Source organism: Vipera berus (assembly GCF_964194415.1).
Source record: "Vipera berus genome assembly, chromosome: W".
NCBI classification, from domain to species: Eukaryota; Metazoa; Chordata; class Lepidosauria; order Squamata; family Viperidae; genus Vipera; species Vipera berus.
The window spans coordinates 56,776,888-56,848,252 of NC_138210.1; the positions used below are offsets into that span (position 1 = coordinate 56,776,888).

Genomic DNA, 71,365 nt, shown 5'->3' on the forward strand with positions numbered 1-71,365 from the left:
CACCTTAGCATTTCATATAAGTGCACATTTTGATCCTTTGGGCACTTTACAACACCCATCCCTGGTCCCTGGCCACGTTGGCCAAGGATGATGAGAATTGAAGCCCAGCACATCTGGAGAACAACAGGCTGGAAAACATTGAGCAGGAAAGCTTTTCCTCAGTCAAATTCCATATCCTCTTCCATGGGCACTTTTTCAGCTCTTTTCTACAACGGCCCTTTACAGAAGACCTTCCATTCGTTCGAATCTTTGCTCTAAATGGCTTTGCAAATTCCTTTCCAGAAACAGACGCAGCTAACTGGCAAACGGTCCCAAAGTATTGAATTGAGATTGTCTGGATACATTACGGAACATCCTCTTTTCTTTTTTTCCCCCAAAAAGGCTGTGTCTAAAGAAGTGCAGAGTCATGGCTTTTAAAGGGAAGTTCCCAAACTCTGAGCACTGTCTTTCATAGTCCTCCAGATTACTCTGAAATCCTGTTGAGCATACATCCTCACCAGGCCTCCACGCCAGCCAACCGTCTAGGGCCGGGGTAGGCCACCTTGGCTCTTTTATGACTCGTGGACTTCAACTCCCAGAATTTCTGAGCCAGCCATTCTGAGGGGAAAGGGAGAGGTTTCCAAGCTGAGCCTTGCTGGCTCAGGAATTCTGGGAGTTGAAGTCCACGAGTCATAAAAGAGCCAAGGTTGCCTACCCTTGGTCTAGGGTTCCCCCAAAAGATAATAATATTAGACGCACTCGTTTTATGAGCAGCCTTTAAAAGGTCTGCTCTGTTTCTGGTTCAAGGAAACCTTTGTTGGTAGGGAAAGGGAGGCAACACGATACCTTTCCTGTGTCCTTCCTACGAAGGCCTATCCCTTTTCCCTTTTCTCCCATTAGTAGTAGTTCTTATTATTGTTTTTAAATGCAGCTAGGTTCTTAAGACCTGGAGAATGCCTTCCAAAACATCAGCAGCATATGGGAGGGTGTTTGGGAGGAGGAAACGCACGACCTTAACATTTTTGATCCTTGCTTGACACAAGGATGTTCTCTTTTGTGTTCTGCAAAAAGAGCCAACGGGTCACTTCCTGACACCTTCCGGAGGAAGAGGTCCTCCAGCCTTGGCCATTCTGTCATCCAGAGACTGCCTTACCGTTCTTTAACCGAACTACTGTCAAGTGTAAGCCCCCAACATTTCTGACTGGAACACCCTAGAACCTACACTCCAGGCTTCTTTCAGAATGCAGCGCTAGGTAACAAGCTGGCCTCTTGAGGATAGGGGGAGGCGTGGGAAAAAAGAGCAGGCAGGCGAGTCAGCCTGCCTACCTAATTCTTCTCTTCGATCAGAGAACTGGTGGGGCTGCTGAGGTCACTGGGACTACTGGGGAGGGTGGGGGTGCTAGCATTGGAGGAAGTGCTTGCCTCGCTAGACCCCTTCTTGGAGTGCTTTCGCCATTCAGGGACCGGACCCATCATGGCTGGGGGCTTGATGTTCTGCCTGTCCTTTTCGGCCTCTTCGTCCTCGTCGTACCGCTCATCGTCCTCTTCCGTCTCGCTGTGATGGGGGCTGGAGTGGCGGGAGATGGAAGGAGAGGGTGGGACCGAGGCTGGGCGCGGGTAGCGGAAACCCTGAGCCTGCAAAGTTGAGGACAGGGGAGCAGAGTGGATGGGAGAAAGAAAGAAGGGTGAAAAAAATCAATCAATGTTGCCCGGGGTCTCTTGTCCACCCCCTCCTGCTTTCCACCACTTCCTAGAAGCCCTGAACTCTCTTTTTGAAACCAGACTGCAAGACCAGCATCCCAGCTTCTATTCCAATTTTTCCAAGGTGAGAACACTACCTGCCCTTTGAGAACTGCATTCCAGACAACGGAGAGGAATGCAATCAATAAAGTAGCCTTCTCTTTCATTAGCCACTTGGATTTACTGTTTTCTCATTCTAGCAGTTTTACAACTCGGGAACCATTTTGGATGGAGGGTTACTGGGACCTGCATCATGGACTTTCAGCCTCAAGCTGTGCAATGGACATTTCATCCTGTAGAACAGTGGTGGGGAACCTATGGCACATGTGCCAGAGGCGGCACTCAGAGCCCTCTCTGTTGGCACGCGTGCCGCCACCACCACTAGCAGCAGGTCCATCAGGCCACCACCGCCACCCGGAGCAGGAGCCCTGCACAGCACAAAGGAGACGGAGTGGATGACTAGCAAGCTTGAGTAGAGGTGGTAGAGCAGAGATCACCAACCATTGTCAATTGGTGGACTGGAAGAAAAGGGAGGGGGAAGCATTTTACATGTGTGCATGCGCGCACGGGGCTGCAAATGGGGCGGGGCTAGTGCCTGCGTGATACTCACTAGCCCTGCCCCATTCTTGCGTGGTGCAGTGCCTTGTACCTGCACCCTGCAGGGTGTCGGTGGCCGTTTTTGTGTCTTGCAGCACGGTGGCCCATTTTTGCGTCCCAGTTTTTGCATGCCAGAGGCGGCACTCAGAGGTGTCTCCCTGCTCCCCCTGAGGGCACCACAACGCTGATGCGGCCCTGGCACTTTGCGATAAATAAGTGTGTTTTGGGTTGCGGTTTGGGCACTCGGTCTCTAAAAGTTTTGCCATCACTGCTGTAGAATCTACTTTTATTAGAACCTTCAAGTTCACCTACTGGAACTGGCTCAAATAAATGGACATACCCTACAAATTTGGCACATATGCCCAGTTGGGAGTTCGTGATCAACAGCAGAATCAAATCACATGCAAATCTTATCTCCTCAACCCTTTCAGGCTTTTTTAGCAAGGCAAAAAAATCTTTCTAGATACAGGTTGTTTTTAACTTACGACCACAATTGAGCCCACATTTATGTTGCTAAGGCAGTTGTTAAGTGAGTGTTGCCCCGTTTTACAACCTTTCTTGCCACAGTTGTTAAATGAATCACTGCAATTGTTAAGTTAGTAACATGGTGGTTAAGTGAATCTGGTTTCCCCATTGACTTTGCTTGTCGGAAGATCACAAAAGCTGATCACGTGACCCCAGGACACTGCAACCATAATGAATACATGCCAGTTGCTAAGCATATGAATTTTGATCACATGACCACAGGGATGCTGCAACTGACATGTGAAAAATGACCGTAAATCACTTTTCCCAGTGCTATTGTAACTTTGGTCACTAAATAAATGGTTTGTAAGTGGAGGATGACCTGTTTTGAGGTGATTAGAAAACCATGTCATTCTACTGTGCATCACCAAGCAGTATATTTAGATTTACTTTTTTGGCCTTCTTGCCTTTCATAAATTTGAGCTTGGTTATAATGGAACAACTGCATTATTTTTCGCTTTCATTCCTGCCTCTGTCTCTTCCCCATTCCTCTGATCTCCTAAGGCATGGGTGTCATTTGGGACTTTCCCAGCTGGCTTCCAAGCAAGCAAAGTCAACGGGGGAAGCCCAATTTGCTTAATAACCACAGGATTCACTTAACAACTGCCAGGTTTTTTTTGCTTAAAATCTGAGCAGAAAAAGGCTGTAAAATTTACTACGATTCACTTAACAAACACCTTGCTTAACAACAGAATCTCTGGTCTCAGTTGTGGTTGCAAGTCTTTAAAATCCAGTATCAGCTCAGACAATTGCCCACATGACCTTGGGATGCTGCAACTATTGTAAACACATGCCAGTTGCCAAGCACCCACATTTTGATCATGTGACTGTGGAGACTGCTGCATCTAAGGATCAGCCTTAAGTCTCTTGCTTTCAATGCCACTCTAACTTTGAATGGTCACTAAATGAACAGCTGTAAATCAAGTTGTAAGGGGACCCTATATTAGGCTTAGGTCTCTTTCGTTTCCCACAAGGGACCTTACTTACCGCAGTTGTTTCGTGTGGCTCATAGGTGAAGTTATCAGGGAAGGCCTTTGCAAGGGCCATATGCCGGGCATACATGTAATACTGCAAAGAAGAGTATGGTAAGAGAAAAGAGAAAATGAATGCTGGGATTCTGCCCCCATTGCTGATTTTCTTCCCATTCCCACTGCAAGCAATAGAATTTGTTATCAGTCAGGCAGTCAACACACATCTTGTGCTGCCACCACGTGGCTGTTTTGAAGTAATTACAATGTGGGCAGTCAGACCCTTCTACCCTATGATGTATTTCCTATTCCCTCCCCTTTCTGGGATGGACTTCCTCCTCCTTTGTCTCTGGAGAGAATCCCATCCTCCATTATTATTCAGCTAACATGTGACAACAGCAGATGTGCAGTCGCTGGGAATATTACCATTTTCTGACTATTCTGAATCCAAGCCATTGTGTATTAATTAATCTCTTGATAAGACCTCTATGGTCTAGATAAGCAGATTTCCTTAACATTAACAGCTCTCTTCAGATAGTTGAACTCGCGGAAAACACCTTTTATCATATAGAAATATCTTTATTGCATGTAGATTAAGATGATGTTTGTACAGCATTTCCAAGATATTTCCAAGGTATCTCCAAGGTCAGAAAATGGTAATATTCCCCGTGACTGCACATCTGCTGTTGTCACATGTTAGCTGAATAATAATGGAGGATGGGATTCTCTCCAGAGACAAAGGAGGAGGAAGTCCATCCCAGAAAGGGGAGGGAAGAGGAAATACATCATAGGGTAGGAGGGTCTGACTGCCCACATTGTAATTACTCCAAAACAGCCACGTGGTGGCAGCACACATCTGCTTTCCAAAACTCATTGAAAAGATTCCCCTTGGGCCCAGAACTGCAGAATCATCCACTTGGTTCTAAAACAATTGACTTCTGTCTTCAAGAGTTAAAACTCATTGAAAAGATTCCCCTTGGGCCCAGAACTGCAGAATCATCCACTTGGTTCTAAAACAATTGACTTCTGTCTTCAAGAGTTGATGGGATCAGGTTTCTCTACAGTCAGATTCTTTGATGGATGGAAGGAACGGGGCTGATGAGCATAAGCTGGGGAGCTTTCTCTGTATCTACACTTAAGCTGTGGCATGCTTTGCCCCGGGCAGCTCAATTTTTACGTTGCATTTGTGTCTGTGTAACTTTCTTGGAAACCCATGATTGCCATGAGTTGATTTGGCTCAAAACAAGGGCTGGGTGAGATCAAAACATGGTCTCCTGTCTTCCCCACACAGAGTTCTTCTCCCCACCACCCAACTGCCTTTTCTGTAGATGGAGAAACAGAGGCAACTTTGTCAGCCTACAAAAAGGGCATCCAGCAAATTGGCAAACGCCAGATCGCTTCCGGAATTGCAAGTTGATTGTGGAAAAGAGACAGGTGAGGGATAAGGGCAAGTGAAGCAGGTGGGAAGCACGGCAGTTCACCCTTGATTAAAAAGATAGGTATTTCCCACCACTGTTTTACTAGATCAGCCTTTGCCAAGATGGCCAAGTTGGCTAAGGGGAATTCTGGAAGCTGAAGATCACACATCTGGAGGATACCATAATTAGGAACCCATATCAATAGCTACATCTTTAATCCTATAATGTATTTATCCTATAATCTATTTTATCTCTCCAGTTTTACTTTATTACCAAATCTCAGCATATACTTAAATAGACCTAGAATTTTACAATATTTCCAACAGTTTGTTGATTTTTGACTTTAGGGATGAATGAACTTTGGGCCCCATAATGAAGGCTTCATAAACATCAAAACAATAAGATGTTGCACATTTCTGAATAAATGAAATTAATTCCTATTTGTAGCAACATCGCTTTGTATTGCAGCTTATGGAGTGGAATGCTTTCCTATACAAATATAACTTTCAAAATGAACATTTTGAAGAAATCTACAATACCTTTTTGCCTATAAGGAAAATGCGGGTGATCCTTGATTTGTGGCCACAACTGGAACCAGAATTAAGCTAAGCAAGCTGATGTTAAATGCACTGAGTCCAATTTTATGACCTTTTTTGTCATGGTCCTTCAGTGAATGACCACGTTTTTTAAAGTAAATCTTGTGATTGCTAAATAAGTCCGGTTTCCGCCTCAGTGGGGGAGGGGCAATCTTTGCTAATCAGAAGCCGGCTGGGAAGGTTGCAAATGGCCACCATATGACCCCAGGAGTCTGCAACCGACATAAAGACATACCAGTTGCCAAGTGCTCGACTTCTGATCATGTGACCCCAGGGATACTTGGATGGTCATAACTGTAAGAAGTTGTTGTTAAGTCACTTCTTTTCAGCACCATTATAATTTTGAACGGTTGCTAAATGAATGGTCATAAGTTTAGGACTATTTATATTATTGTATAAGATATCTTCCAGTTATTAAGCTCTCATTTAGGGGAGTACATGTGTGCGTGAATTGCAGTTGCCACAGGAATGCGCAATTTATCATTTGCTTTAAGGACTTCATTGATAAAGTTGAGTTGAACAAGAATTTTTCTCCCTCATTTGTAGTAGATTTTCTCTAAGTTAGGAACTTAGGACCTGTATATGAAATTCTGTACAGGCAATTTACTCTTTAGGTAAGAAAAGATTTAATAATGATCGTTTATGAAGTAGACATTTTTTCCTTCTCTATTTTTTTTCCTTTAAGAAAGGAAAATAATCCAATCACTTCAAATGCAGAGTTGCGTTCTGACATGAACCAGAATGTATTGGGAAGAAAACCTTTTCAGAGAGCTTTTATCATACCCAGCTTTTCAACAGTGAGTTAAGAATAATTTGACACTAGCCTTGTTATAGGTGGGTAAAAAATTCTTGGAGACCTTATACATTGTAAATAAATAATTATGCACATAATTGTTTGTAAAAAAGTAGTCGTTTCCGACTCTAGGGGCCGGTGCTCATCTCCGTTTCAAAGCCGAAGAGCCAGCACCTGTCCGAGGACGTCTCCATGGTCATGTGGCCGGCATGACTAGACGCCAGAGGCGCACGGAACGCTGTTACCTTCCCACCGTAGTGGTCCCTATTTTTCTACCTGCATTTTTACGTGCTTTCGAACTGCTAGGTTGGCAGAAGCTGGGACGAGTAACAGGCGCTCACTCTGCTATGCGGCACTCGGGATTCGACCCGCCAAACTGCCGACTTTCTGATCGACAAGCTCAGCGTCCTAACCCACTGAGCCACCGCGTCCCTTTGTATTGTTTGTACTACTCCCCATAATCTACTGACAGGTGCTTTTACTTAACCCTCCTACCCCCCCCCCAAAAGCTGGTAATATTCCTGATCTGTCCTCAAATTTATTTCTGCTTCCAGGAAATTGCACAGGGCAGAGAAGAGAAGTTATGATCATAATAAAGAACTGGTTGAACAGGAAAGGTCCTTCAGTGAAAAAAAACACAGATAAAGTAGTATTTGCACTATCCGCCCTCTAGAGGCAAACATGGGGATTACAACACAGGAAGGAAAGCAGGTGAGCTGCCATATAGAGTAGAGGAGGGGGAGGACTGCCACCATTGCATGTCACTGTGAAGAAAAAGCTCACCCTTCCTAGATATTTCCAATCCAAGAGGTCGGAAAGCCTCTCTGTGCGGTTGCGCTGGATAATGCGCTGCCGCCGTGACTGCTGGCAGAAGCTGTAGAGGAAAGAGGTCAACTGCGTGCACGACTCATCCAAGCCTCGGAAACGCCTGTCTAAGATGTAGATCCCTGGTGGGAACCAAAAAGATATCAAAAGCACGTCATCACCTTGGATTCAATACAGAGAGCTGACAACTGACCAAAGGAAGACAAGGCTGACTCTCTTATGCCTAACTGAATGGCTGTTGCCTGAGATGCTAGAGAGTAATATACAGACGGTCCTCGACTTATGACCACAATTAGGACAGGAACTTCTATTGGTAAGTTAGGGGACTGTTGTGGCTGCTCCCAATTTCGTGACCTATTTTGCTATGGCTCTTAAGTGAATCACCATGCTCGTTAATTGAATCACATGTTTTTAAAGTGAATCTGGCTTTCCCCATTGACTTTGCTTGTCGGAAACCAGCTGGGAAAGTTGCAAATGGTGATCGTGTGACCCTGGGACACTACAACTGTCATAAAGCCATGTCAGTTGCCAAGTATCCAAATTCTGATCATGTGACTGTGGGAACACTCCGAAGGTTGTAAGTGTAAGAAGGACTGCTGGTAAATCACGTTTCTCGGTGCTGTTGTAGCTTTGAAAAGTCACTGAATGAACGGTCACAAGTCAAGGATTGCCTGTAATGAAAAATGTTTTATCCAGTACACGCCTGCCTTTATGATGCTCTACTGTCCGGGAATTGTGCAGCTGGTATCCAAATGGAATCACAGATGCTGGCTCGTACTTGTAGTTTTTATATAAATAAATAAATTTTACATATATTTTACACATGGAAGAAAAAGATGGGGGGAAAAGGGAAACTCCCCTTCCAGACCCATAGCAACCAATCACAGCGTAGCAACCAATCAGCTATAACTGTGTGTTCTGGCTCACTACACAATCCCACTGCTCCAGCTACTAAATTTAAATATCTTAACATCTATCATATACAGTAGATTGAAATGGCTCAACCTTCTCCAAGTGGAATACCACTGATCTTTGAATTTTTGCTCCCTTATGCCCCAGAAATCTTGCTTTAATCAGCTAAGACTGGGCTAGAACAAGCAGAATGGAATCACCCTAGGTCAGGGGTAGGTAACCTTGGCTCTATTATGACTCATGGACTTCAACTCCCAGAATTCCTGAGCCAGCTGGCTCAGGAATTCTGGGAGTTGAAGTCCATGAGTCATAATAGAGCCAAGGTTGCCTACCCCTGCCCTAGGTCATTTCTCCCAATATTTTTTCCCCCTCCAGAAATATATAGATTGATCTACCCACCCAAATTATTCTCCCCAGATCCACCTGAAGGAATTATGCTGTGGTTGAGCAAAGGTTGCATTTGTTCCCACTGTGCCAATCCCTGTTTCCAGAGGTCCCGATGTGATACCAACCGTAGGCAGATGGATCTGCTATGTGTTCTTCCATGAAGCAGCCAAAGCCAGAGAGATTGGTAGAAATGCTGGGGATCCCCATCACGGTGCATTCAGCTGGAGGATAAGAGAGGTCACTGGAGGACACGGAGGGATTAAATGCTGGGGATATGCACTACCTCAAGAATTTACCTTGGAGCCTGTTCAGTTTTGGTCACTTGAGTTGACTAAGCTTTCCACTCCCTACAGATTTTATGTACATGTTTATTTATTTATTTATTATATTTTTATACCGCCCTTCTCCTGAAGGACTCAGGGCGGTATACAGGGCAATAAATATAAAAACAGAATACAAAAGTTAAAAAACGATTAAATGTAATGCCCAAGTTTAAAACAGTAATTAAAAACATATTAAAACCCCAACCCTAACCCATCAAATGTTAAAAATAGTAAACAGCTATTTTATCACCACCAGAACTTTGTTGTAGGCATTACAGGAGGCTGTGCTTTCCTCAAATTTACATTTACGTATCTGCCCCTCTTTTCATTTCAGCCATGATTCATAATATAATTTTGTTTTTATATCTGTTCCCTTAATAAGGTTCAGAAATGAGTTTTCATCCTTTTCTAGCCAAACCAGAATTACTCACATAATTTATTTATTTTTTTAATCAATAGATGATTTACATGATGTGATATAATCATAACATTAGTTACATGGAAAGCTGATTGACTACTGGAGGAGAAGGAAAGTTAATAGGCCTCAAGAGTAACAAGATGCATGCAGAATTATGTGCAAAACATACCTGCTGCAATTTTGTGACACTGTGGTATCCACTGACAACCTGTGCCTATTTGGTTGTCCTTTCAGACATATTCCCTTCCTCAATATCTTCCAACAGTGAAAGTGTTTCTAAGGCATTGCCTTCACTGGAAAAGTTGGCATATATTCACAGAGGTATCCCTCTTGAAAATAGCCCCATGTTGAACTGTGTAGCACAGTCAAACAGTATGGGAAATGTTGCAAGGCATTTTGTATTATGTCATAAACTGTTTTATGATAATTTTTGTCATAATAATAATAACAATAATAATAATTTTATTTATATACCGCCCTTCTCCCGAAGGACTCAGGGCGGTGAACAGGGCAAGCATAAAAAAATACAGAGTTACAAAAGTTAAAAAAGGATTAAATATATGCCCACTAAAAACAGTAAATACAAATATTAAAATAACAATAAAAAAACCCCACCCATCCCCCATCAGGCCAGGCCGGCTTGTTCAAATAAGAATGTCTTTAGATCGCGACGGAAGGAGCGAAGATCGGGCGCCATCCGGAGCTCAACCGGCAACCGATTCCATAGCTCCGGGGCGCCCACAGAGAAGGATCTCCCCCTGGGGGCCACCAATCGACATTCTCTGATCGGTGGCGCCCCGAGGAGGCCCTCTCTGTGGGAACGCACAGGGCGAAGGGAAGTTGATGCCGGCAGCAGGTGTTCCCTAAGGTACTCCGGACCCATGCCATGTAGGGCCTTAAACACCATTACCAGAACCTTGAATCTCACCCGGAAGACAACTGGCAACCAATGCAGCTCACGGAGCAGAGTATCGGGAAACTCCCAACACAACTCTCGCGGCTGCATTCTGTACCAGTTGGAGCCTCCGGGTGGTCCTCAAGGGCAGCCCCATGTAGAGAGCGTTGCAGTAGTCTAGACGAGAGGTCACGAGCGCGTGAGTGACCGTGCATAAGTCATCCCGGCCTAGATAGGGCTGCAACTGGCGCACCAGGCGAACCTGGGCGAAGGCCCCCCTAGTCACAGCCGCTATGTGGTCTTCCAAAGTGAGCCGTGAATCTAGGAGGACTCCCAAGTTGCGAACCCTATCTATTTTATAAAACATTTTATAAAATTTGCTCATTCCGAACCCCTACCTTGGTTCAAAAATGTTGCCCCCAAATAAAATGCACTATTTTACCCAGTGCACAATTACAGGAACAAGCACTTTAGTAGTAGGTAGATAATTTTTTTTGGCCTGTTTATAAACAGAAACTGAACAAACTGAAGTACAGCCAAAATATTTACGTATTTGCTTTATTCCAAAGATAATATAGTTTGGGAGACTGCCTGGAAATTTCAGTTTCGCCGTTAAAAAAAACAACAACAGGTGACAAAATGTAATTTTGTCCTTTTCTCTAAATACTTTCCTAGTTATTCTCATTTCCAACTGCTCTTTCAATTTTTCATATTTCTTGTTTTCCGGCAGTTAAAACTGATCATTATAATACACCACTTAATTATGCAAAAAATAAATTCCTATATTCGTATGCAGATAGGCCTTGACTACATTTTGACCCACATATGAGCCCAGACTTTCTGTTGCTGAGCAAGGCAGTTGTTAACTGAGTTGAATCTCATTTTATGACCTTTTTTGAAACATTGTTAAAAATGAATCACTGCAGTTGTTAAGTGAATCTGGTGTCTATTGACTTTGCTTATTGGAAGGCAGTTGCAGAGGTTACAAATGGGGATCGCAGGATCCCAGGAAAGTGCAACAGTCATAAACACACGGCAGTTGGCAAGCACTTGAATTCTGATCACGTGACCATGGGGATATTGCCACAGTCATAAGTGTGAAAATAATTATGTCACTTTTTTCGATGCTGTTGTAATTTTGAACATCTGTAGATGTCTTCAAAGTGAGCACAACTAAGTAATCTATTGAGTACAACTGTGTAATCTATTTCATTCTGTGTTTCTGATGACAGAAATACTAGGGTTTATTTTCAGTACCCAAGTACATTGGAATGGGGTGTGTGTGTGCATGCGCATGTTGAGTCAATACCCACAAGCCTGCCCTTACAACCCACCTACCTGGTGTGTAGCCCCATGGTTCATAATAGGAAGGAAACACTCCCAAATGGCAGCCTCTAACAAATTCTTCATAGTCAACAGGAAGCAACGGACTAGTGGAAGACAGAAATTCTGGATGGAAGATGACCTAGAGAGAAGAAAAGAAAAAAGAGGAAGAGATTGTATTTATTTGTTTATATACTATCAAACTCAAGAACCAACCTCTAGTGATTTAATATAATGCAATACAGATAGTCTTTGACTTACAACAGTTCTGTTTAGTGACTGTTCAAAGTTACAACTGCACTGAAAAAAGTGACATGACTATTTTTCACACAACCACCAAAGCATCCCCATGGTCACATGATCAAAATTCAGATGCTGGGCAACCGATTCATATTTATGACAGCTGTGCACTGTCCCTGGGTCATGTGATCAACTCTTTGTGACTTCTGACAATCAAAGTCAGTGGGGAATCCAGATTTTACTTAACACCCGTGTTTCCAACTTAACTGCAGTGATTCACTTAACAACTGCGGTAAGAAAGGCTGTAAAATGGGGCAAAACTCCACTGTCTTGCTTAGCAACAGAAGTGGTAGTCTCAATTGTGACCGTAATGAATAATTATGAATGATTATAAAAAGCCATAAAACACAACGGTGATCTAGTGAGGATACATTTGGAAACACATCACTTCTGTTCTTGTAGGCACAGCCACCCTTAAAATTCTACATTGCATTTCATCCATGTGTATCTTTATGTATGTGCATATAGCTGATTCAGGTTTAGGCTGCTAGTATTCAATTCATGTGTTTGTAAGGGATTATGATAATACAGGATCCTTTAAAAAAATAATATATTCCATGGAAATAAGCAGTTAAAAAAGCAAACGAAAAGTACAAAGATTCTGATAAACAGATAACTAGGAATAAAGCCAAAAGATGAAAAGAAAAAATAATATGACAACTACTGTATAAAACATTGTAAAATACGGCCATATACCAATTACAATAAAACATTTAAAATACATTGGACATATATCTAAATTGCATCCACTAAAAATTCTTATTATTATTCACATCAACTATAGGCACCAAGACTAAAAAAAAGAGCCTGAGTTCAAAAAATCTCAGCAGAGGAAATTCAAAATAGACTGCAAACCACCATTCTTTCCTTCAATCATTATGGCTTATCATTATTACCGTAAGATTTCCAAGAATAAATAAAAGGTCGACAGGACAATTAAAAGACAAAAATGACCAGATAAAATCAGTCATTAAATATTATAATTTCCAGCATCATCTTAAAAATGCTGGAAGTTATAATATTTTAAAATGCTTTTAAAAATACTGTACTGCAAATATCTCCCCCAAATATCTCCCCTCACCTGGCATGGACAGGCACCTGTTACTCACCTTGACACGGTCGGCACTGCTATTGAAGAGACCGATGCGCCTGATGGTGTTAAGAATTGGGTCGGTAGAATCATCCAGCATGTTGTGAGTACAGATTGGGGGGAAAGAATGGCGCTGATTGAAGAGGGGAAAAAAAAATCCAGACAGATGTTAACAGCTCAGATTTAAAATCTTAAGTCTAGAAGGGAAGCAAAGGCTGTAATTCACACATTAAACTCAGGCCCATACCTGAGTGGCAAAGATGGCTCTCTTCATCATTGTGAAATCTTCTTTGTCCAACATTTTGTTTATGTCAGGAAGGTTCCCCCTGAAATGGAAAAGCAGGCAATGAATAATGTGGAAATTAATAATATTTACTGTACTCTGGGTCTAATAGAAAAAGACCTGGGGGGAAAAATGGAACTCTTGATTTTATATATGGTGACGGCAGCAAGACTGCTCTACACCCAAAAATGGAAGGATTTTTCGATCCCCACCATGGACGGATGGCTACAAAAGCTGATGGAATGAGCCGAGATGGCTAAATTAACTGTTTTGATTTTAAAAAAAAAGAATATAAGTACTTTTGTTTCTACTTGGAAACCGCTTCTGGACATTGTGCTTGAGGTAGAAAAAAAAATGATACTATGATTTTGGGTTTTACTGATTAGATTGATTTGTTGATATAGAAATGGCTAGTTCATACTACTATAGAAATGTAAAAAGTTGAGATTCCATGTTAATGCCTTATCCTACTGCCACAGAGGGAGTTGGAAGTCAACGCCTTTTTTTTTCTTTTCCCCCTTTTCCACACTTCTCTTTCCCCCCCCCCCTCCCCTACCATTGTTCCTTACTATTTGTTTTTGTGTTTTCGTATTTTATGTTGTAAGTGAATAAAAATCTTTTTTTTTTAAAAAAAAATATTTTTTCAGTACTGCTTATCACTTGGATGCACATTCTAGTTTTTATATCGGAACCAGGATTTCTGAAATAGGCTTCTATCAAATTAATACTTCTCAGAAGAGACAAGGCAAAGAGAAGGAGAAGGTCTCTTAAGTTCCCATTCTCTGTAGCCATGGCAACCCAGTAGTCCATTCTCCGTTGCTCAGCACTTTATCATATTTCTTCTTGCCTTCTCCTAGGAGACTTACACGAGGAGGGATTCGTACAGTTTTTTGCCAAACTTCTCCTTCACTGCATTAGCTGTATCCCTAGAATTTAAAAAAGGGAAAAAGGGGGGTGGGAAACAGGAGGGGGGGAGGAAGAAATTATGATTTGTGACAGGACCTAGGATTCCTTGAATGCTTCTGAATCAAGGATTAAGAAAAAATGGCTTCCAGTGGCTGTGGGATTTTCTTCCCAGAGAGAGTTACGTTAGATCCAACAGACTTGAGAAAAGAGGAAGTCTGTCTCAATATCGGTATTTCTTCTCTGTTCTGAGGCTTCAGAGTAGATTGGACTATTCTCATAGACTGAAGGCCAAACTGGATGAGAAGTATGGGAATCTTTCCATTACTACCTATGTGGTGCATTTTTATCCGGCCTTTTTTGAAAAATCTCACAGCAATTTACTGGGAAGGGTCTCGTCCACTAGCTTTATCCCCATAACATTTTCGCTTTGAGGTAGGTTGGACTGAGTACAGGTAGTTGTCGACTTAAAAAATTCATTTAGTGGCTGTTGGAAGTTACAACGGCACTGAAAAAAGGGACTCAAGACCGTATTTCACACTTACAACTGTTGTGGCATGCCCAAGGTCACATGATCAATATTCAGATGCTTTGCAACTGACTCATATTTATGACAGCTGCAGTGTCCTGGAGTTATGTGATCACCTTTTGTGACCTTCTGACAAGCGAAGTCAACGGGAAAGCCGGATTCACTTAACAGCCATGCTATCAACAACTGAAGTGATTCACTTAACAACTGTGGCAAGAAAAGTCGTAAAATGGAGCAAAACTCACTTAAGAAATATTTCAGTGAGCAACATAGATTTTGGGCTCAATTGCGGTTGTACGTCAAAGACTACCTGTAGTAGCCATTGGGCTAAAAGCTTACGATTTATGTTAAATAAAGCCTAAGAACAATTCTATTCTCCCCCATTTTACTTTGGCAGTCCTCTAATTTGTATACAAGCAGTCCTTGATTTATGACCACAATTGGGATCAGAATTTCCACAGCTGAGCAAGGTGGCATTGAATTGTGACCAATTTAGGACCATTTTTGCAATGGTTATTAATGGTTATTAAGTGAATAGCAGTAGTCGTTAAGTAAATCATGCAATCGTTAAGTGAATTCGGCTTCCCCTATTGACTAGGAAGGTGGTAAATGGCCATCACGTGAGCCCAGGATGCCGCAACCACTGTAAATATGTGCCAGGTGCCTAAATTCTGTTCACGTGTTTGTGGGGAATGCTGTGATGGTTGCAAGTGCAAGGACCGGTTGTAACTTGCATTTTTCTGTGCCATTGTAACTTTGCACGCTCACTAAATGAATGTTATATCTGGTTAGAGAACAAACTAAGACATTTGAATGATTTCCCTTATATCAGCACATCCTTTCCAAATGTACTTTGAACTTGTATGGGCAAGTTGGTTTTCCTGATCAGGAAGGTTGGTGTAATGTATTTTTATTTCATTCACTACAAAGCCTGATGTTTAAGGAAGCCTGTTACAAGGATAGATTTATGAGATTTATGACACAAACTTACCAGAGCTGTTTGCGGACAGCTTGGCCTTTTAGTGTCTCCACGTTGAAATTATTTGTCCTAGCTGGCATGATAAAAAATGCTACTACTGTAATCTGGCTTCCATTCACCTATAGAGGGAGAAGCCACAAAAACCAGGTATGAAAGATCACTACAGTACTTTTAAGTACGGTCAAAATTGCTCCCAGAAGCAGTGGATAAGCTGACCCATGTTAAGAGTTTAATTAAATGAATTCATAGTTTGTTTTTAGACTTCATCTCCCCCCACCCCTTCTAATATGTGGCTGGTTCCTCACGAGTCATTTGCATTAGTCTTACAGCATGAGGACTCCTGAGGTGCTTATTAAAAAGCAGAAACTCACACGTTCCAGGCAGATAAGTGAACAATGGCCTAGAAATCTGACTATGCTTGGCAAGGATGAGGAAAACTGGATGAAGAGATGGATAAATCAGGAATGTTCCTGGGATGTTCTTGTAGGAGCTACATGGATCTCCAAGAATCATGAAACTATCATATAATCCCAGGAAAGGATTCGTGACAGTAAGGCTGGTGTGAACATCTACATGTAATATGGATCTGAAATGCAATACGTTCTCTCTTCCCTTCTATTTTCCTTAGGACCGGGTTGAAGAGAGATTAGGTGGAGATGATGGCCAGATTGGGGGTCATCTATTTAAGTATCTTTTCATGGCGTATTCTTGGGATACGGTTCAATTACCACTCCTGCCAGCTTAAAATAGTTCCAATATATTCTTCCTGCTTTTGTCCAAATGTATCCCGTGTAGTCATTCTACCCATTGTCTTTCCTCTCTACAACAATGTAAGTGTGAAGAGAAATCCAAAATCAATCTCCAGATTCCTTGGGCTACAGCTCCTTAACTTGAGACACATGGTGGTTCCGTTGCTGTAGCCCATGGGTCTCCAACCCCCAGTCCGTGTACCAGCAGCAGGCCACCGCATGCCAAGAAACCAGGCCGCACAAACAAGCAAAGCTCCATCCATGGGATGCAGGCTCTGGTCCGTGGAAAAACCTCTCTCCACGTAACCGGCATCTGGTGCTCAAAACGTTGGGGGCCACTGCTGTGGACCGTACCCTCTCAACACAGCCACATCTAATTGCCTGCCCAACATCTCTCACATCTCGTTCCATTACAGCCCCCATTTTACTAATCACCCTCAGCAGGTAGTTGAGCCTGGCTAGGGCTTCCAAGAAAACGTCAGCTCCTTTGTTGGAGTATTCGTAGCGTCCAGCGATGAAGAAGAAAATAGTTTTGTCAAGATTGAAGTCCAGGTGCCTAGGAAAATAACACGAGGTGATGGTGAACATGACTCTAAGTCCAAGCTTGAAAAACCAGAAATCCTATATAATTTAAAAGCCAAGACAAGTAAATTGGCTAAATAAATAAAAAGATGCACTAATAGATTAGAAATATCAATGGTGCTTATATCAACAACCACAACATTGCAAAAATAGTTGAGGGAATCTATGTGGGGAGTGGGGCGGGGGGTGGAATATCATCCAACTCAATATGAAGAAGCAAGTTCAACAGAAATTATTTTTATGCCCTAGAGAGAAGAAATCAAAATATGTGTGGTGTAGTATTTAAGTGAAAGAATGAAATCTGCACTTTCCAAATCTGTATAAACCAGAATACAATCATCCTTCAGTGTTTATACTTTTCTGGTAATATCACACACTCTTCCCAATAAACTGCTGGGAAAAGCTTTTTTTATGGATGGGATCAATGTGCATACTTAAATAGTTGTGAGTCTTCCCTAGCAACATGCAGCAAAATGTTTTAAAATGAAGTGTGTGTGTGTTTAGGTGTGTGTGTGTGTGTGTGTGTGTGTGTGTGTGTATTTAAAATAGCTCAAACACATATGCAGAATGTACAGCTGGCAGAAATCCTTTTTTAAAAAAAATCTTAATAGTTCCCTGGATTCCAGTCACAATGGTATTATTTATTAAGCAAAGTATGAATGCAAAGTGGAAAAACAAAACAAAAAAGAGATAGAGCTCCACGTGTAGGAGTTTTTCAGTGCAATAAAAAGAGAAAGGAGAGTGGACGAGAAAATAAGAAGCAAGAACAGGAAAAATGTCAGAGCTGTGACGGATGAGGGAAACCAAATAGAAGCATATACAGGTAGTCCTCGGCTTACAACAGCTCGTTCAGTGACAGTTCAAAATTACAATGGCACTGAATAGTGACTTATGACCATTTTTAAAAGTGACTCATCTGTTGCAGAATCCCCGTGATCACGTCATCAAAATTCGGGCACTTGGCAATTGGTTCACATTTATGACGGTTGCAGAGTCCCAGTGTCACCTTTTGCGACCTTCTGGCAAGCAAAGTCAATGGGGAAGCCAGATTCACTTAACCACCGGGTTACTAACTTAACAACTGCAGCGATTCACTTAACAGATGTGGCAAGAAAAGTTGTAAAATGGGGCAAACCTCACTTAGCAACTGTCTCACTTAGAATTGTGGTCATAAATCGAGGACTACCAATATTTCTAGTCTGATTTTCATTAATGTACAGATGCCTGTAACCCTGAATAAGAAAGCAGTAGTTCTTCTTTTAGTTATTTATAAACCTATTCTTTATGAATAAGAAATGATTTTTCTCTCATATGAGTGTTCAGGAAATTTTTTCTATACCTCATTCTTTGATTTTGCTAGCCTTGAGCAAAACAAACTGCTCATTTTCCCTACTCGTCTTTGAAAGTTATTAACATTATTTATGGTCTATTATTTCATGAATTTATATCCTGCCTTTCCTGTGAGAGCTCTCATCCCTCATCCAATTTTCCCTTTTTCTATGCTGTCAAAGTGGCATCTCTTGCTCTCCATACAGAAAGGAAACTTATTTCACCTAAAAAGTGGAGACCAAAACTTGAGTCACTTTCAGGTGCGAAGAATCAGGACCACGTGTTAAATTCCAGTTAAAATTTATTGCTCAAGCCTATATACAGGAATCTAGTCAACTAACAGTCAGTACTAAATTGGCACTAGGTAAGAGTCAACAGAATTCAAGGGGGGCTGGACGTGAATCATTTGTGGCAACATAATGACTCCAAACGAATTCCTCTCTTGACCCCACCCCCAGTCTCTGCCTCTTCCTTCTACAGTCCCATGCATTCTTTTAAAAGGAAGAACACTAAGCCTTCACTTTACACTTGAAGGTGTGTTATGGCAACAACCTACGGCAACACCTGCGGCCGGCGTCAACTTCCCTCCGTCCAGTGCGCTCCCACAGAGAGGGCCTCCTCAGGGTGCCTCCGATCAGAGAATGTCGACTGGTGGCCCCCAGGGGGAGGGCCTTCTCTGTGGGCGCGCCAGACCTGTGGAACCGCTTGCCGGTTGAGCTCCGGACGGCCCCCGACCTTCGCTCCTTCCGGCGCGATCTAAAAACTTATTTATTTGAGCAATCTGACCTGGTTTGATGGGTTAGGGTTGGGGTTTTAATATGTTTTTAATTACTGTTTTAAACTTGGGCATATTTAATCGTTTTTTAACTTTTGTATTCCGTTTTTGTATTTATTGCCCTGTACACCGCCCCGAGTCCTTCGGGAGAAGGGCGGTATAAAAATATAATAAATAATAATAATAATAATAATAATAATAATAATAATAATAATAATAATAATAATAATAATAATAAAACAAGATTGTGGAAGATGAATGGAGCACAAGTAGTCATTTGTTTTTAATTCATGAATATTTACATTACTTGTCACTACTAGCTTCAGTTTGTTCCCTAGAAACTCAGCTTCTTAGGGCAAGCTGTTATAATTGATATGATACTAGTGAAGCTAATGATAACTCACCCATAAAAATGGCCTCGGACAAATTCCTGGATACGAGCTTTGCTCTGGGCATGGAGATTTTGGAATTCATGCATAGCAGAGAACTTCTTGACATTCAAACCATTGGGAGTCACAATATCTGGATATGAAATGCATATGGAGATGGGTTTTGTAAAAAGTGGGGTTTCTCAATTTACTCAAGCTGCAATGATATATGTGTGAGTCACAGCAGGTGTTTTCCCAAATGTATTCAGCTTCCTCAGACATCCTTGAAAATATAATTGATGAATGCATTTGAGAGCAACTGATTCAACGTATAGGAATGGATGGGGTAAAACAGACCCCAAGGAGAAGGAAGGGGAGTGGCCTTGTGACATCACAAGGAGCCAGCCAATCGGAACTACTAGTCTTAGCTGCAAATAAGAATAGAAATTCTCCTCCTCCTACATCCCTTTCTTTATTCTGAAAAAAGATAAGCAGGCTGGTCCTTAAAAAATAATCAAAAATTCACAGTACATATTAAGAGTAAAAAATATTTTTAAGAATTTTTAAAATGAATTGTAAAATGGTTATTTTATATCAGGAATTCTTTCTACCTAAGAAAGAGATTAAACATCAAGCTTCAATGTACAATTTATACCAACAGTCTAATTAGTATTGTTTAAAGACTAGAAAATTTCATTACAAACTACAAGACCTGAGATTCTGCATTCTGTGCAAAGCAACCGATTTCCTTGTAATATTATTCTGTACATAAATCAAAGAAAGCTTAAACTGGATAGGATCTTGTCACACAGAACAATCGTTTAGCTTTTAAGGCAACTCACCAGGTTTCCGTTTTAACAGATGTTCAGCTTCTACTGCTGTGATTTGAGAAACGGTGGTAAAAACGTGTGTGCAGTGGACAGCAGCTCTCTCCATACAGTAACGATGGTAAATTTGCCGGTCTCCAGCTTCTTTATCCACGTTAAACTGGGGGCAAGACAAAGTATATTAAACATCCTGAAACGCACAGAATTGCATGGAGTAAAAAAGCAGGAAAGAATACAGGTAGTCCTCGACTTATGACCACAATTGAGCCCAACATTTCTGTTGTTAAGTGAGACAATTGTTAAGTGAGTTTTGTCCCATTTTACAACAGTTACTGCCACAGCTGTTTAGTGAATTGCTGCAGTTGATAGGTTTGTAACCTGGTTGTGAAGTGACTCTGGCTTCCCCACTGACTTTGCTTGTCGGAAAGTTGCAAAAGCAGATTGTGTGATCCTGGGACACTGCAGCTGTCATAAATGTGAACCAGTTGCCCAGCATCTGTATTTTGATCACATAATCACCATGGGGATGCTGCAGTGATTGTTCAAGTGTGGAAAATGGTCATAAGTCCCTTTTTTTTCAGTGACACTGTAACTTTGAACGGTCACTAAACGAGCTGTTTTAAGTCAAGGGCTACCTGTAGTATCTTGAAGGTTGAACAAAGGGGAATGCAATTCAATAATCTAATTTTCAAGATTCTAAGAATGTACTAATTCTACAATTTTTCTTTGTGAAATTCTTCTGTAATCCTCTTACGAGTGCTAACATGGTTTCCTAGACTGAGAGTTAGAAAAACTGAGGATAGCTTTTTTTTTGTTTTCTCTTATTAATCCAGTTCCAACTACAGACAGCCCTCGACTTATGACCATAATTGAGCCCAAACTTTCTGTTGTTAAGTGAGACATTTGCCCCATTTTACAACCTTTCTTGCCTCAGTTGTTAAAGTGATTCACCGCAGTTGATAAGTCAGTAACACGGTTCTTAAGTGAATGTGGCTTCTCCATTGACTTTGCTTGTCAGAAGGTCACAAGGGGTGATCACACGACCCAGGGATACTGCAACGGTCATAAGTATGAACCAGTTGCCAAGCATCTGAATTTTGATCACATAATCATAGAGATGCCGCAAAGGTCATAACTGTGAAAAAGGTCATAGTATGGTTATCCATACTAGGTAACGTTATCAGTGCTACAGGAAGTTTGGTTTGCACAAGTGACTTGGTGGGAGTGGTCGGTGGTTCCTTGATTAGGCTGTTGTTTACTATTTGATTGTTTGTCTGAGTTGGTAGTTTCTTGAGCAGAGTATTGCTTACTGCTTGATGGTTGATCTAGTATTAATCTTGATGTTAATTTCTGCTTATCTGAGTATTGATGGCAGGCAAAGAAGTGCTTGGGTCATTTTGTTTCCTTTTTAGCTTTTTGACTGTCTTTTTTTGAATGGCATGTAGATGTTGTCCATGTCTCTGTGCCTGCTGATGGCTGATTTGTCTGAGGGCCACACTTCCAGGAATTCTCCACCCACCAATTGATTTTCAATCCTAATGGTTAAAAGACTCACATCCTGCAGATTGTTGTAGAAGTCCACACTTCCTGCGCACAGGTAGCGGCCAAGCAGGGTAGCATGGGTGGTGAAGATGGTAGCTATTGGAAGTTTCCGGATCCGACAGAGGAAGAGGCCAACACCAGACAGCCACTCATGGAAATGACCAATGATGAATGGCTTTTCTTCACATTGTGCAGCAAACTGTACAAAAAAAAAACAGAAGAAGAGAGTGAAGAGAAAGATGTTGGGAGAGACGAAAGGAAGAAAGTTTTCTGATAGAAACATGTTGCCTTACCTCCCCTAGGAACCAGGCTGTGAGGAAGCCAAAGAGGACGGCGTCATTGGCCTCTCGGTCATACCAGGGAATCCCAATGGAGCAGCTTTCCCACAATTCAGTCTTCCAGCGGTCCAGGCTCCAAGCGGTTGCCCCAATATCAATGAGGATCACATATGGACCCCCTTCAATCAGCCAGCGGCCAAAGTAAACCTAGATAGAAGTTAAAGACAGCAGATTAATGAATAGGAGAGGTATAAATTGACATTTCTGTATCTAATCCAGAGATATTCTGTAAAGCACAATCAACAAAGCATCAATCATAAAGGTCAGTGATCAATTAAGCAAGTTTTATCATCAACTTAATAATACCCACACTCATGAGGTTATGTTCTATAACAATGATGGCGAACCTTTTAGAGACCGAGTGTCCAAACTGCAATCCAAAACCCACTTATGTATCATTGGGTGCCAGGTGGGCATGGCCCATTGGGTGGGTGTGGCCCATTGGGTGGGTGTGGCCAATTCGGTGGGCATGGCTGTGGTGGTAATGGCAGACTGGGTGGGACTAAAAAGTTCAATCAATTCCAACTTTGCAAGATCTTTTTTTTTCCCCGAGAAGTTGAAATTAATTGATTGATTGAAACTTTTTTTTTTTGCAAATGGCGGTGGAGGCCTAGAGCGAACAGGTCTTATAAAACCCAGCTGAAGGCCTAGGACTGGGCCAATGGTGTGCATGCCCAGAGAGAGGGCTCTGCGTGCCACCTGTGACATGCGTGCCATAGGTTCGCAACCACGGTTCTATAATGATGAACAAGCATTTTGTCTCTCAGATTCTTGAAGGAACATACATTTTGCAATTTCAGGAAAAAAGGGAATCAGCACACTGTATATAGCAAAAAAAAGATAACCATCAGAGTGAAGAATACAAAAGAAGAGGATCTTATATAAGGAAATTCCATATATACTTCCTACTTTAAATCATCTGAATTTTCAGCTCTGCCTATTTATATGTTCAGACTTGGTCTTTTGTTTTGTGTGCCAGAAATATAAAACTTCTTTTTCTGTAGAAGCTGAAATAGTTCAAGGGCCCAACTTTATACCCATTAGATTTATCAATGGAATTACGAAAAAGTAAGCTTAAAACTATTTGTGTATACATTTAACGTGGAATCTGTACATGCAAGGAGGCTTAGATCATGACTTCTGCACTTCAGATTTTGCAGACCTCCAAATCTGAGGAGAATATCTCGGTAACTTATTTTTAACTCTCAAATTCTCCAAATGCTTTACTTTCCAGTTGAGCTTGTAAATCATGACTCCATTTTAATCCAGTAGTCTTTTTCTCCTTCATCTCTCAGACCTGCTTTAATTAATGAGGTCATCACCCCTTCTCCACTCATTTCACATACCAAAGTGTGCAGAGATATGTGCACCATGTGTGTTGTTTGTACGTCTCTAATTTTAGTCTCTGGTTCATGTTACCTCATCTCCATTTTATAAAAGGTCGCTTTGCCTGGGGTTGCTTTGCCTGGGTTGTTTTTTGCTGGGCAACCCAAAATAACTTCTTGCTCTGAAATGAGGTTAGGAAATAAAAAAAAATCAAGTAAAAAAAGAGAGAGTATTAAATGTATGCTATATGTACCTTCCATACTGGAAATAGTCAATATCTATATTCAATAGTTCCAGCATACATTTAAATTTGTTTTTACACCAGTGTTTTCCTGCTTGCTTGTAACTGTTTTAGGTGGTTTCATCAGGGAACTGATCATAATATATTTGATATTGTCTCCAATTTGGAACCAGTACTTACATGATACAAAGATAAGCCAAAATTTCTGGCTAACTGGACGAACAATATACAGATCTGTGCCAGATTTATAATCCTAGTTTTGGGAGCTGTAAACCAGCATTCTTGGTTTTGTCACAGTGGCTGGGGTCTGTCATTGTTTTCCACAGTTTATCAATTAATGGGGACTTGTATATAAATGTGAAATCCCACAAACCAAATGCATTAGAACATACCAATACATTTTTCCTGTCTTTCTTCTTCTGGGAAGGGAATGTGAGCAAATGTGACTATTTGCATTTGTACAATAACTCAAGAGTGAGAAGACAACTCGGCATTATCTTAATATTTTAAAATATTTGCTTACAGATATGCAGCAGCACAAAAACCCCACAATACAAATCTTTTGCTCAGCTGTGTTCTAATGACTTCAAAGCAGGCATGAGACTCCCTGGGTCCTTTGTAACAGTTGTGGGATCACAACTCTCCTCATTCTTATCTTTGTGTTGATTCTCGCTGGCATGGATGGAAACTGGAGTTCAACAACTTTAGAAGAGTACAGTTTCCCCCTTCTTCTACACCTGCACCTTGAAAGAAGATGCCTTCCCATGCAAATATTCCCAAATACTTGTGGGTTGCACCACGATGATGCAGTTTTGAAGCCTGTAGCATAATGGCAGGACCCTCATTCTCTTTGCACACAGAAAGTCCCAGCTTCAATCCCTGTCAGCTCTGATTAAAATAGGGCCGGTGGCCTTTTGCCCTTTCCCAAAATTCATTCTATAGCTAACAGATCAAGCTGCCAAAATCTGGCAGCCAAGCAAAAGTTTCTCAGGTGAAATAAATGAAATAAAGGTTACCTGAGATGTGTGAGATTTCCCGTGAAGCTCAACTTACTTATTTTTGCTTTAAATCTACCTGAAATTTCCTAAAAACATTTTGCAGCCTTTCAGGAGCCAGGGATTTGGGGAGGGGAGAGGATTTCCATATTCATGACGTATCCTCATAAGATTTGGAAATTGAGAAGTAAAAAAAACAAATGCCTGGCATTAGAATGATCTTCAATGGCAACTAACATTTATTTCTAGCGCTACACCCTGTTGGAATCCTACATTTCTCTCGATGTTCCTATGTAAAGATGAACAGATTGGGCCGCGGGCAGAAACCATGCCAGCTCAGGAATTCTGGGAGTTGTAGTCCACGAGTCATAAAAGAGCCAAGGTTGCCTACCCCTGCTTTAGAGTAATCTCACTGGAGATGGCCTGGAGATGAAGAATATTCCTTTTACTTTGAGGGAAAAAAGGATTAAAATCTCTGTAGGATGCCTTCACCTGGGCAGAACCTCCACAGTCCTGGTCCTGCAAAAAGGACTGGCAGGGCTATTGTGACTTCCACAGCTTCTCTCCAAGTGATTGAAGGTGTTCAGGTGCAAAACAGTCCAATTGCAAAAGATCAAACACCTTTTGCTGGCTGAAGGGAGACTGATGCTTCTAAACAGCCTTCCAGCAAGGTTTCCAACTATCTCATAATCTGGCCCAATTTCTCCCATTGATGGGGGTCCCATTTAATTAATTTAACTAAGAGTGATTTCTTTTCATCTTCTTGTCCTTTTTAATGCCCTCAAAAGTATACAAAGGAAAAAAGAGGAAAACTAATTTTAAAAAGGAACCAATGATCTTAGAAGAGCTGTTTCAAAATGTTCATATAGCCCAGGGTTATTTATTACACAAAAATTGTGGATTCAAAAAAATTGTGGATTCAAAAAATTGTAGTATCTCAAAAGGTGTCCACAGTGAATTAAAGTAATAATTTTAAATGTTGCATAAATCTTGCACAATTTCAGCATTCTCATGGAAGACTTCACCAGATTTCAGAGTGAGATTGCTGAGATTCTATGACTTTTGGAAACCTTATAATAATATCTCAGGATTTGTGTATGTGTGAATACACTGCAAGAATCTCCTGGTTAGTGGAATGCAGGCAACCTGATACAGGTAGTTCTCAACTTACAACAGTTCCTTTAATGACCGTTTGAAGTTACAGAGGCATTGAAAAAAGTGACATGATCGTTGTTCACACTTATGTCCATTGCATCATCCCCATGGTCACATCATCAAAATTCAGGCATTTGGCAGCTGACTCATATTTATGACGGTTGGAGTGTCCCAGGGTCATGTGATCCCCTTTTGTGACCTGACAAGAAAGTCAATGGGGAAGCCAAATTCACTTAACAACTGAATTACTAATTTAATTTCTGCAGTGATTCACTTAACTGTGACAAGAAAGGTCATAAAATGGGGTAAAACTTAACAAATGTCTCACTTAACAACAAAAATGTTGACCTCAGTTGTGGTTGTAAATTGAGGACTACCTGTATTGGTCCAAAAGGAAGTCTCTATGTTAGACTGGCCAACATATGACAAAACTGATTATAAGTTTCTATACTGTAAGCATGTGACATAGTGACTCACATGGAAATATGGTCTACACCTTCTTCAACTTACTAAAAAGAATTACTGTATCTAAAACCTCCTGGATGATGGAGAGCAATACACATGGGTTCATCCAATGGTGATCAATGATTTGAAACACTGTAGCAAATAGTAAAAACATGAAATTATAAAATTGGAAAGTTGATTGCCCAACTGTAATTCTTTAGCAGAATTCTTAACAAATGGTTCAACATTAAACAGGAAGTAAGACAAGAATGAGTGACATCCCCTTGATTGCTTAATGCATTCATGGATAATGCTTGAAATGTTATTACAGTTGTGTAATTTGGGGACATGAATAGTGTACTTTTGTGTGCACAAATGATTTCCAACAAATATTAGACAGAGCATAAGGTGCAATAAGAAGCATGGATCTAAACACTCTACCAGAAAACAAAGTACTTGTATCTGACAACAAAAATGAACAATTGCAAATTATTCAGAAATGGCAAAAATAGATGAATTTGCGTCCATGATGTTTGTTAAATATAGAGAAATGGATAAATTTTAAGATGTGCAAATGCTGAAAAAATATAGTAAATAGTCTATTACGAGAATGTCTGTTGAAAGACATATAATGGATACGTATAAATGTAGATTTCTGCCCACATTTTATATGGAAATGAAAGTTGAATATATCAGAGGAAATGCAGTGTGATGGGAATGGAGTACTTAATACTGTCAAAAATCAACCAGTGCTGAATGGATGAATCAAATACAAGAGACCACTATGAAAAATATATATTGAGATACTTTGGTCATACAAAAGATATTAATAGGAGTCACATTGCCAAACAAAGATAAGAAGGAAGAATGAGTGGATTGGGAGTAACCAAGAAAGCTGTGGTTGGGTGGAGTTGATGAGGTCCTCAAAAAGAGTGAGAAGTTTAAAGAACAAAGGAAATGTATGAAATTATGTATGCATATAGTTTGCAAGGACAGTTTGTAAGAATATAAAGATGTAGTGATGGTATTATGAACTACAGGTAATCCTTGACTTATAACAGTCCATTTAGTGACTGTTCAAAGTTACAACAGCACTGAAAAAAGTGACCTATGACCATTTTTCATACTTGCGACCATTGCAGCATCCTCAGGGTCATGTGATCAAAATTCACATGCTTGGCAACTGACTCACACTTATGACGGTTGCAGTGTCCCAGAGTGATCACTTTTTGCAACCTTCTGACAAGCAAAGTCAATGGGCAAGCCAGATTCACTTAACAACCGTGTCACTAACTTAACAACTGCAGTGATTCACTTAACAACTGTGGCAAGAAAGGTCGTAAAATGGGGCAAAACTCACTAAACAAATGTCTCACTTAGCAACATAAATTTTGGGCTCAATTGTGGTCGTAAGTCAAGCACTACCTGTACCTTACTTAACAATGCTTTCATTTCTCCAGCTTATAATATTTACCCACGTTTTCGCATGGCATTATGTTGGTTAGTCCAAGATGAAACAGCGTGCTGGATATGTGTATATGCATCTATGTAGATTCCTCAGAAACAAAGTTATCTCTAATCTCCTCTGACTTGAAGTTCTTTCTTCCTAGCCTAAAGTTGAGCTTTTACCTATCACCAGCTACCTGACATTCCTTTTAAACTAGAATTACAATGAGCTGAACTGAATATTCTTGGTGTACCGCTGTATCCATAAACATTCCTCACCAACAGAGGCAAAGAATTGCTTATGAGAATTAAGCCCACTGAGGCGTAAGTCCCACATATTTTTCCCCCCATCCTGCAGTCTCTTACTTTACATCCTTTTGAATTCATGGAGTCCATGGTTCGGCGAATGGCAGGATTGGGAGGCTCTATCAGCTCCACCTGTGTGCGCACATTCAATTCCAGGTAAGGTCCAATCAGGAAGTAATTCTCGCCCCATTCATCCAGTGTAATCTTGGCTTTCGTTTGGATAACAGTGAAGATCCCACCAACTAAAAGAAGAGAGAATAAGTGTTTGTTTTCTCCTTGCATGCTTGCAAATAATCCTGAGCACCCACTTTAGTCAACAAGCTTTACAGCAGGGGTGTCAAACTGCCGGGCCGGTGGGCTGGTTGCATCATAAGGAGGCCATGCCCACCTCAGCTCTGGCAATGCAAAAAGTGTCACGATATCTCGTGACACGTCACATGACATGCTGAGTTTGACACCCGTGCTGTAGAGCAATGTAAATTTATTGTAGTGCAGGTTTTCTCACTCTTGGCAATTTTAAGATGTGTGTGGACTTCAACTCCCAGAATTCCTCAGCTAGCTTTGGAAGTTGAATTCTGGAAGTTGAAGTCCATATATCTTAAAGTTGCCAAAGTTGGGAAAATCAGCTCTAATGGATTTATTCAATGCCATTTATTCTTCTACATTGTATGGATATGCTAATACATCCTGAATATGTAACAAGCAACATAAACCTGTTTAAAATAAATCTAAGAATGTACAGATTTTAGTATCTGATCAGCCTATGCTCACTTGACTCTTAAATGTGAAATTCATCAGCTGTAGCTCCGGGACAAAGTAGCATATTTTTTCATATAATCCCTTTTAAATTACTGCAGATTTTGCTAACACAATGTTTTTAACCATGCTGCTGTGGAATTCAAGGAATTGTAGTCATCACCTATCAGGTGAAGATCAAGGTAAGCTGGTCAAAGTTGAATTACATTATTCTTCACAATCTAAATATGTATTTAAAAGTAACTTTGATTTATGCATGGAAAATTGGCCTGTTATTGGCTATTGGCCCCAATGGCTGTTTCTATATTGAAATTGTAGAAATGTAGAAAACTTGTAAAACTATTTTGAAATTGCATGCAATCTGTACACTGCTGCAGGGTTATTGGTGAGCCTTTGTGTTTGTATCTCATTTTTAACCCATTGCACTGAGGGATCTTTATCAAAATCTCTGCTGATAGTCTCTTTCCAGATTCCTTTTAAAGGACTGATTTGAACTTTAAAGTCTCGAAGGCTGCATTCCCCCTATCCAAATCTTATGATCTTCTTTGGCCTTCCATTTCAATGTGACCTTCCCAAATGAGCAAAGTGGTAGAGAGTATCAAGGAGATTGATTTGGCCTTTTGGTGGCTTATGATAGAGGTCCCCAACCTTTTGGGCACTAGGGACCAGTTCTGTGGAGAAAGGTTTTTCCATGGATGAGAGGGTGCGTGCTGCCTGCAACCCACAGATGGGCCTTTGCTTGTTTGTGCGGACCAGTTGCTGGTATGCCGTGGCCCGGTACTGGTCGATGGACCGGGGGTTGGGGATCCCTGGCTTATGATACTCTGATTATGATTTCCCAGAGAAGTTCACCTAATATTATCTTTATGATCTTTTTGGTCCAGATAAAGATCATGGTTATTCATTCAAGCTTTTACAATGCTTTCTCTCTTTAGTCTAGATCTCCTATTTTTAGATGCTGCTTCGCGTGCAATTGTTTTATACTGTTATTTTAACATTGTATTTTTGAGACACTTGACAGATCCAGCTAAAATGACCGATACTTCACCAGAAAGCCAAAATTCAGGGTTATGATCAACCCAAAACTCCTTTTGTTCCATTCACCTAAGCCAGTGGCTCCCAACCTTTTCTATACGTCACACCCCTAGAACGCTTCTGATAACAAAAGTTTGAAATAACAGCAACGAATTATGCATATACACTATAATTTTGAAAACCCAAGTTTTTGCACCTCCCTGGAATATCATCTTGCACCCCCAGGGGGTATGAGCACCCCCAGTTGGGAACTCCTGACCTAAACAAATCATGGTTTTGTCATACCTGCACCCCACGTAAAAGCAGATGGATTATGGGAGCAGGCAGACTGTTATCAGTCATACCCAGCGCAGAAGATTGCTGCAACAGTTCTTAGTCCTCTCTCCCTCTCTCTGTGTGTCTTATGCCAGGGGTCCCCAAACCCCGGTCTGTGGACCAGTACTGGGCCACACAAACAAACCAAGCCCCATCAGCGAGATGCAGGCAGCACACAAAACCACACCCTCTCCCGTCCATGGAAAAAACCTCTCTCCACATAACCGGTCCCTGGTGCCCAAAAGTTTGGGGTCCTCTGTCTTATGCTATACAACTAAGCCAAAAGACGTTTCTTCATATATTCAATCTCCTCTAAGTGGCTGGACTCCAACTCCTTTCCTGGGAAGCAGACAAACCACTGTATTTACTTTACACTCAAGGACCCTGGCTCCTTCAGCTACGTTCTCCTCCGCTCTTGGGGAGCCTTGCTTCTTCTTCCAAACCGGGGAGTTGTACCGGAAAAGCAATAAAAACACCCACATGAATATTCTATGAGGGAAGAATGAATGGGAAATAGCACTGGAGAATACAAGATCTTGAAGCTTCGCAATGAAACCAAACAGAGCTTGGACTGTGTCTAGAGGTGGAGGGTTAGAGTCGTGAGAAACAGTAAGGTCTTATTGCTGAGGAATGGTGTGCATTTAGAAGGATTTATCCAAATAGTCATTAAAGCAACCTTTCCAGCTTGGGTGCACCTATATATGTGTCCATTTCTTCCAAAATTTAACAGTCGCCATGTTATCTGGGAATTTTTTAGAGGAGTTGAAGTCCGTACTTCTGGAGGATTCTTTTAATGGGTTAAATTGATTTTCTTTGTGAGATCATTTCGTTATCGTAGCAGAAAAGCTAGAAAGTGAACAGGGTACTGTTATAGGCATTTTGCATTTCAGATTTGCTCTCAGAAGCAAGGAAGGGAAATGGAAATCTTTTCCACAAAGTTCTTGGCATAATCCTTTAACGTAGATACCTTGCTGAAGGAATGGCAGTCTATAGCTTCTGGAATCCTTTTCTGGGCCCTATAAACCTCTCCCAAGTGTATCATTGCGAAGAAATATCCTGCTATTAAATCTTTTTTAAAAAAAGATTTAATATAGCAAAAAAAGGGGGGGGAAGTGCAACTCTCCTGAGGAAAAACATCCAAGACTATCTTGAACTAGCTCGTGTAGGTAACCTCGGCTCTTTTATGACTCATGGACTTCAACTCCCAGAATTCCTGAGCCAGCATAGCTGACTCAGGAATTCTGGGAGTTGAAGGCCATGAGTCATTAAAAAAGCCGAGGTTGCCTACCCCTGAACTAACTCAAATCATGGGAAGTCTCCCCAATAGCACCTTGTCCCCCTACCCACTATAACCACAAACTCTTTTCTAAAAAAAAAATAAGCAAGGCTCCCAATTAGCAAGGAGTCAACCATTGTTACTCTTCTATTACTCACCCTGTAAGAAAAAGGGAGCACGTGGTTTAGAAAACAATCTTATCTTGCTTCCTGATTGCCTCACTACTCCCCCCCCCTTCCTCTGTTGGTTCAATATACTAGATTTTAGGTTGTAAGCGACACAAGGCAGGAACCTGCCCTCTCAAAGTCCATAAGATGTCAAACACTCTCACAGCACGACAATGAAAAAGATCAGATTAACTAACACACACTCTGCTAGAGAGACGTTCCTTGAAGATGGGCCCCAGTACCAGTCTGAAAGCTTGGAAGACAAAACGCCGGTCCTGATGACTCACCCTAATTGGATCCTGCAACATTATCCTGGGACACATATATTCACCGTCATTTATAAGACCAGATTAAATTCTTTTTCAGAGACCTTTCTTGAGCTGCTGCCTCAAACATCAGAACCTGGTCTTCTTACCACACATCAATTACAATGGCATGCTTTTCTAAGGCATTTTAGAACTAGGTAAATGCAGGCCTCTCCTATCAACGTCACAGGGCATTGCTTCTCTCTCTATAGCTCTAGGCCAAGTCTCATCTTGGAGCTGCAGTCAGTTGCCAATTAAAGATCCAGAGGGGGGGGGGAGGAAATGAGCAATAAGTTGAACTCTGTCCCATTTCTCCCCTGAGTGCCTGCATCACACCCCCAGGATTTTGTATCCTGCATTCCACAATGAATGTACTCTACACTGATGAATCTGCAACCTGTTCAGAAGATCCAAAGCTTCTCCAGAAATGTTCTCGCCTGAAGCAAAAAAAACCCATGACTCTCTATTCTTACTTGCTTACTTGAACAGAAGCAATGAGAGTCCTGCAAATGATCACAGGGCAAAGGACAAACATGCAGGTAGTCTTATCTGAGGGAACAACCCATAACTGAGGCAGGTACCCTATTCAGAGGCAGAGATGGCCCTGAATATCATCTTGTATTCTAAGACCATCATTTTTAGTAGCAAAATGGTACCACCCATTGACAAGAAAAAGGCAATACCTGTAGTCAATTCAGGGAAAGGTCCTATGCAGATTTTTTTTTAAAAAAAATCATAGGGAAAAAATACTTTGTGGGGAAAGTTCACAAAGTCATTCTACTAATATTCTGTGGGGAAGACAGATGAAGAACAGAAGGAAAGTATGAAATAAAGGGGCGAACATCTTGACCAGCAGCAGTGCTATTGCTATTTTACACTGCAACAATTCTTTGAAGATACAAGTGGCTGACTAGACTAATTTTGTGATAGGGTCATTCCTGGTAAATTCTGTGATAAAAAATAGTTAAAGTGAAATGTGGCATTTAAAAATCTATTAACTATATCATTTAGATGTGTATTTACATATATGTATGTAGATTCACAATTCTTTTTTTGCAAAATTACAAATTCTATTTGTATTGCCATGGAATCCTGCATTCAGCAGGATTCGCTGCATTAAACAGATTCTAATTTACAACGATTATGCACCAGGATCTCTGCGCGCACCAACAATTCTGTAAGTTTGTTGTAGACCATGAGTTCTAATTCTGCCTTAGGCCTGAAGCTAGCTGACACAGGCCAGTCATTCTCTCAGCTGTGTGACAAAGAAAGACAATAGTACATCACTTTCAAAAATGTTGCCAACTGAGCTGCAAGGACTTACACAGGTAATCACCAGGAATCAAGAGTTACTCAAAGGCATGCATGCAAAGCCCCCTTTTTGCTAGCACTGAGAGAATTGGAAGCTATCTAAACAGGACCCCAGGTTTTTTACATCCTGCATATTGGTGATAATCTATTCTAGTACTTGACCAAAAAAAAGCATTACAAATTCACATTGGGGAAGATCTTGTTCAGTGGTCGTATGCTATGGTAAGCAGTTACCCTGGCCTGAAGATAAATCTAAACAGAGATGCAGCTTCTGAAGGAATGAGTAGCATTTCAAAGTTTCGTATACAGTGGAGAAGAGAGCTTGTATGTATTTCATGTACAGATATTGTATTGAGTACATATCAAGAATATACACAGCAGATGCTCAAAATTCAACCCAGGCCAAAAGATCTTTAATTAGCTTTTAAGAGCAGTTATTCCTGAAGCAAGCACATGAGAACAGTTTTATAGTAACACTGACATGTTCAGATTTACTGGGAATCCCTATCCTTTTTTAAAGAATGTAGTGCTCTTCTAGTTGTTTTGCGACACAGTCACGTCACTACAGGGAAAGTCAGCCTGAAACACTGTCCTTGGGATCTCGGTGCCTTAAACCTCCAGATGTGTAGCAGCTGGTTTCCAGAAGAGGATCTTCCCAATGAACACACAGTGACAGCAGCTTGCTGAATTGGACTGCCCTGGAAATGTTCACTATAAAAGGGTACTGTCATCTCAAGACAGCACTAACCCACATCTGAAAGATTTATGGATGGGAGGATCCGAGAACTGCAAAGGGAGGGAGGAAAGGTCTAAGAGTTTTCCTAAAGTGCTGAGCAATGTTGCTTGGATGAAACTGCAACCTTACAAGAACTTCCTTTCCCCCCAAATGAGGATTTTTTTTTAATATAAACACCTTTTGCTTTAACATTCAACATGCCAGTCAATCATTTTTAAAGACAGACAACCTGTTTCCCAATTTTTTTTTGGTCTCCATATCATGCCCTTCTACAATTCAATGAGTTGCCCATATAATGATTAGGCCAGATCCTTCTTTACCTGCTCAACCAAAAGAGTCTTTGACCAGCAATCAGACAAGTCTTCGTTTCTATAGACTCTATTCCCAGGTGATGATATTTGGATTCTGGCCTCAGTTCTTTCAATACTGTACATCCTTTGGCTTGCAAATAGTGCAACCACCTTCCCACAAGAAATCCAGGCCTTCCAATTCCCAAACACTCTCCGGCTCCAACTCTGGAAACCCGATCATTTCCCTAAGATCTTCTTTAAAAATAGTCACCACGTACCTTTATTGGCCACCTCCCAAGCCACTTCAAAAAGAATGGCATTATCAAGGTCAAGTTCATCTTCCCAGTCCTCCAACCCAGAGAGGGAGGTCACGGACAGGCTGCGGGTCAGCGGCATGACCTCAAGAGGACGAAAGCAAGGGCAAGAGGAGTTGGGGGGCGGGGAGGGGGGTGTCAGGGCCTAACCTGGAGAAAGAGAAAGGAAGTTGTGGTCAAAAGACAGGCCAATCTCTGTTCAGGACCAAGGGCACAGCAGGTGGCACTTCAGAACTCCTCTGCATCTTAGTTCCTAGTTTTATCTAAACTCCCCCACACACACACTCTAAATATGTCACGTGTCTATCTTGCAACCTCACCCGGCTGCCGGCCTACCTTGTTCTAAAAAAACCATTGTAAGTCAATTCTCTGCCCGCCCCCCCCCCCAACACCCTGACTCTTCCAACGGGATCTTTTGAGATGCTTGTCTTTTTAGTCTGGAGTAGCAGCAACAGCTGAAGGAAGGAAGGAACAGGATAAGATGGTGGAAATCTTGCAACGGGAGTTTTCCAAAAGGGGGTTCATTTGGGAGTTAGCCCGGAGGCTAGTCTAACAAGCTTCCTGGGCGCAGCAAGTAAAGAAGAATGCTAAATCACGAAAAGCAACTCTACCTTTAAGGCAACGGGCTAAAAGAAACGATGCAACCCCCCCCACCCCCCATCTCCGTTTTCTACACCAGGTCCCTTATTTGGACAGGGTGACGTGCAAAGGAAAGAACAGGCAACAAGGTTCCTTTAAGGGGGCTGCAGGAAGGGGAAGAAAAAAAAATCTCAAGATTTTGAGGGAAACCAAATTTGTGCCTCTTAAGTTGCCCGGGGGTGGGGATGGGGGTGGGGGGGAAAGGGTAGGCTTGCGTGGGTAGATTCGTGACTCTGAAGGGGGGGGGGAATCAACGTAGCAAGATTTGCAGTGGAGCATTCAGAGCTCTCAGTCCCGGGAGAAATCGGGGATGCAGGAAGGAGCTAGGAATGCATAAAGGATTTTGTGCTTTGGAAAACCAAACCAAACCAACCCAAACCAGCAAGATTCTTTTGGCCTTCAAAGGAATGGAGGACCCCGATCTCTTGGCGAAGTGCGGGGAAGCCCGCTCGTCCTTACCTCTCGGGAGCCGAAGTCTGAGGACTCCCTGTCCGCCTCCCCCTCCCTCCGCCGCCACCTCCTGGACCACGCAGACCCCGAAGCCACGCCCAGGAGGTTGTTACAAGGACTTAAAGGAGTAGTAGAGTCGCTGCCGTCGCGAAGGCAGGGCGGGGGGGGAAGGGGGGGGAAGAGAATGGAGGCTTCCTGGAAGTTGCTTTCGGTGGAAGGGAAATCGAAAAGGAGGCCAAAAATAAAATAAAAAAATAAACAATTAATCAGTGGAACAACCTGCCTCCAGATTTGGGGAATGCTCCAACACTGGAAGTTTTTAAGAAGAGACTGGACAGCCATTTGTCTGAAATGGTATAGGGTTTCCTGCCTGAGCAGGGGGTTGGACTAGATCAGGGGTCTTCAAACTTGGCCCTTTTATGACTTGTGGACTTCAACTTCCAGAATTCCTCAGCCAGCTTTGCTGGCTGAGGAATTCTGGGAGTTGAAGTCCACAAGTCATAAAAGGGCCAAGTTTGAAGACCCCTGGACTAGATGACCTCCAAGGTCCCTTCCAACTTCTTCTTCTTCTTCTTCTTCTTCTTCTTCTTATTATTATTATTATTATTATTATTATTATTATTATTAAAAAAATAAGCAGGTGAATGCACGGGGTGAGCTTCGGAGGCAAAAAGAAAACGTGGCAGACAGGAAGCACAGGCCGTCCTCGATTTACAAGAGTTCACTTGGTGACTGTTTTAAGTTACAACAAACAGCAAACTGAAAAAAGGGACTTGCGACCGTTTTCCACACTGACCACCCTTTCAGCATACCCCGCGGTTTACTTTTGGATGCTTGACAACCGACTCACATTTATGACGGTTGCAAGTGGTTTTTTTTGGGGGGGAGGGGTCCACGTGATCCCCTTTTGGCAACCTTCTGACAAGCAAAGTCAAGGGGGAAAGCAGATCCACTTAACAACCGTGGTGCTCATTTAACAACTGCAGTGATCCACTTAACGCACGTGGCAAGCATAGTTGTACCATGGGGCAAAACTCACTTAACAAATTTCTCACTTAGCAACAGAAATGTTGGGCTCCGTTGTGGTTGTAAAAAGTTAAGGCCTACCTGTAATGAAAGAAAACCAAGGGTAAAAACATCAGGTAGGGACAGAACAGCCGATAAAAAAATGATTGTGGCTGAATAGTGGGTTTCTGATGTGAATAATTGGAGTAAAAGAGTGCAGCATAAAGTTTGAAGAGAAAGGAGATTGTGGGATAAAAGGAAGTAACAGAGAGAAAACAAATTTTAAAAATGGGGAGGCTACTGAAAGATGGAAAATTGAAAGTAGACAGAGATTGCCAGGGAAAATTACCTTTTGATTGTTGGGATATTAATAGTCACGGGGTAGAACAGATAAATCAGGCTACAAAATATTAACTCACATAGCAGGGGCTGAAGACAGAGAAGGCAGGAAGTCAGACCTGAAATTATTGATGTTGTGGTAAGCTGAGTCTTAAACTATGCAGATCTTAAAGCGGACATGAAGAACAAATTGTATTACAGATAGTCCTTGACTTAACAACAGTTCATTTAGTGACTCTTCAAAGTTACAGTGGCATTGAAAAAAGTGACATGACCATTTTTCAGACTTACAACCGTTGCAGCATCCCCAGGGTCACGTGACCAAAACCTGGCCACTTGTCAACTGATTCATATATATGATGTTTGCAGTGTCCCGAGGTCACATGATCACTTTTGATGATCTTCTAACAAAGCAAACTCAATGGGGAAGCCAGATTCACTTAACATCCATGCTATTAACTTAACAACTGCAGTGATTGACTTAACTGTGGTAAGAAAGGTTGTAAGATGGGGCAAAATTCACTTAAAAACTGTTTTGCTTAGTAACAGACACTTTGGGCTCAATTGTGGTCATATTTAGGTAGTATTTTACTTATGCCAAGGCTCTGAATGAGAAGCAATTAAAAGAGGGAAACGTAAATTTTGACCGATTTAGTTATATTCTATGTCAGTTATTCACTCACACATGCTAGCTTCATTTAAAAGGCAAAATTTATAGGTTTCAAAACAGCCACTGAATGGGCAAGTTTCTAAGGGAAAAAATGTGGAAGAAAGAAACACTACAGATAGCTTACTTATATGGAACATAAGGGCTACGACCCCACGCATGGGGTTTTATGCACCATAGAATTTATAATTGAGATTTAGTTGCATGAGATTATTTTCTTACTTTTTTCATTTCCATTTTCAGCCTTCAAAAGCACTAACTCAATTTTCCACATAATTGTGAGCTCAAGGTCCTTTGGTTGGAAGCTAGAATGAAACCTGACTTACCTAGATGACAGCACATCAGGAAAAGCTGAATGAAAAATTCCCCAGCTCCCTTCATTTTATCTTAGCAAAAATCTTACGTGGTAAGGTAGGCTACAAGAGATTGATTCAAGAACAATTTTCATAACATAAGATTATAAATCAAAATAGAAAAATGAGAGAGAATGTGGCAGATGTAATCCCAGTTTCTTTTAATTTAGCTCATGGGGATCTGGTGTCTCTTGGTATATTTTTTTTCTTATAAGACACATCGTGATGTTGTTTAAAATACTTTAATGCTCCCCACAATTACTGTCTAGTTTCGTGTTGCAAAGAATTTGTCAACGTTTTGAGAGCATTTATTCAAGATTTCCCGTTTGGCAATAAATTATTCTATTAATTGTATTAAATAACAGACTCCGGTTAGCCGACCTTGCTTTTTTAAAAACAAACAAACAAAACTTCCTTTGCAGTGATCGAGAAGCTACCCAACATATTACATCCGCACACGCACGTCTTCCCAACTTCTCCAAGACATTTTTGTCAATGGCCTCACGTCGGACCAATAGGAAAGAAGCAAACTTCTACCAACCAGCTTCCACGAGAGAATTCAAAAGACCCACCTCTTATTTTCCAGGAAGCTTTCATTCGTTGGTGGAGAAAGTTCGCGCCCCATGAATGATCACAAAAGCAGCCAGTGATATCTGTTAGTTTATTAATTGATCCTAATTTCCACCAATTAGCAAAAGGGCCAGCCTATTAGCAAAAGGGCCAGCCAGATGCTTCGGTCTTCCCAGTAGAACGTGGTTGATTAATATAAATCACTGAATCGCTATACTAATAAATGCTGCTGCATTTGATTTTCTACCAATGGTATATCTAAAATGGCAAACAGGTCGTTGAAAAGCGAATGAAGGATATTATAAGAGGTGGTTAATTAAAATATGACCCCCCCCCAAGACAAAAAAGATTTAATAAGCGACATTTTGCTGTTGAATGGCATCTCGACAGCCAATCGTGTTTCCCCTAGTGCTAGGATGGGAACATTCCCCTCTGAAGGCACTTGCACGGAGTATATAGCTTTCAATAATTCTACCCAGAACATGGAATATAAGCGATGGTTGAACAGGGTCCGCAATATTATCTGGGACGCTACACATTCTCTTCACGACCTTGTTTTCCTTGTTTCTTTCTGGGAGGCGGCTTTGTGGTACCCGAAGCAGAACATCTAGATTCAATCACAATTTTGTTCCATATAGCATCAACCTTGTGAAGTCAGAAGTTTCCTCTTTCTGCTATGTATTCAAAATGGACAGTGTTGTGTGTGTGCATGTACGGCATATATTTGTATATGTGTGTGTTATGTGTATGGGTAGATATATACTTTCTTTTGAGAGCAGGCAACAGAACTTTATTTTTAATGTGCTCCCAATAAAAAATGACAACAAAGGTTATCTTAATAATTTGGGGGCTGACGTTTTCGGTCTTTGCCACGGCTCTTTTTCCTTCAAAATAAATGGCGCCTCCTCCCTCCCATCTTTTGTCATGTTGTACTTCCCTCATGGTGAAATAGGCTGCAATATGAGGTTTAAATGGGAACGCTCTTCTTTGACAGCCACTTCAGGTAATCAATGCGTTGCTTCTTCCCACCCCTTAGAAATTAAGACACCAAAGGCTGGGAGAAACGCAGATACCTTGCTGTAACTGACGTCTACGTCCCCCAATAAAATTATCCGAGAAATTCCCTCTGATCCTTATTGGTGAAAGGTTTCTTATTTCACCAATGGCAATTCAAGATCATGAGGAGGAGGCGTTCCCCAACGCTTCCCACTTTTTGTCTATCGACCGCAAAAAAAAAAGAGTCTTGCGCCTGCGCGCGCCGAGCCCTTCCTCTTAAGTGCGCCCAATACGGTTTGAAATAGCGTGAGGGAGGGCCCTTTCCCTTCCTGACTGAAGGAGACCCCGTCGACCAATGAAAGCCCGAGAGGCGGGGCTGCCCTTTTTTCTCCTCCCCGCCTTCCCTTTTGAGTGACGGCGAGGCCGCCCAATGGAACGCCGAGTCCCTTCCCCTCGACTGAACGAGGCTGGGGGAGTCCGGCCAGCGGTTCTCTTTTTCTGTCTCATTCGCAAGATGGCGGAGGCTGCAAACTGCATCATGGAGGTGAGGGAGTAAGGGGGGGGGGGAAAGAGGGAAAGAAAAAAAAAAGGGAGGGGAGTCGGAGGCTGCCCCTGTTCCGCTCCGAGGGGCCCCTTAAGCCTTCACCCACCGAGTCTCTTCCAGAACCTCATAAGGCGATAGGGAACGGGAGGGATTGCTCAACCGAGACCCCTCCGAAGCCCCCCACCTGATGACAGCCCCCCCACCCCAGGCTTGACGGGGCTCCTGGAGAGCGCCTGCCTTCCGCCGCCCGAGTGACCAAGCCCCCTACTTTCTCCCCCTCGCTGCCTTTCCCCTCTTTTCTCCCCCGTGGCGGCCCCGTAAATACCATCCCCGCCCTTCCTTCTCTCCATTAGTGGTCCATTTTTTTCCGCTGTCGCCGCCTCTCCCCCCCCCGTTCCGGACTGTCCCCACATAAGAGGTGGGGGGGCTAGGGAGAGAGGCGCTTCTCCCCCCACCCCCCCAGATACGTGTGTGTGTGTGGCGCTGTTGCTGGCTAGGTTGGGCGGGAAAAGCCTCGGTTTTTTTTTTCTTTTTTCAAATCTGGAGAGGCTCCCCCCTTCCGACGTGCCGACCCGTTTTCGCGGAAAACCTCGCACGCTTCTTCTTCTCCTTCTTCCCCCCCCCCCCCGCTCCGCTCTTTAACGCGGTTCTTTCCTCATGGGAGCCGCATGGCACCGCCTGCCCTCGTTGGGCCCCGCCCCCCTGTGGCCCGGGGGGGGAGGCCCCTGGAGCTCCTCCCACCGCCCGCCCCCTCCCCTTCCCCCCCTCCGCCGCCGATCTTGGAGCTCTGCGCAGCCCCCCCCGCCCCCCGTGGGTCCTCCTTCATGGGAGCCTCCTGGGGTTCCCGCTCCACGGATGGCGAAGCTTTTTTTTTGCCCCCGGCCCATCGATCCTTAGGGTCCGACGGGCCGCCCCCTCCCCAAAGTTGCGCCCCCCCTCTGCTGGGAAGGACCCTTTCCCCCCCTTCCCCTCCCCTCCCCCCCCGACGCTGCCGCAGATAGTTGAACTTCTTTGTTCGCGGACGCTCCGGCTTTTTTTTCGCCGGCTGTCCCGCTGCCTCCTTGGCACCTTCGCCTTTCCTTCTTTGGGCAACCAACCCCACGCTGGCTTCTCCTAATGTCGGGCTGTTGTGGATTGCCGGATTCTTCCCACGGGTGGAAATGCAGAATCAACCCCACAGACCAATCCCCCTTCGCCCAGTCCCATCTCTTCCTCTGCCCCCTTCCCACCCACCCCCACCCTCCCACCCCCAGTTTTTCAACTTCATAATTTGCCTGTTGATAATAATAATAATAATAATAATAATAATAATAATAATAATAATAATAATAATAATAGAAGGGACGCAGTGGCTCAGTGGGTTAGGACGCTGAGCTTGTTGATCGGAAGGTCGGCAGTTTGGCGGGTCGAATCCCGAGTGCCGCGTAGCAGAGTGAGTGCCTGTTACTCGTCCCAGCTTCTGACAACCTAGCAGTTCGAAAGTACATAAAAAATGCAAGTAGAAAAATAGGGACCACCACAGCGTTCCGTGTGCCTTTGGCGTCTAGTCATGCCGGCCACATGACCACGGACGGAGATGTCCTCGGACAAGCGCTGGCTCTTCGGCTTTGAAACGAGTCGGAAACGACTAGTACGCATGTGCAGGGGAACCTTTACCTTTAATAATAATAATAATAATAATAATAATAATAATAATAATAATAATATAATGATGATGATGATGTGCCTGTTTTCACCATGGTTTTGTGAAGTGGTCCCTTTCCCTCTTAATTTTGCCTGGTCTTGACTGTCTGAAAGGAAACTGGGCCTTAATGCCATGGCTTCCCTGAGGGTGGTTGCTCTTTACTTTTGACAGGCCCATTGTGCTTTGTCCTAAGGAGGCTCTGATGCCTGATGGCAGACATGTCAAACACAAGGCCCGGGGGGGGGGGCAAATCCAGCCCGCAAAGTGGTTTCATGTGGCCCGTGAAGCCATCCTGGAAACGGTGAGGGAACGGCCCCCACTGCCTTGGCCCTGGCCCAGAGACCCTCCTTCTGCCAGAGACCCTCAGATCTGTCCCACTCCTGCCCAGGCCCCCATAGGCACCCTTGATGCCAACGATGTAGAGCTGGCCACGCCCACCCAGTAGGCCATACGCACTCTAGCCACGCCCACCCAGTAGGCCACGCCCAACCTGGCCATACCCACCTGGCCCCCTGAGGGCAACCGCAATGCTGATGCGGCCCTCAATGAAATTGAGTTTGACACCCCTGCCTTATGGTGAGTTATTGCCTTCTAGCTCATTGTTCCCGTATTCTTGCACCTTGTGGTAGCCTGTGGGTTTACTGTGGGCGGGAAGACATTACTGAGACTAAGCCTCACAAGTAAAATGGGCAAATTTGTAGGAGGACCTGCTTTGACATGTGCTATGATTTGTATAAGAGATCATTTAAAGGAAGGTAAGATTGCAGGGTCTTCAGAAGAAGCTTGGGTGAGGCTGCTGGGGTAAGGTTTGGGTGAAAGGCGAAGCTCAAGGTGACTCAGAACTAAATTTTAGGAGGGTTGGATATCAGAGGTTACAATGTGTAGACTTCAGGGAGCTGCAAATTTTGGAAAAAGATTGAGGAGTGGTGGATGAATTATTTAAATTGGCAGGTGACAGAGGTTGAAAAAGGTTGGAAGGAAAGAATTATGTACTGTATAGGTAAGCAAGAAATTGAAGTATCTCCCATCTCATTTGCAAAGTTCACATGGTCACAGAAACACCATTGTTGGGAATCTTTTTCATCTGCAGGTTTTCTTCCTAGAATGGGAATGACAGGGCCCAATAGTTAACTGTGGGAAAGGTATATTTTTTATCATCTTCTAGCTCATTCCATTTTAGATGTCCCTCAGCCCCACCTGCCTTTCAGTTTTTGGTTTAAACAGAGCCCATAGAATTGGAATGATCCATTTAGGCCAAGCTTCTTGATCTGGACATTCCCCCTATATTGATTACTGGTGAGTCCTTTGGAGGTTCATGAGTTGAAAGCTGATTTAGGCTACTGAGTTTAGTCTCTTGCTTGATGTAGGAATCCAAATTTACCCTAATAAAGTGACTTACTAGCTTCTTTTTCAAGTCCTTCAGTTTAAAGATTGCAGGATCCAATCTGGATCGGTCACTGGGACCAGAGCTTTTGTCTCCCAAACTTTCGGACTCGTGCTGTAACCCATCTTCAGGGAACTTCTGTCTAGGCTAGATTGGATCCTGCAACATTATCCTTCATTCGTTAAAGAAGATTATCATCTCAGTAGATAACTGGTTGCCTTAACTGTCCTTCAACCAAATGCAAGAGCAGTTGTAGCTAGGGAGCACGTAGTGATGGTGCTTGGCTTTGGCACACTGAGGGGTGGTGGGGTGCATGGGTATGCCAGGGCGTGCAGGTTTGCCTAAGTCAGTAGTAACACAGGTAACTCACACTAGGCTACCAGAAGAAATCCTACAGTTTTATCCTCTGAGGAGTGGGCTAGCACTGACATCTTATTGTATAACTGCTGCATATGTGTCAGCTGAGAATTTATAAGAGCCTTATGGAAATAAATGTAAAAGCGAATCAAGGCCAGAGTACTAAGGATGTGGGGAAGAAGGTGCCCAAACAGGAATGTAGCATGAGGAGCCCTTATCACCTAATGCAGGGGTAGGCAACCTTGGCTCTTTTATGACTCATGGACTTCAACTCCCAGAATTCCTGAGTCAGCTATGCTGACTCAGGAATTCTGGGAGTTGAAGTCCATGAGTCATAAAAGAGCCAAGGTTGCCTACCCTTGACCTAATGGATGTCTCTCATCCATATCTTTTTTTAATCCCATTTATATCCCGCCCTTCTCCGAAGACTCAGGGCGGCTTACAATCTAAAGCACAAATCAATGTGCTTAGCAATGGCCTTCATTCTATGTATATGCCTGCTTATTAGGGCTTTCGGTCCCCCTCCCCCCAAGCGGCATTTTTTTACAAAGTCAGCTTAATTGCCCCCAACAATCTGGGTCCTCATTTTACCTACCTCGGAAGGATGGAAGGCTGAGTCAACCTTGAGCCTTAAGTAACCCATGCAACGTTTGCATTCTGTTTCACCTTCTGAATTAAGTAGCTCTGTTGAAAACAGTGTTTACCAATTCCTCTTGGAAGTGCTGTATCCGAACATACTGAATGGGGAATAGGCGGTGGAGAGAGCTGTCACTGGGTAGGTGTATAACTGAGACCTTGATGTCTGGCATAGCAACTCTGCTGGCATTTCAGATGAGGTTTTTTTTTTCTTCCCTTTTCTATTCCTGGCATGGGATTGTGATAATCCTACAAAAAGCCTCTTTGTGACTGGAGGCAACCCTGCTCGTGTGTGGTGTAGTAGTTCTGTTTAGTGATACGGTTGAATAGAAGGTGCGTACGTTATTGGGGGAGCTCAGAGGGGTGCTAGTCTTTTTTTACCATAGAGGACATGGAAGACTTCCTCTCCGATCTTGTATTTGCCAGCCTTGTTATTTATTCAATTTGTACAGCGGCCCATCTCACATATGTGATTCTGGGTGGATTGTTACAATCCTAAGAGCTGGTTTCCAGCTCTGGAAATTGTTCTTTCTGGATAACATTGGCAAACCTACAAGGAAACTTATTAATCCCTCACATAGAGAGACATCCCAGAATTGCTTCCTTATTTGTTGATCAACTTTTATCAGGTTTTTTTTTTTTTGTCTTATTCCCTCTCCAAATCTTAGTTGTTAAAATGATCCAGGCTCCGGATCGGTTCCCGTTGAGCTCCGAATTGACATTCTTTCCCTTGTTACTCTCTCTCCTAGAATTTTGTAACCACCCTGGCTAATGGGATGAGCCTGCAGACTCCGCTAGAAGATGTAAATATCCTTTGAGTTCATGAACACTAGGCTAGTGCTCAACCCTGGATGTGGTTGAGCTCAGGCCAGACCTTTCCTTGTTGTGTAGCCGGCTTGGTGATGCATCGTCCATTAGTTCCCCCCCCCCACCTCGCATCTGTCTCTTGCTAAAATTGCATCTATAGTTACCCCCTTGCTTTTGTAGCTCTTGCTTAGATGTACTGCCCTTTTCTCAAACTGCTAGGACTAACTAAACACCATTTCCCATAAATTCTAGGTGTAGAATATACCTACTTTCTGGTTCTTTGCCCCCTTCTTCACAGTATCATTTTACATATTGTTTCTTCTTTCTTGCTTCTGTAACGCATCTTTTAGTCCTTATCCCGTCAGTTAACCCTATGATGCAGTGCCTGTTCAGTCTGAGTGGCTAAACAATGCAGGATGGAAAAAAAAAGAATTGGGTTCATGACCAATTTTTTGTGCTTTATTTCAAATTGTTTACCTTGTTGCCCATATAAACCTTTATTTATGCCCTTAGTGGAAACTGACAGGAACCTATCCTTTTTTTTTGATCCATTGATAAAGCTGCAAATAAGATAATATTTTGCTACAACACTTTTTTTTGAAGCAGAAAGCAGTTCCTACTGGTTTCTCATGGTATAGGTAGCAAATGTTTAGGCATTACTTGATATTTTGGAAGGGGAGAAAGCACAGGGGTTGATTTGAGGTTTTGGATGTTGGGTGCGAGAACAGGTTCATTTGTGGTGCCCAGCTATTGTCCCATGATTCCTAAATACCCACTTTTCAAGTTTTAGCATTTATCTCAGACATACAAATTATTACAATGGGCATCAAATTATATTAGCCTTGCATTGTATCTTGATTTAAAAAAAACCAAACTTGTTTTCTGGTTGATGTATGGGTGAAGGATTTGTACCTCGGGGTTCTCCCCCCCCCTTTTTCCCCCTCTCATGTCAGTCAGTTTAAACAAAATGCTAAGTGCCTGGCATTGACATATTGGGGAGACTTTGTGGGACAGAGCTGGAGGGGTGTAAGCCAAGGTGTTGGTTGCCTTGGGAGCACTTGACCATTCTTTCCTTAACTTTTATTGCAGCTCCCCGTTTTTGGGGACATTCAGGGGGTAGAGCAGCTCAGGAGGTAGGCCATTAATAATAAAGCCTGCCAAACGTCCCTGTGCATTGTGGGAATACGAGACAGAATTGCCCTGAGAGCATTGGGGGGGGGGGGAACAACAAAGAACCGATCCCCTAGATATGGTGGTACTAAGAAGACTGAAATGGCAAATTTTTATCCATTTCTGCCAGAGCCAGAAATTTCTCGTCCATCAAATGGAGCTGGTGCACTTTAGTTAGAACTTCAAATCTGTGCAGCATCTGACTAGCCAAATACACAGAGATTTGATCTTTTACTCCCCCTTTTCTCCTCTTTGGGGAGTAAAGAATCCATACAGCTGAGGTCTTGTGACAACCTTTAAGGGGAGGAGCAGATTTGTTGTGACCTATGTTTTAGTGAACCATTGCTTGCTTGTTGAAATGCGTTTCAAGTTGCCATTTTTCTGTTATTATAATATTTATCCATCCCCTTTTTGTCCAAGCCCTTTTTAACTTTAAAAAACTCAAATCTGGGATAGTATAAACCTATTTTTAAAACATCAAAAGATCAGGATAAAAGCAATCTCTCTGGCTTACAAATATGAGAACAATTTGATTTCCTTAAGAATTTAACCCTGAAAACAGAATTCTCCAATCTGGTGCCCTCCAGATGTGTTTGAGCAACCTGGGTGAAGGGAATATTGTGCTCTTATGGCTTGTTAGGATTTAAGATAGAGCCAAGATCCTCTTTGACTTGAGCTCAAATCTGGGAGATTACACAGAGAATGTGTGTAGACATTTTGGTAGTAATATGGACAGGATTTGCCATTGTCTTCTGCAAAAATACTTTTTTTTACTTCCCAGCTGTACCTGCAGAGTTTTCTGGATGCATCCCATCCAATTAATTCTGTTTAGCTTTCTGAAATCAGTAAAGGACTTAATAACTTGGCTCAATCACCCATCAATTATAAGGTACTATATCCTAGTGGCCATGTGTGCTCCTGATTACCATGCAGGTGATTGAGCAAGCTAGCAGTGGAACGAGGGAGCTACTTAGTATGATCTATACCAGGGGTAGGCAACCTTGGCTCTTTTATGACTCGTGGACTTCAACTGCCAGAATTCCTGAGCCAGCCGGCTCAGGAATTCTGGGAGTTGAAGTCCACGAGTCATAAAAGAGCCAAGGTTGCCTACCCCTGATCTATACCTTAGCTCAGGAGCCCCCAGCAGTCTAATAACATGTATAGGATTAGTTATAAGATGGTTTAAATCATTTGGGCTTGTTATATCACTTTGCCAGTCAGTGAGTCTATATTTTGAAAATGGGACAACCTCATTGGGCAATATTGTGGCAGGACAGGTAACGGGTAACATAGAAAAGATGGTATGAACTGCTTGTAGGCCTTTTTTTTGGAGATTTGTGAATTTTGGACACCTTTCTAGATAGAGAGAAAATGGATTCACCTTTTTTAAATTTAGGGTTCTGATCATGAAAAAAGTACTATCTCAGCAGGAATAATTTAAAAGCCACAGCTATTTGAAGATGACTGGATCTAGTTTAAGACGGGATCTTCTGACTGAGTGATATAGAATAGTTTCCCCCAGTTACACATCCTCCAAATTGGTTGGATTGCAACTTCCCTATCGGATATATGGGTAGCAATATTAGGAGTTGTAAATACAGGTAGTCCTTGACTTACGATCAGTTGCTTAGCGACTGTTTGAAATCATGATGCACCCCTCCTAAAAGATACTTATGATCCAGTTCTGAAGTTCCAATGCCCCTCCCCTCCTTAATATGATTGCATTTCGGGCACTCGGCAGCATCTCATACTCACATTTTTGCCAAGAACTTGTATTTACTTCCAGTGTTTGGCAAAAATAGTGAACAATGGGTTTCCTTAACAACTGCCGCCAAGCTATAACTGTTATAGCTATACGTTGAGGACTAGATATAGATATATCCGGAAGGCACCAAGTTGGAAAAGACTGGAGTAAGGACTGAGTTCTAATCCAGCAAATTCCAGTTAGAGTTCAGTGTGACTTTGTAGATGGCTTTTAGTGGTTTGCCAGCAAAATGATAGAAGAATATATGAGATTTCGTCGAAACGTTGCTCTTATACCTTCAATTCTACGTGGGGAAAAAACCCGAATGACCAAAGATCTACATACATACATACATACATACATATATACATATTTAAATCCCATTTATATCCCGCCCTTCTCCAAAGACTCAGGGCGGCTTACAATCTAAAGCACAAATATTGATGCACAGAGGGGAAGGGGCTAGTGTTGACAGCATGAAAATCATGAACATTACGGGGACAATTAAAGACCCTCCTCTTTTTACCTGTATGTACGAGAGAGATGCTTGCAATGCACATTAAAAGAGGCAGGACTTTGATCATCCAGTCACACCTCCCATTTTGAATACGGATACCCTTTGCTAGTGTGGTGGTGTCTACTCGACAACCTACTTCCTTGAATTCAGCCATCTGCGCTCTGCACCAGCTATAGCTTCCAGTGATGCAACACTGGGAGCAGTTAAAGTATGTTGCAATTGTCTAGCACTGAAGCCTTAAGTAATAAGTGAAAGGTATTAATCCAGGTTTATGATACAGTTTCCCCCCCCCCCCCCGTAGAAGTTTGTTTTTATAGAGGCTCAAACTCCACCTCCAAATCTACAACCTGTTTTAAGATTCACATGCTTGAAAATGCAACTTGTGAAATTGTGTCCTATTCAAGCGACATTATGGTCTTTATTACATAGGCTTGAGCTATATTTTTTTCCTGCTTTCTTTGTTCTTCTGACTAAGAAATCTTACTTAGAGGAAGATAAAATAGTTCATTCTACTAAGCAACTTCAGCTTGGTTTACCAGAAGTTCAAGGCATTTCCCTTATATTGGAAATCCGTCCAATTGGTTTAGAATTTTAAGAATTTAACCCCTCATTTTACTTGTTTATTCCACCAACCACCGCCTGCAAAACTGCAAAAATAAATGTTCCAAGAATTTCCATTATATGAAAATGTCTGGATAACTGGTCTTGGGTTCAGGCTTCTGCCTAAAGAGCTTACCACTAGTCAGAACAGACTTTGCTACTTGATGGAACACGGGTGAACCAAATTAAACATGAGGGTTAGGCTCAGTGCATACACAAAGAACCTTCCCTAAAACCAGCAAGTATGGAATAGCATCTTGAGACCACCTGGAGCATAGAAGAGATGCATGAATTTTTTTCCTTACCCTCCAAATTGCCTGTTACAATTCTCATTATAAGGGCAGGGTCATCCATCACCTTTCTGACAACCTAACCCTTTGCACTGTCAGCCTGTGAATCTCCCAAGAACCCTAACCCTGACCTATTATCTCCCTAGGTCAGGGGTGGGCAACCTTGGCTCTTTTATGACTTGTGGACTTCAACTCCCAGAATTCCTGAGCCAGCATGGCTCAGCTTGGAAACCTCTCCCTTTCCCCTCAGCACGGCTGGCTGAGGAATTCTGGGAGTTGAAGTCCACGAGTCATAAATACTCAGGTGCTGTGATAGGTCTATACCAGGGGTAGGCAACCTTGGCTCTTCCATGAGTCATAAAAGAGCCGAGGTTGCCTACCCTTTGGTCTATACCAGGGGTAGGCAACCTTGGCTCTTTTATGACTCGTGGACTTCCAACTCCCAGAATTCCTGAGCCAGCCATGCTGAGGGGGAAAGGGAGAGGTTTCCAAGCTGAGCCACGCTCGGCTCAGGAATTCTGGGAGTTGAAGTCCCCGAGTCATAAAAGAGCCAAGGTTGCCCACCCCTGAGCTAGGGCATTATCTCCACCGAGCAAAAGCCTAACCCTTCCGTAGGATATAAGAGTGACTTTGTAAACCAAACGTTTGGCTTCTTGAGAAGAAGGAATTGTTGCAATATCTGTAGACTTTTTAACCTCATTAAAATAGATGCACTGTGACATGTTCAGAAGAAGAGTATTGGCAACAGATTTTCTAAAGGAGATTGGAACTCTGGTTTTCCCTGGGTGAAATAAAAAGAAAAGAAGCCCCAAACCGTTGCATTGAATAAAGGGTTACTTCAGAAACTGCAAATATTTTGTGAGAGGGTAATGTGAGTGTGAATTTCTACAAGCTAAGGTACTAATACTCCTTTTTTTCTTCTATGGCCATCATCTAATTAATAGTTGCATGGATTTGCCATGAGTGAAAACTGTAACTCTAAAAGAAGCAGCATACTTGTTTATATAAAGTATATATGTACATCGACATCCGTGAAAAGATGTTTGTTGGGGGTTTTTTTGCCTCTTGCACACACATTGTTAAGAAAGCACCATTGCTGCACCTGCGTTTTTAAAATCCATTTAATCAGGCATCATATATAGACCATATTGATTGATATTAAAGTTATTAGTTGAGCAGTACAAATTTTAAATGTTAATACGGAATTAAGTGGGGAAATTGTAAGTTATATTAGGGGGTCCTGGGATGACTTGGGCCTTTGTATTTTCACCAGGTGTCGTGCACCCAGCCAGAAAGCAGCAGCAAACCAACAGCAGAAGAGATGACTTCCAAGGATTATTACTTTGATTCCTACGCTCACTTTGGGATCCATGAGGTGAGATAATTGGTGGGGATGTGGTTATTTATTAATTTATTAAATTTGTTTGCTGCCCATCTCTCCTTAGGTTTTTCAGAGAGATCCAATCTTGTCCATTTTGGGGGGGGGTGTAAATAGATTTTGGGGAGAATTTCCTGATACCCATTTTCTCTGCATCTTAGGAAATGCTGAAAGATGAGGTCCGCACGCTGACCTACAGAAATTCCATGTTTCACAATCGGCACCTCTTCAAGGACAAAGTGGTCCTGGATGTTGGCAGTGGCACGGGAATACTTTGCATGTTTGCAGCCAAGGCTGGTGCCAAGCGGGTCATTGGGGTAAGTGTGATGCTCATATGCTACTGGTCTCTTGTTTGTGATGGAGTCTGTTGGGTGCAAAATGGACGAAAGGATTTGATGGAATCCTAAGTGGACTGATAAACAGAGATTTAAAAGTTCTGTATTAAAATTAGTGCTGTTAAAGTTGTACAAATCTGCCTTAGTTTTATGAAGATTTGGAACGACGGGCAAGAGAGAGACACCATTTGATTTAATATTAACATTTGGCATTCTTTAGTGCCATTTCATCACATGTATTTCCAGGGAGGTTTCTTACTAATTTAGGAATAAAAAAAATACAATGCACTAGCTTACCAAACATCTCTCTTTATTCCCCCATCCTGTTCCCCACTTTGGATATGACCTCAACTAATAGATTGAATGCTCCAGTATCTCTGATTATGCTGTCAAAATCGTCAAAGCCAATAAACTTGACCATGGTAAGTAAATTCATTTTTAAAAAATGTCCTCAATTTCTGAGTCACTTAACTGTGTATCCAAATAGCCAGTGTTGTACATAAGATGTTTAGAGGTAGTTCTCAACTTAGGACCATACTTAACAATGGGCTTATGTAAAGCACTTTTGACTGTTGCTATACATATACATATGCGTGTGTGTGTGTATGTATATATGTGTATATATACATGTATATGTATATGTGTGTATATTTATGTGTATATAATTATGTATATGTGTGTATATACAGTTGCAAGAAAAAGTATGCGAACCCTTTGGGATTACGTGGAGTTTTACATGAATTGGCCATAAAATGCGCTCTAAACGTCATGTAAGTCACAACAATAGAAAAACACAGTCTGCTTAAAATAATACTACACAAACATTAGCTGTTATCATGTTTTAATTGAACATAAGATGGAAACATTCACAGTGCAGGGTGGAAAAAGTATGTGAACCTTTGGACTTAATAACTGGTTGACCCTCCTTTGGCAGCAATAACCTCAACCAAACGTTTCCTGTAGTTGCAGATCAGACCTGCACAACGATCTGGAATAATTTTGGACCACTCCTCTTCACAAAACTCTTTCAGTGTAGCAATATTCTTAGGGTGTCTGGTGTGAATCGCTCTCTTAAGGTCATGCCACAGCATTTCAATCGGGTTGAGGTCAGGACTGGGCCACTCCACAAGGCGTATTCTGTTCTGTTGAAGCCATTGTTTTGTTGAATTACTTGTATGCTTTGGGTCATTGTCCTGTTGCATCACCCATCCTCTGCGGAGCTTCAGTTGGTGGACAGATGGTCTTACGTTTTCCTGCAAAATGTCCTGATAAACTCTGGAATTCATTTTCCCATCAATGACAACAATCCGTCCAGGCCCTGAGGCAGCAAAGCAGCCCCAAACCATGATGCTCCCTCCGCCATGTTTTACAGTGGGGATGAGGTTTTGATGTTGGTGTGCTGTGCCTTTTTTTCTCCACATAAAGTGTTGTGTGTTTTTCCCAAACAACTCAATTTTGGTTTCATCTGTCCACAGTATATTTTGCCAGTAGTGCTGTGGAACATCCAGGTGCTCTTTTGCAAACTTCAAACATGCTGCAATATTTTTTTTGGACAGCAATGGCTTCCTCCGTGGTGTCCTCCCATGTACTCCATTCTTGTATAATGTTTTCCTTATTGTAGATGTGTCAACAAAAATGTTAGCATGTGCCAGAGATTTCTGTAGGTCTTTAGCTGACACTCGAGGATTCTTCTTTACCTCATTAAGCATTATGCTCTGTATATATATATGCTGAGGGACTCGGTGGCTCAGTGGGTTAGGACGCTGAGCTTGTCGATCAGAAGTTTGGCGGGTCGAATCCCGAGTGCCGTGTAACACAGTGAGCGCCTGTTACTCGTCCCAGCTTCTGCCAACCTAGCAGTTCGAAAGCACGTAAAAATGCAAGTAGAAAAATAGGGACCACTACGGTGGGAAGGTAACAGCGTTCCGTGCGCCTTTGGCATCTAGTCATGCCGGCCACATGACCACGGAGACGTCCTCGGACAAGCACTGGCTCTTCGGCTTTGGAATGGAGATGAGCACCCGCCCCTAGAGTTGGAAACGACTAGCATGCATGTGCGGGGGGAACCTTTACCTTTATATATATGCTTGGCAACCTATTCATACTTAAAACTGGTTGACAAGCACCTCATGATCATGATTTGTGCAATGGAATGTACTTAGGTGGATTCCCAGGGGAGGGGGGCACTCCAAAGAAATAAGAGACAACTCAGTCCAGATACTTTATGTGTGAGAAAGAGGGTGAAGCCATCGCCTCCTTGATAATTCTCAGAGTGTATGGTAGATGCAGATAGTAAAATGCTTAGTTTGGAAAAATTCTGTCTATAGACGTGAAAGCAATAAAGCAGGAGTCCGCAACCTGTGGGCTGCGGCCCGTTAGTGGGCTATGAGGGGTTTACAACCAGGCCATGGAAATGGCAAGCGAGCGTGCACGCAAGACTGATTCTCACTTGCATGGGCAGCATGCGTACACGCTCCATTTAAGTGAGTGGCAGGCACGTATGCACTCCACTTGCGCAAATGGAGCTGTGCGCACGCTTGCTGGCTACACATGCGGAACCATTCCCCCCTCCCCCATCAGTTCATAAAGCCGGAAATATTGGGGAACTCTGTAATAAAAAAATCAGCTTGGAAGAATGACTATATATGTCATTCTTGGTTTGGGGGCCTGATTTGTAGTAGTCTCTGTGGCTTTCCCAGAAAGTCAGTGGGGAAGCCAGTAGGAAAGGTTGCAAGATGCTGTCACCTACCGAGAGGAGTCTCATGTTTCTGTGGGCTGGCTAAAAGAGCTGCTTGCAAAAATTTCAGCTCTATGCCTGCTTAGATTTTGGCATGGAGCTGAAATCCTTAAGCAAATAACATTTCGGCCAACTCTCAGAAACGAGAGAGAGCTGAAGTCCAAGCAGGATTTTCTTCCCCTGAGCAGAGAGGTAGCATAGTAAGGTACAGAGTACAGGGTCTCTCAGGGAGGTGGAGAATGCATGGTTTAGGCCATGTGACTCTCGGTTTGGAGCTTAAAAGTCCTTGAATTTCAGTGGGGAGGATTTTCAGCTTCCGAGTAGGGAAAGACCTGCCCGCAGCCTGCACTAGGTATCCCAGGGTCTCCCCCGCTCCCGTGACGTAACTGTAACTTACCTGGGACTCCATCTACTTAACAACCTGTGAGATTGCTTAACAGTTACAACTAGGAGTGCTGGGTTTGACTAAGAAGCCCTCTTTTGCCAAAGTGATTTTCATTCTCGCTTTTGCGCTGAAGCATAATTTTAAATCAGGTGGTTTTCCTCCCCGAAAGTGGTGTCCATCATCAAGGGCAAAGTGGAGGAAGTGGAGTTGCCTGTGGAAAAGGTTGACATCATCATCAGTGAGTGGATGGGCTACTGTCTCTTCTATGAGTCCATGCTGAATACTGTCATCTATGCCCGGGATAAGTGGCTGGTAAGTCTCCACCCTTGATTTCTTTTTTTTCCTCTTTTTTTTATAAAGGATTTTATTGAATTTTATAGTGTTAGGGATAAAATAGGATCGGGTTAGGGATTAGTGTTTAGGGTGGGGTTGGGATCAGGATTGGGGTTGAGGTTGGGATTAGGACAGGGTTGGGATCAACATTGGGGTTATCCCCCAATAACATTTTCATTCTTTAGCAAACAGGCTATTGTCCGGGTACATATGTTCAATTAACAATAGTTAATATAGTGATAGATAACTGTAGAGAATGGAATAATAATCAAAAACAGTATCAGTTAATCAATACATGTCATTCTTCTTACAAGCCCTTGATTTCTGCCAGTGGTGCCTAGATCTAAGCTGGCCCTACCTTATCTTTATTTTCAAACCTGGTTTGCGGAAAATGCCATTTGACAAAAAGGACAAGGTGTAGTGGTAGAATGGTGATGTGTTCAGACGTTTTGATTTGAAACTTATTTTAATTTGAAGCACCCCATTTTTGAATGGAAAACAACCGTTTTGTAATCTAAACTATAGTTCAGAAAGCCTTTCTAGTTTGAAGTGAAGAATTTTTAGCTCAGCAAACGTCCAGAATAATCGGAGAAGACCATTTTGTACATGGAATAGCTGTTTTGATCCCGGACCGGCTATTTCAAGGTTACAATGGGATATTTCTATTTCAGAAATTTGCACACCTCTAATAATAGCTATTACCTCTCTTGGCCAAACAAACATTTCAGAGTGACCTTGTCCCTGTAAAGTCTCAGGATTACATTCAGATTCATTAGACTCATCCCAGTATCTAAATCATCTAATCTTTCAGAACAGTACAGTACTAATTCCTTTAAAAATTACAGTAAGAGAGAAGGGCACCATTTATAATAGCAGGGGAATTGTTCAGCTCTTGATTAATTTTTCAAAACCTCTTTAGAAAGGATTATTTGCACTTCTGGCAAAAGTTCTCCTGCAGTTTCTTGGGTAGAAATGAGGAAAGGCAATAATAAAAACACACTTTTCTGCCAAGCTGGCTTATGTTCCTGAGAGGCTGTAGTATTTAACAGGAAAAAAAAATTTTCCTTGTTCTAAACGACACTCTTTCCCGGTATTCAGTTTTCAAAAGTGCTCTATGCCTTATGGGTCTCCCAAGTATTGTTGTGCTTCATGAAAAATCCATCTTTGGCTGTTAATCACAAGACATAAAACGGAATTAGAATTTCATTCTTAATAAAATAATAGGGAAGCACAAGTAAAAGTTGCAAAAGCTTTTTTCCCCACACCGACAGCAAAGTAGTGAAAGTAGGACTAAATATTTTTATCTGGTGTGCTAGTCTGGACGCTCTACCATGTATCTGTGTAAGTTTTATTTAATAAGTTTTATTTGGTCTGGGCTCTTGCCCTGCAATACAGGTGATCCTCGACTTACGACCACAATTGAGCCCCAAATGTCTGTTGCTGAGTGAAAATTTGTTAAGTGAGTCTTGCCCCATTTTACACCTTTTCTTGCCAAGGGTGTTAAGCGGATCACTGCAGTTGTTAAATTAGTCACACTGTTATATTTAAGTGGATCTGTCTTCCCCATTGACTTTGCTTGCCGGAAGGTCACAGAAGGTGATCCCGTGACCCTGGGACACTGCAACAGTCATAAATATGAGTCAGTTTACAAGCCTCTGAATTTTGATCACATGACTGTGGAGATGCTGCAAGGGTGATAAGTGTGAAAAACGGGGATGAGTCACTTTTTTCAGTGCTGCTGTAACTTCAGACAGTCACTAAATGAACTGTTGTAAGTTGAGGACGCCCTGTACAGAATTTGATTTGACGTGAAGTAAAGGCTGTCTCCAAGTAAGGCAAGTGGAACATTCCTCTTCATTGAGCAAAAGTATCCGATTGAGTATTTAAGCCACTGCCGTTTTACGGTAGTCACTCAAGCTATGATGGTAGCCCCTTTGGCATTTAGCTTATTCAGGAGCATCTTTCAGTGCAAGCTGCTTTTCTATGGATGCTAATACCATTATGACACTAGGGCACACTGCGGCATCTGTTGCCCTCCGAATGTTGCTGAAGATCTAATTACAGGAGGACTAATTTTAAGGAACCACCCCAGCTCAAGGACCTCTCAGGATGACGAGCTCTGAGAATTAATGTTATCTATTTTGCACTTAAAGGCTATTACTGTGGATATGGTTTCAAACTGCAGGCATGTATAAGTAGTTAAAAATGGTTTTTTTTGTAATTTGTGCAGAAGTCAGAATAAATATGCAGTGTTATTTGAAACCTGATTACTCATGTTCACTTTTCGTAATTAACAGTCTAGGTTACCCCTCCTTACAGCGTCATTAGTACCCATGATACTATGGGAAGGATCCTAGAAGTCTTCTCCTATTTTTATTTAGAATGAATTATACTGCTTGTAAGGAATCTGGGTATTACTGTACTGTATTGTTATTCTGAAAGATGGGTTATAAATAATTGTAAGAAACATGAATTCTGACATGTATATTGTGTGTCCCTCCCCTGCCCACTCCCCTAATCAAGAAATTAGATTCTCTATGAAGGATTGTATGGTTTTGTGGCTAATTTTTTGTTTACCATCCATTTTGCACCAGACCCCAGATGGGCTTATTTTTCCAGACCGTGCCACTTTGTACATCACTGCTATTGAAGATCGGCAGTACAAAGATTACAAGATCCACTGTAAGTACCAAGTTCTTTCCCAAAAAGGACGCCGGGCCTTTTGAGCACATATGGGGGAAATGTATTTCCCGGTGACACTTTTAAAGGGACATCATTTTCTCTGCTTTTTTTTTATTGTACCTTTTTTTTTAAGTGGGTGGGCGTGATTGCAAAGGCTTTCCAGGATCTGAATCCCTTCTAAACTCTGTATTTCTTACTGCAGGGTGGGAGAATGTATATGGATTCGACATGTCGTGCATCAAAGACGTGGCAATCAAAGAGCCTTTGGTGGACGTTGTTGACCCAAAGCAGTTGGTCACTAACGCCTGTCTCATCAAGGTATGGTGAGCTGGGGGTAACTACTTTTTCTGCCCTTGACTTTCTTAAATTGCCATTGCTGTGAACACCCTGTCTAAAATGGCATTAGGTGCTCACTGGTCATACGTTGCTTCTAGCATTGATCACCTTTCTCTGTTGTAGTGGCTCTTCAGACCAGTGACTAAAACAGGGGTGTCAAACTCAATTTCATTGAGGGCCGCATCAGCATTGCAGTTGCCCTCAGGGGGCCGGGTGGGTATGGCCAGGGTGGGTGTGGCCTGCTGGGTGGGCGTGGCTAGAGTGCGTATGGCCTGCTGGGTGGGTGTGGCCAGTTCTACATCGTTCGCATCAAGGGTGCCTATGGGGGCCCGGGCAGGAGTGGGACAGATCTGAGGGTCTCTGGCAGGAGGAGGGTCTCTGGGCCAGGGCCAAGGCAGTGGGGGCCGTTCCCTCACTGTTTCCAGGATGGCTTCACGGGCCGCATGAAAACACTTCGCGGGCCTGATCCGGCCCCCGGGCCTTGTGTTTGACATGTCTGGACTAAAAGGTTGAACAATATCAATCACAGTGATCCTGATTAAGGGGAACATTTAGGATTGCTACTTTTGCAATCTGCAGGAGCTTGTTAGCAGAAAGAATGACAGATAATGTTTTGTGAGGATAATGAAGGTATGTTGACTTTTTCCCCCCCAATCTGTCTTGTTTTCTCTCTCCTTCGTACACCTGTGGCAGGAAGTAGACATCTACACAGTGAAGGTGGAGGACCTCACCTTCACATCCCCCTTCTGTCTCCAAGTGAAGCGCAATGACTACATCCATGCCTTGGTCGCCTATTTCAACATAGAGTTTACCCGATGCCACAAGCGAACTGGATTCTCTACCAGTAAGGGCATTTGTTACCTCAGTGTGGGAAATCAGCAATAAGGGACTTTGATCCAGTGTTTTGGCGGGGGGGGGGGCTTGGGTGCTGAAATGTTAATATTCTGGTAAAGGATAGAACTCAAATCAATGGAATTTTCAGTTTTAAAATACGACTAGTTGATATCTTAACAGTAACACAGCACTGCTGGAAAGGCTAGATTTTGTGTTTCTCAACCTGAGTGATTTTAAACTGAGTGGACTTCAACTCCTAGGATTCCCCAACCGGCCACACCGGTTGGGAATTCTGGGAGTTGGAAGTCTACATGTCTCAAAAAGTGCCTAAGGTTCAGAAACCCAAATCTAGCCTTTCTAGCGGTGCTATGTTACAGTAAGAACTGAACTAAACCAGGGCTTTTCACCCTTTTCACCCATTGCACCGCTTTTAGGATATGGCAACATCCGAGTACCACCAGTCGCCTAGCAAACTGTCAAAAACTTGACCAAAAAAAGGGGAAAAAATGATGAAGTACAGGTAGTCCTCAACTTACAACAGTTTGCTTAGTGACTGTTTGAAGTTACAGTGGCACTGAAAAAAGTGCCCCCCAAGCCACAGCCAAGCAAGACACCTGCCTGCCCGCCCGGCGGCGCTCTTCCTCCTGTCCGAGGTTTTCATTGTTCTGAGCATTTCTGTTGAGGATTGGCAGGTGGGGTGGGGGAGTGTTTGGTTTTTATTTCCCCCCCTCCCCGCTGGGTGGTTGCAGGAGGTTTTGGTCACTTCACATGACCCCGGGACACTGTGACCATCATAAATATGAATCAGTTGCCAGGCATCTGAATGTAAATCACAAGACCCTGGAGATGCTGCAACATTCCAGCTGATTGGTGCTTCTTCTGGAGCCTGGCACTGATCCTGGTGCTTTCACTGAGCCCTGACAGCCCCGAAGAAGCTCTGATCCTGGCGCTTCCGCTGAGCCCTGACAGCCCTGCAGCTCCAGCCGTCTCTCACTCAGGCTTGTGCGGTGCTGCCACCAGTTCAGCTCATTCCCCTCCCCCTCTACCACTTTTCTAGGATAGTCGTGTACCACCTGCCAGGTGCCAGTGTACCACAGGTGGTACCCGTACCACTGGTTGAAAAGCCCTGACCTAGACTAAATCTAGTCTGTTTTTTTCAGGAGCATGGGTGTCCTTCCACTGTAGCATTCTTGTAGACTTTACTGATTGAGAGATTGAAAAGTAGAGTGATTGGAGGATTCAGAGAACTTCAGTTTATCTGGAGGAAAAATATCTAAAGTCAACTAAGTCAAGCAAATGGCTTGATTTATTTCCCTCCCCCCTCCCCTCCTGGCTGCTTTCTCTGTTCAGCTTCATTTTTTTTATTCCCTTCAGGTCCTGAATCTCCCTACACCCACTGGAAACAGACAGTCTTTTACATGGAGGACTATCTAACAGTGAAGACAGGAGAGGAGATATTTGGCACCATTGGCATGAAGCCTAACGCCAAGAACAATGTGAGTCCGGAGGGTGGTTCTTTTCCTGCAGTGGTTTTTTTTTGGAAAGTTGACATCATTTCCTCCAGTGGCAAACCTGCTTGGGAAATAGAAATCAAATCTACAGAAGCTTCTTTGCCTATTAGATTTGCAAAAATACAAAGGCCATAATAAGCATATTTTAGCAAAAACGTTATTAACCAGAAACTGTCCAGTGAGGATCAAGCACAGGGATGGCCATGGAGTGTTGGATGTGCAGTGATGGAGAGAGATGAAATGGTTGTCTGGAGAAAAGGCCATGGTTGGCTGGAATTCTAATTAGGATGCCCTTTACTCCTCCTCTTAAGTAGGGAAGCGTGAAATGTTCTGTTCTGATCTAGGTAAATTTAATCTTGCCTGTAGTGGACAAACTATTCTGTTCTGGAATCGGAACATCTGTTTAAAAATGCTATTATGTGATGCACTTTTGACATAGTAGTCCTTTTGGATAAATGCTCATAACCTGAAGCTTTTGAAAGTTGTGTCTGCAGCTCCAAACATTACCCAAATATAATTTTAATGTGACAGGGGGACCAGGGACCCTTTGATTTTAATGAAAATAAATTTTGAGTTTAGTTTTTGTCCTCATACTGTTTGTTACTTTTTGGAGAATATATTTTGACTCAAAGTATATTTTGACTCAGGAAATTTTCCATGTCCCTATACATTATTTGGTAGTAGATATATGCTTTGGTAGCTTGCTGCAGAAAAGTCAGTTTCAGATACACACACGCACACCTGTGGAAGTACTTCCCCCCCCCTTTCCTTTTTCAGTCTTGGAGAGTGCCTGGACAAGTCCCTGCAATTTTCTTGGCTCTTGAGCAGCTTATAAATATGCCTGAGTAGACATGAATTAAACTAAGGTTCCTGATGAATGGCATACGTATGTGGAGGAGATAGCAGGTCTTAACCTGGGCTTTCGCTCTGTTACCAGCAGTGTTATGATTGTGGTGGTCTAAGAGGTTCCAGTTTGGGGGAATTGGTTGCTTCCTACCATAATCCTGGCCAAAAGCTGATCTGAAATGGATCCCACCCCCCAAAAAATCAGGGCGCATTCATATCCTCTTTAAATCTCCTTCCCCCCCCCAATTCAATCTCCCCATTCTTTGTCAGTTATATGCTCTTGATTGTTGGGGGTTTAAACAAGACATATTTTTTAGGGAGTGTGATTGGCCTCTTACCGTATTTTCTGGCGTATAAGATGACTTTTTAACCCATGAAAATCTTCTCAAAAGTCAGGGGTCGTCTTATACGCCGGGTGCTGAAACTTTAGGGACAGGGCTGGCTGGAAAACCTGGAGCGGATCTCCCATTTGGTCTGCGCAGGGAAAGCGGGACCAATTGGAGAAAAAGCTGCAGTCTGTGATTTTTTACAGGCTGGGGTCTGGGCGTCTTTCCTTCTAAAGTTGAAGAGCAGCTGCAGTCTATCCCAGCTTGAAAGCCAGGTGGGGAATGCAGCAGCCAGAGCAGCTGCTTAGCTCTAAGGACACATTTGATTCAGGAACTGGGCGGGCTGGCTGGAAAACCTGGAGCGGATCTCCCATTTGGTCTGCGCAGGGAAAGCTTTAGAGTGAATTAGGAAAAGTTTAATCCACTTGCACTGTTTTATGTTTACATGTTTGATGACAAACAGCCTTATGTTTATAAGTGACAGTTTTCATACCAAGTACCTGCCTGTCATAAGCATTTGAATGAAAATTACCATATTAAAATCAAATCTGATGTTTTTTAATTTTTATTTGGTGTGCGTTGGAAGAGGGGTAGTCTTATACAGCGAGTATAGCCCAAACCCTATAATTTAACAGGAAATGTAGGGGGTCGTCTTATACGCCCAGTCTTATATGCCGAAAAATACGGTATATTTCAACCATAAAAAGTTTTAGAATGTTGTTACCTGGTCGTTTATCCAGTTTCTCTTCCATCTCATCTCGGCACCATTGACGGCACTTAGCTAATCTGTAGCTTTTACTTCTTTTTTTTTTTTAGAAAAAAAATGTTTTTAGTCATGACTCAGGCGTAATTGATGAAATTAGCATAATCTTGTGAATATATAAAAGACGGTTCTGGAAAAAAAAGTTTTCTTTGTTTAAAAACTCACCTGCAAGATCTTGTATAAAATTGGGATTTGGGGCTTTCTCGCTTGAATTGTCATGCCAGGACTTAATGTCTCGCCAGGTTTAGCACAACTTGTGAAAGTTCAGTTTTAGTGTACTTGTGAGTTTAATATCTAGGCTCCAAAAATGCAACGTATTTAAGGTTACGCACTGCAGCAAGTGGGGCGGCACGGTGGCTTAGCAGTTAACACGCTGGGCTTGTCAGCTGGAAAGTCGGCAGCCCAGGTTTGAGACCCGCGCTCCATGCGCCAGGGTGAGCTCCCCGCCTTATCCCAGCTCCTGCCAACCTAGAAGCTCAAAAGCATGCAAATGTAAGTAGATAAATAGGTCCCACTCCGGTGGGTAGGGAACGTTCTGAAAAGAGAATATAACAACGTTCGCATCACAGAAATGGCAAGTAAATCCTCCCTGTCTCTTAATGGGGATGAGGTTGAGCTTCCTGTGTGTGTGTGGTGGTGTACATTGTGTCGAAAGAAAAATGTTTTGACTCATTTTCCTTTTTCTGTATGCAGCGAGATCTGGACTTCACCATTGACTTGGACTTCAAGGGGCAATTGTGTGAGCTGTCGTGTTCGACGGATTACCGGATGCGTTAGCCCTTTTACTCCCACGGGTGTTTTTTTTTTCTCCTCCTTCAACAAACCTTGCACCCAGAGCAAGTCCTCTCTGTCATCCTATTCCGTTGACGTATCACTAATTCATTTCATTGTGTAGTTCCCTGTAGCTGCACTCTGGGCCAGCAAGGAGAGGGTCAGTATTAGAGGCTAGGGGAAATAGCCAAGATCCCCCCCCACCCCAAATCCCATTGCCCCTTGTTTTCAAAAGCCTTCCCCTTCCCCAACTACCAGGAACTGAGGCTGTTAGCACAATTGAAGACATGCACGTGGTTTGTCCGTCCGTTTGTTCTGAGGCTTGAGTGCCAACAGCAGGCTTCCATCATGGATTTTTATTTTTGTTAAATCATTGTTGGTCTTCTCTGCCAAACTGTGTTGCCTAAAATTTTTCTCCCTCCCAACCCGTTTTTCAGTGTAACACTGTTCCTCGTCACCACCTCCAGTGCAAACGCTGCTTGGTTTGGGGGGGGAGGGGGGGTACATACATCAATTTCGCGTCCAGTCAGCAGGATGGGCATCCCAACAGGTTTTTTTAAATCAAGAGGGCATGTGGAGGTGTGGGTGAAAAAGGCATCTCCATTTTGTGGGTGTTGTTTTTTCACTGACGGTTTTGTACTTTTCCCTCTTAAATTTCCTGTTCAGATCTATGGAGGGTGATGGTGTTTTTTTAATCCCTTGCCCTTGGAAAGCTGACATAGTGTGACTTTCATAACTTATGGTTTTTATATGGTTACATTCATGAGGGAAAAAAATAAAGAAGTTGAAACCAGTTGCTCTTTCTTTTTGATAGAAAAAGACAGTGTGATAATGTGACCATTTGCGTATCAACTGTTCTGTGCAGTATTTCTGTAAGAAAAGAAAGTGGGAATAGGATGAAGGATTGGGCTGTACTGTGGAGAACTCCCAAAACAGTCGGACCCAGGGTGTTTAGGATACAAAGGACTTCCATCCTGTCACTGATGCAGCTGTACATTTTTTTTTTACAAGAGATAGGATAGCACACCAGCCTTTCCGTGTGTAGAAATTAACTGGAGAAATTGTATCTTCAGCAGTGGCTCCAGCATAGCCTCCTTAACCCAGGGGTCCCCAATCCCTGGTCCGTGGAGTAGTACCAGGCTGCGGCATGCCAGGAACCGATCCGCATAAACAAGCAAAGCCCCATCCGTGGGATGCAGGCAGCACACAAAACCACGCACTCCTGCCTGTGGAAAAACCTTTCTCCACGGAACCGGTCCCTGGTGCCCAGAAGGGTGGGAGCCTCTGCCTTAACCACACAGGTAAAGAAGGCTTAGCCTAGGAAAACAGTGCAGGCCATTTGTGCCCCTGATCCTCCAAGTGTGGAATAGCCCTAACTAAACAAAGAGTGTCCAACCTTCGCAACTTTTAAGACCCGTGGACTTCCAATTCCTAGAACTCCACAGCCATCGTGGCTGAATGGGGAATTTCGGTAGTTGAAGTCCACAAGTCTTTAAAGTTGCCAAAGTTCGACACTCCTGCCCAAAACTATCCGAATTATGAAACCAAGAGCTTTTCCCCACACAATCCCTCCCCTCGCTACAAATGTGGACTCAATCATCCTTAACGCATAGCCCAGATGCATCAATCCAAGGCTTTTCAACCAATGGCATGGGTACCATCTATGGTACATTGGCACCTGGCAGGTGGTACGCGACCATCCTAGAAAAGTAGCGGGGGAGGGGAATGAGCTGAACCGGTGGCAGCACCGCACTAGCCTGAGCGAGAGATGGCTGGAGCTGCAGGGGCTGTCGACTCAGAGGAAGCGTCAGGATCAGCGTCAGGCTCCAGCTGGAGCTCGGCACTGATCCTGGTGCTTCTGAGCCCAGAAGCGCCGATCAGCTGGAATGTTGCAGCATCTCCAGGGTCTTGTGATTTACATTCAGATGCTTGGCAACTGATTGATATTTATGATGGTCACAGTGTCCCAGGGTCATGTGAAGTGACCAAAACCTGTACAATACAATACAACAGGGCTTTTCAACCAGTGGTACGGGTACCACCTGTGGTACGTTGGCACCTGGCAGGTGGTACATGATCATTCTAGCAAAGTGGTAGCGGGGAGGGGAATGAGCTGAACTGGTGGCAGCACCGCACAAGCCTGAGTGAGAGACGGCTGGAGCTGCAGGGCTGTCAGGGCTCAGCAGAAGTGCCAGGATCAGCGCCTCTTCAGGGCTGTCAAGGCTCAGTGGAAGCGCCAGCTGGAGCCCGGCCTTGATCCTGGTGCTTCTGAGCCCAGAAGAAGCACCAATCAGCTGGAATGTTTCAGCATCTCCAGGGTCTTGTGATTTACATTCAAATGCTTGGCAACTGATTGATATTTATGACGTTCACAGTGTCCCAGGGTCATGTGAAATGACCAAAACTTGCTGCAACCATCCAGCAGAGGGGGGGGGATAAAAACCAAACACACCCCACCCCCGCTGCCAATCCTCAACAGAAGTGCTCACAACAATGAAAACCTGGTACAGGAGGAGGAAGAGTGCCCCTGGGTGGGCAGGCAGGTGTCTTGCTCGGCTGTGGCTTGGGCGGGGGGCACTTATTTCAGTGCCATTGTAACAATCACTAAGCGAACTGCTGTAGGTCGAGAACTACCTGTACTTCATCACTTTTTTCCTTTTTTGGTCGTTAAGTTTTTGACACCTTGCTGGGCGTCAGGTGGTACTCGGATGTTGCCATATCCTAAAAGTGGTACAGTGGGTGAAAAGATTGAAAAGCCCTGCATTAATCAACCTCAATTCTTAAACATTCTGTTTCAAGACAATCGGGCCTCTAGAAAGCCTTTTTAAAACACTTTTTTCCCAGTTTGAGGATGGGTCTTAAAGTTGCACTGGCATCTACAATATATCAGAATTGAGCATACTGAATTTTTTGCTGAAGTGGAAGTGAAAAACCAGTTGATTTAATGGCAGGGGGCAACCTTGAGCTCAAGGTTAGGGCTCATAGCTACCAATTCCTAAAATGAAGCCTCACATTAGAAAGTGCTCCTTATGTCTTACTTTCCTATGTTTATGCAGACTTAAAGAGCAGGATTTGTTGCTATAGTTGAATCACGTTATGGTGTGGTGGCTTAGGAGTGAAGATGCTCACCTCCCACTCAGAAGGTTAAGAGTTCAATCCTAGGTAGCGGCAGATGTTACAGGCTTGAATAAAGGGATTTTTTTTAAAGCTGAATCACAATTATAATTTAGTGTCAGTGTGTGACTGACTAGTGTGAATAAGGGAGTAGAAGAGCATATTCATGCTTGCAGAATATTGCAGATTCGTGCCTTGGAATCTCAGAAGTGAAAGAATCAGGGAAATGAGTGATGGGAGAGAACTTCTCTATGGGATCCAGGCGTTAAAATTTTAGTTTTGATGCTAGCAATGGAGGTTGCCAAATACAGAGAGAAGGCTGACTGAATGGTTCAACCAGTAACCTTGTTACAAAATTTGAATAAAGGAAGATTGAACTTTTCCTCTGGAATTACAGCACCAAAATCATTTGAAGTTTGAGCCACAGTCACATTTAAATTTTCATAGGAAAAATGAGAAGGCGTACGTGCCCCTGATCTTAACTGTCACAACAATCATTCCCAGCCAGTTCAAGATGGAGCTAGCTTAGGCAATGTAAAGTTTCTAAGGTTGCTCAGATAAATTGCAAAATGGTGTTTCTCAGTAGTCTCAAAAGAACACTACATGAGAAAAATTATGAAATGTTGTTTTTTTCTTTGATTCTTGTGCATGATAAAAGGCTTGAACTTGCCACAGCTACGTTATTGTAATGAATTTGCTTTCCTTGGAAAGTCAGTGTTTCAACAAGAACTTTTAATAAATGTGTTAACTTCCTAAATCAGGGGAGTTGGCCCCTAGGATAGGATCTGTGCATCCCCAACATCCAATTGGAGGTTCTGATACTTGATTTTGAAAGTTTTGACTTCAAAGCCTGTTTTATGGGGGTTTGGATGGTTTTAGAAGTAGCAACGGGGCTGGTGGTTTGCCTCGGGAAAGTCACCTGCTATGACCACCCCCAAACCCAGTGGTCAAATGTGAAGTAAAAATGCTCCTGGGAACATCCAAGCATTATTAGCCAGCTTTCTGTGATCCTTCAGAAAATTATGAAGCTTGAGTTGTGGCTGACAGCTTTTCAAAGATTATCCATCCTTGATTTAGATCATCGATTCCTTTTATTGAAAAACGTGGCTAAGGAGAGTTGTATTAAAGGAAACACTGTCCATTACCAAGATACTAATATTTTACTGTTGATTCAAACAAAAGCAAAAAGAAAGTATTGATTGGGTATGGAAACAGGTTTCTGCTACTTGGATTGCAGCAGGGAATCAGTCTTGGGGCTCACAGAGATAATCTTCGATTTACGACACCACTTAAGGACTGTTTGAAGTTGTGACGGACCCCTCCTTCAAAAGTTATTTATTTTAATTCCATTTATATCCCGCCCTTCTCCGAAGACTCAGGGCGGCTTACAAGCTTAGCAGTAGCCTTCATTCTATGTATATGCCTGCTTATTAGGGCTTTCGCCCCCCCAAGCGGCATTATTACAAAGTCAGCTTATTGCCCCCAACAATCTGGGTCCTCATTTTACCTACCTCGGAAGGATGGAAGGCTGAGTCAACCTTGAGCCTGGTGGGATGCGAACCTGCACTAATTGCAGGCAGCTGGTGTTACTTAAGGAGGCATTAGCCCACTGCTCCACCAAGGCTCTTATGACCTAGTTCCAATGTCCACCGCCCCCCCCCCCCTTTCCCCAGGAACATTACTGCATTTTGGGCACTTGGTAATTGGTCTATATTTATGGCTGTTTGCAGCACTTCCAGTCATGTGACCACAATTTGTGACATTTTTGCAGGAAACCAGCGTTTGCTTTTGGTTTCTGATAAAAATCGCCCCACAGGAAACAATGGGTTTGCTTAACATCCCCAGCTGGTCACATGACCCGCTTTAGAATCTTGACTAACCACCACAACTGAGTCCAAAATTTGTGTTGCTAAGTGAAACATTTGTTAAGCGAATGCCCAATTTTACAACCTTTCTTGCCACAGTTGTTAAGTGGTTAAGTGACTGGCTTTGACTTTGCTTGTCAGGTTGTGAAAGGGGGGGGTCACATGACCCCAGGATATTGTTATTGTCATAAATATGAGTCAGTTGCCAAGTGTCTGGATTTTGATCACGTGACCATGGGGATGCTGCAACGGTCACAAGTGAAAAACAGTCGTAAGTCACTTTTTTCAGTGCTGTTGTAACTTAGAATGGCCATTAAACGAACTGTTGTAAGTTGAGGACTACCCGGAATTGCAGGGTCAATTATGGTTGTAACAGGAAGACTACCTGTACTCAGGAAAGCTACTGCTACAGGCTGGCATTTTGTCCCAATTTTTGTGCATACATTTGAAAACAACTACACCGTTCACAGCTGTTTTATTTCAAGACCTGCTTGAGAATAGTCCTTCCAGTCTTGCAGTGTGTGTGCTGTCACCTACAGCAGCCCATTTGGAAAGCATTAAAGGAAAGATATGTCCCTTTCAAGGGATGCGGTGGTTCAGTGGGTTAGGACGCTGAGCTTGTCGATCAGAAGGTCGGCAGTTTGGTGGGTCGAATCCCGAGTAATCCCGCGTAACAGAGTGAGTGCCTGTTACTCGTCTCAGCTTCTGCCAACCTAGCAGTTTGAAAGCACGTAAAAATGCAAGTAGAAAAATAGGGACCACTACGGTGGGAACAGCGTTCCGTGCGCCTTTGGTGTCTAGTCATGCCGGCCACATGACCATGGAGATGTCCTCGGACAAGCGCTGGCTCTTCGTCTTTGAAACGGAGATGAGCACCGGCCCCTAGTCGGAAACGACTAGCACACATGTGCGGGGGAACCTTTACCTTTTATGTCCCTTTAGTTGTATGCATCTTTTCCTCATTTCCTCCCTCCTCATGTTTCTGGCTGCCTGATTCAGATTTATACCCAGGTACAGCAAATTCTGCTATTTATATGCAGGTGGCCATTTTGAGAGCAGTTGTACAGGTAGTATATTTAGCAACCGTTCAAAGTTGGAACGGCACCCAAAACAGTGACTTATGGTTTTACCACGCTTGTCACCCTTGCAGCATCCCCAGGGTCACACGCTCAAAATTTGGACACTTGGCAACCGACTCGTATTTATGACGGTTGCATGGTCCCAGGGTCATGCGATCCCCCTTTTGCGACCTTCTGACAAGCAAAGTCAATGGGGAAGCCGGATGCATTTAACAAGCGACTTGCACCGCTTCATTTAACAACTGTGGCAAAGAAGGTTGTAAAATGAGGCCAAACTCACTTAGCAAATGCCTCACAGCAGAAAGTTTGGCTCAGTTGTGGTCATAAGTCGAGGACTGCCTGCATTTGGGCACTTGCTACTGAACAGTCAAGGAGCCTCCAAATCACACACGAGGTCTCCCATTCATGGTCATTAGTGGCTTTTATTACGTTCAGAGCTACACGCTGTTTCTTTGGACCCTGTAGGAGGCGTTGCTGATGGTAACACAGATGGAACGGACAACCCAACATTTTCTTTCGTTATATTTGCTTTATTCTTTCACTCAGTGAGCAAACAATGAGAGGCACAAAGAAAAGAAAGGGCAAGCTTTTGATCACTCTCCCAAAGGCAGTGCCCATTGTGGCAAAGGAACGGGACAGAGTACAGCTGACCAAGAAGTCCTCTTCATGAGCTCCATGAGATTCTTTTAAAACAGCACTGCTGTCCATGATGAGCTGAACGCAGCATGGACCAATTTCACGTACATCGTATTATTTTTTAATTATACACCACTGATCCGGATTCTTTTCTACTGCCCAACTTAGCCATCTGGCAGGAGGGGACCATTTTAGCACAAGTTAAGGGATGCAAATGTTTATAGCCCATTTCCATTGGGCTGGGTTCGGATTTACTAATGCTACTTCTCCAAGGGCGCATAGTTCAGCAGCTTCTCAATCAAATCCACGTGGGACAGAAGCATCCGACGACAGCAGTAGCGCTTCAGCCCAAGGGCATCCAACGCATCTCTGGGGAAATTAATGGAGAAATAAGAAATTATGTATCTCATCTTTGCACAGGGCAATTTCAGTAGCTCTGTTTTCCTTGTGTAAGGCTATGCATGGTTGCAAATGTCTCTACTCCTACCCTGTTAATGTTAATTTAGTTAATGGATGCACACTGGTTCCTATGGGCTTCGACATTTTTCATTAGGTAAGACTGTAGATCTTGAAACCTTTTTGGGGATATATATATATATACAGGTATATATATGTATGTTAAATGTTTGTTAAGCATTCAGAATACACTTGCTTGGTCCCAGACGCGGGACAAATCTTATTTCCTGTTTCAGCCTAGCCCAAGGCCATCTACAGGCAGTAGCCACAGCAGTGGCAGCTCATATTTGTGTGTGTGTGTGTGTGTGTGTGTGTGTGTGTGTGTGTGTATACACACACACACAAACATACACACATATATATACATACATACACAACACACACACACACTACCAAGAGTTATCCATACAGGAAATCCTCAACTTGTGACCGGTTGCTTAGTGTCCGTTCAAAGTTACAATGGACCTCCCCAGGGCTACTTATAACCCAGATTCAAAGTTTGAACAGCTCCTCTCCATTTGTGGCCATGTGCTCACATTTTGGGCATGTGGCAATTGGCCTGCATATAGAACCATGTGCAGCCTTCTACAGTCACATGACCACATCATTTTTTTGCTGGAAACCAGTGTTTTACTTCCCTTTCCAGCAAAACAAACAAACAAACCTAAACAAAAACCGATAGCAGACAGTGGATTCACTTAATGACTGCTGTGAAAAATATAAAGTCAGGAATGGTTACATGAGCCGCTTTACCCGCATGACGTACGACCGTAATTCTGGGCTCGCTTATGGTTGGAGGACGAGTAACCGCTTGTATTCTAGCAATATTCAAGCAAAATCCTTATAGCATTTTACAAAATGTGCTAGTATGTTCAGGACTAAACTAGTGGAAAAGATTCAGCAGCCAAGCTTACAACTTACAAAAAACGCTAATTAAGTGGTGGCTCAATTATTAATGTTAAAGGAATCGGTAGTCACCACGGAGAAATCAAGTCATGGTAGCCATGAAGGCCTTAGAATAAATACTCAGGTGCTGTGATAGGTCTAGACCAGGGGTAGGCAACCTCGGCTCTTTTATGACTTGTGGACTTCAACTCCCAGAATTCCTGAGTCAGCATAGTCCAAGAGTCATAAAAGAGCCGAGGTTGCCTACCCCTGGTCTATACCTACAAAGTTTGGAAGAGCATAAGCCGTAGTAAACCTGTGGCCCTATGGAAACAAAGCGGGGCCTCTGTGAAGCATGCTAGAAACGGTATTGATGTTTATGAACTTTGGTATTGGAGAAGACTCCAGAGAATTATCATGGAGAGCCAAGGAAACACACAAATGGTTCGTTTTTTAAAAAAAAATAGTTCTTACTCAAGACACAATTTACCAGACTCAAGTTATCACACCTTGGATACATGTGAAGACTGACTTCTCTAGAGGGTTCTAATACTGGGAAAGGTGGGTAGAAAGAGGCGAGGGCAACCAGTACAGGTAATCCTCAACTTACAACCACACTTGAACCCAAAA

General features: G+C 42.8%; 3 protein-coding genes across 5 annotated transcripts in view; 1 reads left to right on the forward strand and 2 right to left on the reverse strand.

The window, feature by feature from the left end:
* Positions 1-568: 568 nt before the first annotated feature.
* On the reverse strand, positions 569-35,851 carry LOC308676230 (glycogen [starch] synthase, muscle-like). The gene is made up of 17 exons (XM_081342036.1): positions 35,810-35,851; positions 34,676-34,861; positions 28,267-28,448; positions 22,249-22,440; positions 21,969-22,154; positions 20,429-20,573; positions 19,623-19,740; positions 16,968-17,088; positions 15,796-15,902; positions 14,239-14,298; positions 13,337-13,415; positions 13,109-13,222; positions 11,715-11,841; positions 8,866-8,961; positions 7,400-7,563; positions 3,829-3,909; positions 569-1,614 (listed from the first exon to the last, which is right to left on the reverse strand). The coding sequence occupies exons 2-17, from the start codon at positions 34,791-34,793 to the stop codon at positions 1,306-1,308; spliced, it is 2,199 nt and encodes a 732-aa protein (XP_081198162.1). The 5' UTR covers positions 34,794-34,861; positions 35,810-35,851; the 3' UTR covers positions 569-1,305.
* A 4,345-nt stretch (positions 35,852-40,196) lies between these two features.
* Positions 40,197-63,485, forward strand: LOC308676612 (protein arginine N-methyltransferase 1). 2 transcript variants are annotated; one of them, XM_081342522.1, is made up of 10 exons: positions 40,197-40,274; positions 50,737-50,838; positions 51,003-51,158; positions 51,535-51,598; positions 54,468-54,610; positions 57,226-57,313; positions 57,516-57,631; positions 58,343-58,493; positions 59,858-59,979; positions 62,623-63,485. In XM_081342522.1, exons 1-10 carry the CDS (start codon positions 40,245-40,247, stop codon positions 62,704-62,706), a joined length of 1,056 nt encoding a protein of 351 aa, XP_081198648.1. In that variant the 5' UTR covers positions 40,197-40,244; the 3' UTR covers positions 62,707-63,485. The 2 variants fall into 2 exon arrangements, with proteins under 2 accessions (XP_081198648.1, XP_081198649.1); XM_081342523.1 differs by lacking the exon at positions 40,197-40,274 and adding an exon at positions 44,837-45,138.
* Positions 63,486-69,273: 5,788 nt separating this feature from the next.
* LOC308676854 (DNA-directed RNA polymerases I, II, and III subunit RPABC5-like) overlaps positions 69,274-71,365 on the reverse strand; it is a 4,442-nt gene continuing 2,350 nt past the window's right edge. For both annotated transcript variants that reach the window (XM_081342888.1, XM_081342889.1), the window contains one exon: positions 69,274-69,763. In XM_081342888.1, coding sequence (XP_081199014.1) covers positions 69,655-69,763 — 109 coding nt within the window. In that variant the 3' untranslated portion in view covers positions 69,274-69,654. The remainder of the gene's footprint in view (positions 69,764-71,365) is intronic.

Coding starts and splice junctions, on each gene's coding strand:
- LOC308676230 (XM_081342036.1), bottom strand. CDS start 34,793: ATGCCGCTGACCCGCAGCCTGTCCGTGACCTCCCTCTCTGGGTTGGAG. Junction 15,903..16,967: donor GGCTCAACTACCTGCTGAGG/GTGATTAGTAAA, acceptor CTCCCTCTATAG/GTGAATGGAAGCCAGATTAC. Junction 1,615..3,828: donor AGCCACACGAAACAACTGCG/GTAAGTAAGGTC, acceptor TCAACTTTGCAG/GCTCAGGGTTTCCGCTACCC.
- LOC308676612 (XM_081342522.1), top strand. CDS start 40,245: ATGGCGGAGGCTGCAAACTGCATCATGGAG. Junction 40,275..50,736: donor CTGCAAACTGCATCATGGAG/GTGAGGGAGTAA, acceptor TATTTTCACCAG/GTGTCGTGCACCCAGCCAGA. Junction 51,599..54,467: donor AGCCAATAAACTTGACCATG/GTAAGTAAATTC, acceptor CCTCCCCGAAAG/TGGTGTCCATCATCAAGGGC.